We start from the raw sequence: 72,089 nt of genomic DNA on the forward strand, positions 1-72,089 counted from the left end.
TGTGAGGTATGAAATTGTGATGTCAGCGAAGTTCCATCTTTGCATAGGCTATCTTTCTCTTTACTTACTGCACTGTGCTCTCTCATGCTTTCGCCTATGGTACATCTGTACATAGCGCAAACTGGTTTTCTTTCAGCAAAAATCAGCTGGAAGTTTCAAGTGGGAATGCGAGTGCATGAATGCTGATTGCATTTGTGAGAATGCGCGCGCAACAGTCTAGAATGAGAAAGATTTATGAGAAGGGAGTCGACTTTGCATGTGATGTATGACACTGTGACGTCAAGCGATGGTCCATCTGTACATAGACTATCTCTCTCTTCACTAGCTGCACTGTGCTCTCTCAATTATTTCAGTGACAGAGAAACAATGGTGAAAATTGGAAACAATATTAGTAAACCAAAAACCCAAACATTTGGAGTCATTCAGGGTTCCCCTCTATCCCCACTACTCTTCAACTTATATATAAGTGATCTTAAAAACTGCAACTTCAAGGGAGAAGTATACAACTATGCGGATGATACCATTATGCTATTTGCAAGTAAAAGTTTAACAACTGCAGCTGAAAATTTACAAAAAGATTTGAATACAATAACAAAATACTTCCACAACAACTATATACATATCAACAGTACAAAGACAAAAACAATAGTATTTGAAAACCCAAAAATGAGTATAAACATCCTTGACCCAAACAATAGAGTTAAAAGTCATAACTATAAATGCTTCACCACTTTAAATCCATGCAACTGTGAGAAAATTAAACACTCAGATACAGTTAAATATCTTGGACTGAATTTTGACTCAAACATGAAGTGGCACACCCATTCCCAGATGCTGGCAAAAAAACTGAGGTACATAGCACATAGGTGTTACCAAATGAGAGAATTACTGCCTCTGAAAGCAAAACGAACAGTCTACTTCAGCTTGGTTGAATCTCAAATACGATAATATGGTATAACTGTCTATGGACATGCACCCAATTATATATTGAACCCAGTAAGTCAGCTGATCAACAGAATCAAAAGGATATTTTTCCAAGGAGTGGATACAAACAGTAGGAACAGTGTGTCACGATGTATATCGTAGCTAGTGAGGGGAATTGAGTTTAGGGCTTGTTCTAAAGACGCTTGGTTATCTCTTGATGAAATCGCGAAGTCCAACGAGCAGCCCAGCCACTGGGCTACCGCTCAGCAGTGCTGCGCATCCTTACTCCCCTCCCTCTCGGCCACTGAGGGAGGCTCGTGAAGGGCTAGTAGGAGACAGTCTAGTGCAGGTGTCCAGGGCGAGTGGTCGACAGAGAGAGTGAAGGAAGCAGCATGCAGCTAGCAACATAGTACATCTCGTATCCTGAGTGTACTCCGACTCCTTCAACTACTAGGAGTTGTTTCTGTGGTTAACGGGGGTTAATCGAAGACACTGGAAGCTCCGAGATTCAGCACTCACTTGGGCGAGTGTTGTTCGACCATTTTGACGACTTTGGGCAGCAACCTGCCTGTTTCAACCAGTAGTGGCACGTCAGGTTTTGGCTAAAACCTGACTGGACCCTGGTACATCATCGCGGGAACCAGGAAGGGTGAGAGGACCTCGAATAAGGCTCAGGTAGGCCTTTCTCGACCCCAAGACGTGATCCTGACCACAGGAAATAGCCGGTGCCCGAGGTTAGGGACCCAGTGACCAGAGGTGAAGCCCGGTGCATGGGCTCCTATAGCTTGCTATTCTGGCTTCTAATAGCAAGAGGACCTCGAGTAAGGCTTGGGAAGGCCTTTCTCGACCCCGAAACGTGACCCTGACGGCAGGAAATACCCAGTGCCCGAGGTTAGGGACCCGGTGACCAGAGGTGAAGCCCGGTGCGCGGGCTCCTATAGCTTGCTGATTCGCCTTCGAATAGCAGGAGGACCTCGAGAAAGGCTTGGGAAGGCCTTTCTCGACTCCGAGACATGATCCTGACCCCAGGAAAACACCCGGTGTCCGAGGTTAGGGACCTGGTGACCGACTACTGCAACCAGTTCCAAGGCTCTCAAACCCTGCTATTTCGGATCCTAATAGCAGGAGGACATCTAGTGGCAATCGGAAACGCTACTCCCATAACAGAGACCCCCTCACAGCAGACACCAGATCGTTCCTGTTCCTCTCACTCCACGCCCAACCCTGTTAGGCAGTGCAAAGCACGGCCCCTCTTACCTAAAAGAGGGAAGCATTTCTCCAAGGTGCTCAAGACCCTGTTTCAACCGCCGACTCGAACGAGGGTGGTTGGCAGACGCCCCACCAAGTCTCCCGTCCCCTGCTGCGGCCCACCCCAGTCGCCAACTGAGTCTAGCCAGCCCAGAGCGACACTGGGAATTCTGGTAGAATAAGGTGTGGGCAAAAATCTACTCAGACCTTATAAGTTTTTGGTAAGTATTGTCCATGTTTTCTATTTCAATATGGAATAGAAAACTAAAGAGCCAGAGTCGTTTCTCAATTTGGGTTTTCCATGGCAATCAGTGCAACGCCAATCTGTTTTTTTCTGACCGGACATCCCTCTATAAGTCGTTTCTCGAAGTCCGGAGCATTCAAAATCCATTCGTTGTTCGCATCCGTTGCATTTGACCAATTCTCCATCATTGGGGAGTTCATCATCGCATTTAGTACAATTTTTCATTTTTCAGTTTAGTAGTTAATAACTGTATTTCAATAATGTCTATGACTTTGATGATTCTTTGGATTTAATGTTTTATACCACCTGTCTCATCAACAGCACACACTAGCCCACATAATAGTTTAATTGTTCATGTTCATGATCTATGTATATAATGCGGTAACCTTCTCTATTTCTATTCGATGAATAGTTATAATTGTTTGTAAAGTTCAAATTTTCAATATATTTATACTCCTACCTTATTTTTTTACAGTCAGTGCCAGTTAACTAACTTTGAGGTTATAATATTAGAACTTTACACTTCAGGTTGAATTTCGTAATATATCCACATCTGGTTAATTTCTAACTATTTTGCACTTTTCCCATTCCATTATATTTCTATCAAAACACTTTTCAAGTACCTTAGTTGATTATTGAACTTATTTCGAAACTTTTTTAACAGACTATTGCAAGTTTTGATTGAAATGCATCCAGTGCCACCTGGATAGTAATAATAATAATAATAATAATAATAATATAATAATAATAATAATAATAATAATAATAATAATAATAAAGGAATCTATCCATTGCCTGGATAGATTATGCAAAAGCCTTTGACTCCGTCCCACACAGTTGGCTGGTGCATGTTCTCCAACTTTATAAAGTCAGTTCAGGTATTGTCAACTTTTTGAAGCTAGCCATGACTGAGTGGAGTGTCAGGCTGTGTATTGGGGATGGAGTGGATCAATTTCAAACAGGTGCTATCAAGGTTGTCAGAGGAATTTACCAGGGTGACAGTCTGAGCCCTCTCTGGTTCTGCCTGGCCTTAAATCCTCTTAGTTTGTTGCTAAGAAATTCCCCATATGGATATAAGCTCAATGTTTCAAGAGAGCTTACAGTATCACACAGTTTCTATATGGATGACCTGAAACTTTATGCCAAGTCACCAGAGCAGCTTGAGAATTTGCTTCAGCTAGTCACTACTTTCAGCCAGAGTATCAAAATGAAATTAGGATTGGAGAAGTGTGCAGTACTGCATGTGAAGAAAGGTAAAGTAGTAAATACAGCAGAAGGGATGTTGACACTGGAAAATGAAATAGGGCAGTTGCAAATAGGACAGACATATAAATACTTGGGACTCCACCAGCATTTGAAAATCTCCCGTGTTGAAGTGTTCAGCCGCTTGGAAATTGAATTTAAGAGAAGACTAAGTAAAGTCATGAAATCTAAATTGCCTTCAAAGCATCTGATTAAGGCAATAAATTCTTGGGTTATTCCATCTCTGACCTACAGTTTTGGTGTTCTGAAGTGGTCTGACACTCGTCTGGAACAAATGGACAGGCTTGTGAGGACTCAAATGACGAAAAACAGGGTGCATCACCCAAGATCATCGATGAGTCATCTATATATGCCAAGGAAGCTGGGTGGCAGGGGCTTGTCCAGGGTTTCAGATCTGTGTGCAAAACAAGAGAAAAGACTAAGAGAGTATTTCACGTCTGCTAACACAAATCTCCTCAGGGAAGTGTGCCGACTGGATGAAAATTATACTGCACTTAACCTGAGGAATCCTAATGGTCGAGAGCCCTTGACATGGCATGATTACAAGGCAGAATGGCAACAGAGGGAACTGCATGGGCGCTACTGTAAGCATCTGAACTCTGATCATAATAATCATGACCTTTCAAGCAGGTGGCTGACAGATGGAAGTCTTTTCCCAGAAACAGAAGGCTTTATAATTGCTATGCAGGATCAGGTTGTCGCTACCAATGCCTATAGAAGACATATCATCAGAGATCTGAGCATAAGTGATAAATGCAGGCTTTGTAACGCTGCAGTTGAAAGTATTCAGCACATAGTTTCAGGCTGCTCAATATTGGCACCAAAAGAGTATTTGAGGCGACATAATAATGTTGCAAAAATAGTGCACCTGAAATTGCAGCAGGAATTTGGCTTCTTTGAAGAAATGCCCCCATACTATTCTTACTCTCCTCCTGCATTTATTGAGAGAAACCAGATTAAGATCTATTGGGATGTTCAAATGATCACTGACAGGCAAGTCATTCATAACAAGCCTGACATCCTAATGTTGAACATGAATCAAAAAGAAGCCTTGATAATTGATGTAGCCATACCAGCAGATGAAAATTGTCAAAGAACAAGAGGTGAGAAATTGAGGAAGTATCAAGAGCTAGCATTTGAGCTCAAAGATATGTATGGGCTCAATAATGTTAGAATAATCCCAATTGTAATATCTGTGAATGGTCTGGTTCTTAATTCAACAGTGGAGAGCTGTAAGGCTATTGATGTCTCAGAAACTCTGGTAGGGAAAATGCAGAAGTCTGTTCTGCTTGATACAGCTCGCATAGTACGCCAAACGCTCCAACATATTTGGTAAAATACTCCATCAATAATAGAAAATAATGCCAAGAGGTTGCATAAATTTTGCCCCTCTTCGCATAAGCTATCCGCAACTGCGTGAAAAAGAGAGAAAAATAATAATAATAATAATAACAGTTTGATAGGTATGTCAGGACAAGGATGACTAAATTCAGGATGAATCATCCACGTGCCTCGGTTGCTCGACTGTACCTACCGAGGAGTATATGGGAGGTCGCGGTTTGATGAGGGTATCAAGGTTATGTGTAAGTCAGGAAACGAAGTTAAGATCTTACTTCCAGAATGCTGATTCAGATTTGTTTGTGAAGGTATGCCAGCTGGATAATGGTTACACAGCCCTTGATTTAAGGAACCAAAGAAGTAGCGAGCTGCTATCTGCTCAAGACCTAAAAGAAGAATGAAGGACAAAAGAGTTACATGGACGGTTTTATGGGCACCTTAATTCAGAGCCAATAGGTCAAGAGCTGTCTTGTATGTGGCTAACAGTGGGAAGTTTGTTTCCAGAGACTGAGGGCTTTGTACAGGCGATTCAAGATCAAGTGATAGCAACAAATGCTTATAGGAGGCATGTAATGGGAGACAGGACCATAAGTGACAAATGCAGAATGTGTGCCAGTGCAGTAGAAAGTATCCAACATATTGTATCCAGCTGCTCAGTGCTAGCCCCAAGAGAGTATTTGTTGTGCCATAAGAATGTGGCAAAAATTGTGCACTTGGAGATGCAGATCAAGTTTGGGAATATTGCAGAGGTCCCCCCTTACTATAACTATCAGCCTCCTCCTCTGGTTGAGTTCAATCACGTCAAGATCCACTGGGATGTCTAAATGATTACAGACAGGCGAGCAGTACACAACAAGCCTGACATCCTAGTATTGGATCAGCTGGAGAAGAGGGCTTATATAATTGATATCACTGTACCTTCAGATGAGAATGCTCAGAAGACCAGAGGCGAGAAAAACCGAATCCATTCGGCGCAGATCTTTGCCCAACGTTCCAGTGCCATCCTTGGCACGTGTCCTGCCCATTTCCATTTGACGAGATGAGCTTCCTTTTGAAGATTCTTAACTCTCACCTGCTGCAGAACCTGGGTGTTTCTGACTTGCTGATTCAACAGCAGACCAAGTATGCTCCTCAAAATTTTCGTCTGGGTAGTCTCGAGTATTCTATCTAGCTGTGATGTTAATGACCAGGTCTATGCACCATATAGAATTGTCGGGTATATGCATTTCCTCAAGACGTTTGATTTCAAGCTGTTTGAGAAGTCACCTTTGAATATTTTCTTCAATGACCAATATTTTGTCCGCCCTTTTTTGATCCTTTTTTTTACTTCCTTCTCAGTTTGGTTATCAAAAGGTAAACCTAGCTTTACTGAAAGGTAAACTGACCTGAATGTTCATACTCTTCGACATATTCTATATTACCACATGTCACCATTACTTCCTCCTTGTTGAAATTTATCATCACTCTCGTTTTGCTTGCATTCAATTGAAGGGACATCCTTTCACTGACCTCTATCAATTCATTCAACATTTCTGTCATCTCCCCAGCACTTCCAGCGATCAACATCACATTGTCAGCAAAACGCAAGTTATTCAGTTCGACTACATTTATCAGCATTCCTCTATTCTCCCAATGCAATTGCTGAAAAATATGCTCTAAACAACAGTTGGAGATTAATGGTGACAGAGGACAGCCTTGCTTGACGCCTTTCTCCACTTTCATACTTCTTCCTCTTCTCTCCAGCTCCACGTAGACCTCACTATTTCCATATAAACTCTTAATTTTATCAATATACTCTCTTTCCACTCCAGCTTCCCTCAATGACTCCCACATTTTGACGTGTTTCAAACTGTCAAAAGCCTTACGAAAATCAACAAATCCTAAATATAGAGGGATTTTATACTCCTGGCATTTCTCTATTAACTGGTTGGCGGCTTGTAATTGATCAACAGTTAAGAAACCTGGTCTGAATCCGGCTTGGTCTATTGAGTGGTTCTCATAAATCCTGTTTTATGTCTAATTATAATTTTTTATGTCTGATCTGGATCCTTTCTTAGATAGAATAATTACTTTACTCCTTTTCCACTTATCTGGTATTATTCTTTCTCTTAGAATTTTATTGAATAGTAATTTCAAGGGTTTCAGTAACAATTCTAGACCAGATTTAATCGCCTTATTCGTGATGCCATAATCGCCGGGAGCTTTGTTTTTCTTTAGATGCTTGATGGCATGCCTTATTTCGTCTTCCATTATGTCCGGTTTCTGAAATTCAGTTTCGCTCTCTTGTGTTCTTGCTCGCTCTGTTTCTCCTACTACATTCCTATCACTATATAGATTTTAATAGATGTCTGTTATTCGATTTATTATCTTACATATTCCTATCTCTTTTCCAGCATCAGTGTCCAGAGTTGGAATCCACTCTTTTCTTGTTTCACACAACTGTTTGTTGATATCCCTTGTTGATTCTGTACTATTCATGATTGAATTGATTACCCTCTCCTTATACTCATTAATTTCCTTTCTGATTCATCTTCTAACCTCTTTCAATTATTGGTGCTTCATCTTTTCTACTTCTGACTTCATTCTTATTCTGTTCAATCTTTCACGTTCTTCAATCATTTCTTTTGTCTCTTCTGATAATCTATTGCTTCTTCTCCTTCTTCCTTCCCCTGTCTGCAAACGCCTGTTCATTTTATTTGATGCTTCAATGATAGACTCTTCTATCTACTGATACACCTCTTCAACGGTACTATTTAAATTGAAGTGTCTCCTATTCAATTCCTCTGATAGATTCTCCAAAAATACTTGTTCATTTAACTCACCAACTTTCATACTGTCTTGCTTACGAACGAGAGATCTCTTTTTTGGAATTAACATTCCTCCCAGCCGTAATCTGTGATCAGAATCAAATTCAAAATCTTTTATCACCTCGAAGTTTTGCATCATATTATTATGTTCATCCATAATTATGAAATCTATTTCATGAACATTATTTAACGGAGATTTCCATGTTTATCATCTAATTTATTGACCTTCAAAGAAAGTGTTCATTAACTTGAGGTTGTTTCCCACTAGAAAGTCCAGAAGTTTATCTCCTCTCTCATTCCTGATTCCTACTCCACATTCTCCAAAAATGTTCTCTTCTCCTGGGATTCTAGTTCCAATTCTTGTGTTGAAGTCTCCTATAATCTTAAGGTTTTTTGGAATGTATGATATTTTCCAAAGAGTCGTACAATTTAACGATTTCCTCATCTGAGCTATCTGCTGTAGGTGCATGAACTTGTATCAACAATAATTTCCTATTTCCTTTGTATACTCTAAGTAGTGCCATGCTTATTATATCTGTATCTTATTATTTGTAAGAATGTATAAGATAAGATATAATAAGCTTTCCATCAGCTGGTGGAGAGAGGAATTCACTTGTTCATGGTGCATAAGTCTGTACGCACTTTTATGCATCCACACTGGCTATAGGCAAGCTTTGTTTGTCGGTCGAAACTAAAAACAGATACACAGTTTCCTTATAATAATCATATTATAAGTTTGTCTTATAACTGTATGTAAAACAATGAAACTGATTATTAATTTAATTTGTAATTCAATTCCACTTATTATATAACAAGCATGTATGTCAAACGTTTCTTTAGTGTGAGCAATAAAAAAATATATATTTATAAATACTGATATATATTTGAATATCCCAAGAAAAGTTTATCTATAAAATTTATCTATATCTATATTTATCTATAAAGTTATATCTATAAAAGTTTATTTATATAGAAATCACCCTCAGTACGACAGGTGTGATGTGAGGCTTCACAGGAAGATTACATGGTCTTACTGCATAGTCTCTGATTTATGGAAGAGAAAATTTGCAGTTAGTTAATGTTATAATATCGTCACACTTGAAACAATAACATTTTGCAGGCAAGTATTATGAGGATCAAAAGCTGCACTTACTCAAAACTAGTTCCAGATGGAATTAAAAATCTGACAAATGCATCGAAGTTCATGTCTCCGTTTTCTCTGATGTATTTAAGAAGGGCTTCCTTGAAGGTTTCTGTCATGAACAATAGAATTTATTATTATTTCAATTGGTGATATCTTATTAGGGACATGGATATGAAGATCAGATTTTCATAACAATAGCATGAATATAACTCAATAAATACAATGCCAAACTGAATAATATTATATTAAAATAACATTTACTTTTAACTAGTTAAGCATTCATTATGAATATCATCAATTCAATTGATGCTAACAAAAATGAAAGTGAATCTTACTATACCTACACAATAAATGAAATTATAAGAGACGATGAAATGTTTTGGAATGTTCTGAATTTTTTTCGCAAACACTAGTGAATAGTTGGGCTATTATTACTTGATACCGCAATGAAAATATGGTAGACTTCATATTATATGGTCTCTTGTACGCGGATGACATTGTCATCCATGCAGATAGTCCTTCTGACATGAGAATCAAAATAAAATGCTTGGAGGATTACTGTGAAAGTCTGAAATTGAGGGTCAACATTTCCAAAACCAAGATAATTCTATTTCATAAAGGAAGGTTGAGAAAAAACAGACCCTTCTATTATAAGGGCAATTAAATAGGGGTCTGCAATAGTCATACTAAATACTTGGGCGTGGAGTATAGCTCTTCAGGACGTTTCAATGTACACTGCTCATCTATAATATCCAAATCCAAAGGTGTCAGCGAAGTCATGCTACAGGTTTTGAGAAACGCTCGTTCGGATTCATGGGATAGCAAAATAAAACTGTTTGAAGCAGTAGTCCTTCCGACGGCGGTGTATGGGGCGGAAGTATGGGGCTTGGCATGTGCTGAGCAAGTAGAGAAAGTTCAACTCTGGTTTTTTAAAAGACTATTGTTTTTAGGCTCACGTACACCGAGCTGGGCATTACGTTTGGAGACAGGAGGAGTGAAAATTGTTAATTTGATCATCTTCAAAACTTTATTTAACATGGTTGATAAAAATATTAAACATGCCAGAAGACAGGTACCCAAAGATTTGCCTTAGAAAACTTATGATTTTGTCGGGAAGTCAGTTCTATCAAAACAGAAATAGTCTCAACTGGGTGAATTTGGTAAAGTATCAATTAGATTTAACCTCTTCCAATACTGATTGTAACCAACAAGAAAATTTGGTAGCATCACTTAGTAGGATGAAATGAGATATAGTAAGTAGGCATGGTTTAGCATTGTACGAAGCAGACAAACAGGAAGCATTTAATTCAATATTTCTTTCCCATTTTACAAGGTTTTAAATCCCAATTTTGCTCTTGGCGACCAGCTTAGGATGAGGACACCATTTGAATATATATAAGATGTTTCACAAAGCTAAGAACTGCTTCGAAATTTGGTTTTTACCTTCATCTACAGAATCGTGGAATTTACATAGATAGTACTGAGTACTGCCCGCTTTGTAACATGCGGGAGGATGAAACACCCACTCATGTTCTTGTTCGCTGCCCAATGTATGTAGAAATAAGACAACAGTTTCTGAATAAATATGTAGCAAACATAGTTAATTATGAAGATGAAGCTCTAGTTCTCCTTTCAAATGTAACACCAGATAAAATAAGAGATATTTACAAATATATGACTAATGCGATTAACGTGCGAAATTACATCTTAGAGACTACTGGGCCGTGCTATGAATCTAGAAGGTTGATTTGGAATTTAGAATTTAGAAGCACACACAATATAACTAAAAAAAAAGAAGCTTGATAAACATACTTAGTGCTAGAGAATTGGAATCCAGAAATGTCAAAAGAGACAACGAAATAGAGAGAAGATATCAAGTATAAAATTGTCGTCTCTTACAGTTAAATTCAACAGTTAATAAAACCAAAAATTTAGTTGCATCATGAAAACCGAAAATAGAATTACTAAATTTAGAAAGTTATCTCCGATACAGATACCTAATTCGTTAGTAACCTACTCTGTCTGCTTTACATTAAAAACGTTTTAGATTGAATCATAAGAAGCTTAAAGGACTCTAATTTCAGAAAGAAGAACTGGAAATTATCATAGATATTTCTCAGAAGTTAATCATAAATAACAATACATATTTCAAGAAAAGATCAGAATAAAATTCAGAAAACTCTTGTCACATTTAGAACACACTTGGAAACTTTTAAAACACTATCTAAATATGATCAAATATTAATAATCTCCGATAATATCTATTCTGTATCTTTATAATTATTATGAAAGCTGCAAAGACAAATATTCCTAAAGTATTACATCACGGAATTCTACATGGGAAGACTATTCAAAAAATATGTGACATCAAAACGAATTTAGAAAAAAAGGTTAGGGTCCTTGAAACTTCGATTCTTCACATCTTTAAGATGAAAATATCATTTACAGAACATTTATGGACCTTTAAACATTTTATAGGCTGGTTCAACTCTTAGTAGTTTATTAGATTATAGAATACAGGGTGATTCATAATTATGGTAAAATTATTTAATACGTGATAGTAGAGGTGAAAAAAAGAAAAAATGTTCTTATAAACATATATCCATAAACGCTTCATTAGCGAGCTATACAGAGTGAAAGATTTCGCCCGGAATTCATTTCCTCTAGTGAAATACACCGATGCTGAATTGTTTGGGGACTAGTTTATAAAAAACGTATGGTAAATTCATATGGAAAAATATCTGAAAAATTGAATAAAACTAGTCTGGAAGCTGTAGTATGAGTAGTTTTTGAGAAAAAAGTTTAAATATGCAAGAAATCTACGTAGAAAAACACAGACTTCTAAGTTTGATGCCCAATAACCTTCTTTAATGACCAGTAAACAAAATTTTTTTGAAATAAAAAAATGTAGAGAATTTAATTCTGAAAAGAATGATGTAAGCTGTGTAAACTAAATTCAAATAAAAGTTGAATAAAATGTATTCTAATGTAGTACATTACACCACAAAAATTTGCTGTTTTATGAGGAGAGAACTAATAACTCATAGGTTGTAGCTGATTGCAAATAAAACATGGATTTGAATAACAGCTGTTCCAAAACAGCTGATCAATTTTGTTTTAAATAAGAAAATATTCAAAAGAAAATATCAGCTGAAAATTATTTTCAGAAATATTTTAGCTCACTGCTGAACAAAACAACAAACTGTAAGTTAGGCCTACTGTAACCGCGCTGTGTTTTTTGTTTAATCTATTAACCAATTATTTGTAACCATTTCACTTTGCTTTTTTGTGTTGAGTGTTAACTTTTTAAAAAACGGCAGGTAACTTTAGACATTATTCATACTCCGAATTAGCAGACGTGCATTTAATGTATGGGATGGGACACAGTAATAGAACTGAAGCAAGACGTTTGTATCAAGAAAACTTTCCTAACCGAGTATGTCCAAGTTCGAGGTTTTTTGCCACTATTCATCAACGTCTGTCTGAAAGAGGTTCTTTGATGTCCAAAGAGCACATTTATGCAGGCAGACCCCGATCCACTTGGACTGTTGAGTTAAAGGAACAAGTTCTTAATGAAATTTATGAAGATCCAGAGAAGAGCACGAGAGAATAATCAGTGCAGTTTAATGTCAATCGATCTATTAGTTTGAGGATCCTAAAAGAGCAACAATTACATCCATACCACCTCCAGAAAGTTCATACTCTATTACCACGAGACTGTATTCCCCGTGCTGGTATTATTTGCCGATGGTTTTTAGAAAAACTTGTTAACCCAAACTTATAAACAACCGTTTCATTTACCGACAAGGCACACTTTACAAGAACTGCTATCGTTAACGTCCACAACCAACATATTTGGGCATCTGACAATCCTCATGCCATCAATCCTAATCGTCCACAACATCAGTTTTCAGTAAACATTTGGGCAGGAATCATAGGAGATCATCTACTTCTGTTCGAGCTTTCTCCCAGGCTTAATGGCATAATCTACTTGAACTATTTGAGAGAGGAGCTATTTATCTTACTTGAAGATGTACCTCTTCAGTTGCACCAATACATTTGTTTTATGCATGATGGAGCTCCAGCACACTCCAGTGTTGCTGTTCGTGAACACGAACACCTGAATCACAGGTTTCCAAATCAATGGATAGGCCGAGGTGGGCCAGAACCATGGCCAGCTAGGTCACCACACTTGAATCCTTTGGATTTTTATCTTTGGGGACACTCGAAAACCTTAGTATACAATACTCTGATTGATACAATTGAAGAACTCCGATTAAGAATTTTGAACGGAATAGGAATGATAATTGAAGGAGACTTCAGGAATATTTGAACTGGTCTGACAATCGATGAGAAGACGTCTGAACATAATGCATTAATAACAACATAGGTCACTTTGATCATCATCTTTAGTGTTTTGGTGTAAGTTTGATGTCATTTAGAAAATATGTTACTTTCATATAGGAATCAAACTTTTCATAAAAAACCGAATATTTTATTTGCAATCAGCTACAACCTATGAGCTATTAGTTCTCTCCTCATAAAACAGCAAATTTTTGTGGTGTAATGTACTACATAAGAATACATTTTATTCAACTATTATTTAAATTTAGTTTACACAGCTTACATCATTCTTTTCAGAATTAAATTCTCTACAATTGTTATCTCAAAAAAATTAAACCTTTACTTGTCATTAAAGAAAGTTATTGGGCATCAAACGTAGAAGTCTGAGTTTTTCTAGTAGATTTCTTGCATATTTTAACTTTTTTTCAAAAACTACTTACACTACAGCTTCAGACTAGTTTTATTAAATTTTTCAGATATTTTTCCATATGAATCCACCATACGTTTTTCAAAAACTAGTCCCCAAACAATTCAGCATCGGTGTTTTTCACCAGAGGAACTGAATTCCGGGCGAAATCTTTCACCCTGTATAGCTTGCTAATGAAGCGTTTATGGATATATGTTTATAAGAACTTTTCTTATTATTTTTACCTCTACTATCACGTATTGAATTATTTCACCATAATTATGAATCACCCTGTATAAATTTCAAGAAAACTGAAATTCCCAGCTGGATCCTTACAGAGAAAATATGGCCTCACATTTCAATGTAAAGATACAACCGAAAATCTACTATTCAAACAAAATAAAAATTTGTAATCTATTAATTCCCAAGTCCTAAATCTCAAAGCTACGATTTAACGAAAAGAGTCTAATTCAGCACGTTTTAATTGATTAAATGGTTCATGTTTTACACCCCTCACTTTTTGAAAGTCTATAGTCACTAAAACCCATTCTGTCACATCCGGAGTCTCTGGGACGTTCGTTTGATTTGGAAAAAAGTTGTTACCTCAAAGCTGTTTCTTCAATTTGAATCTAGGCTCGGTGATTGAACTCTACACGTACAAATGGGACAGGAGACAGCAGACCCCAAGCTTCTAGGACTGCCATCGATTCAGAGGCATCTAAGCGGCTTAAAGACACACGTTCACGAGACATTCATGAACCCGTACATTGATGGACTAGTACATTGACCGCTGTTAGAATAAAAAATAAACTAGGATAGAACAAATTAACATAACTTCAGTTATATCATAAAATCACCATTATTCAGGTTCTTCCTATATGAAATTCAAATACAAAAATCTGGTGTGGCGCACTCACACAACTTTCCTTGCCGTTATGAAAATTGATCACCTGACGCTAGTGTTCCCGCGCATCTCAAGTCTACTATTCAAAGATTTGAGCCAGCTGGTGACAGGGCAATAACGCTGGAGACACACATGAGGTCTGCTATCTCTTCATAGTGAATGATTTAATAGAATCAACAATAATTTGCAATTGAATAATGACATTTTCTCGAATTTAAAGCTTATTTTCAATTTTAGGTGAAAATGTTACTGAACATTAATTGTAGAGATTTTTATGCTCAATCTACTCCACTTGATTTTTTTTCGTTTCAATTGTATCTGAAGCCTGATAATTGGGAATCTATCTGCATTGATGGGGCGAAGCTCCTGAAATTTTTACAGATATGGGACTTGAGGCAGTTGATAGAGCTTATCGATGACTATTTTAGGTATGAATTTGATCAAAATCGTTGGAGCCGTTTTCGAGAAAATTGCAAAAAACCCTGTTTTTGAATTGCCATTTTAGCCGCCATTTTGAATTGCATCAGATCGAAATTGTTCATGTCAGATACGGTACTTATATCGTAAGGACCTTAGTTCCAAATTTCAAGTCATTCTGTTAATTGGGAGATGAGATATCGTGTACACAGACGCACATACACACACACACACACACACACACACACACACACACACACACACACATACAGACCAATACCCAAAAACCACTTTTTTGGACTCAGGGGACCTTGAAACGTATAGAAATTTAGAAATTGGGGTACCTTAATTTTTTTCGGAAAGCAATACTTTCCTTACCTATGGTAATAGGGCAAGGAAAGTAAAAAATACTTTAAAATACAAATAGCCATTACTTTTATAATATCATGATTTAATTTGAATTTATTTGTAGTCAGGGTCATTTCCTATATACAAAGAGGTGAGTACATATTTATTATTCCACTAGCAGGTAGCCCGTGCTTCGCAAGGGTCTTTCTTAAAACTTGACGTAATGAAATCTAGGAGAATTCAAAATAGGCCTATAAGAATCCTCGTTTGAATTTATATGCTGCATCTCAAGTAAATCAGTATGACCACCTTTCAATTAGAACAAGAAGTTGGATTCAAAATGGCTGAAAAAATTTGGGTGTGACGGATAACCTGTTTTAATCATTCGAAAAGGACCCCCAATCATACCTATCTTAAAGATAGAGAAGCAGAGAAATATTCTGCTGCTTCCATACAAACTGGAAGCATGACAAATAATTGAAAACTTGACAAACTGAAAACTTGATGTAATCAAATCTTGAAGAATTTGAGATTGGTCTATAAACACCCTCGGTTAAGCAAGAATCTATATGCAAAATTTCAAGTTAATCAGTCCAGTAGTTCTGACGTGATAATGCGTCAAACATAATTTCCCTATACTTTACACCTGTATAGGCTACGTTTATAAACCAGTTCTTTCCTTTATTATAGTAGACTACTAGCAGGGCACCCATGCTTCGCTACGGGAATTAAAAGATAAGATTATTTTTGTGAAATATTTATAATCTAAATTCTACCAAAATTGTTATAATCGTTTTTGAGATTAGGCCACAACTTGGCATGAAAATTATAGAGTCAAATCTTCTGAATAATTAATTGATGTGTTGAAACTGCTCTGTAGAATAGTAGTCAGATTGTAGAGAATTTTGTAGAATTTTGGGCGGGGCTTAAGAGTCGACCTCGACTTTATTCATTGGAAATTAATATTTCCCGTTGACAGTTATCAAATTAGCAGTGATCATGTTATTTTTGCTTTTGCTTGATGCAATTGAAGTTTGAATTGCAAATTAAGTTGATTCGGAATTTTATGACTCTGGTATCCATGGATCTCTTGCTTATTCTGAAATTTTTGGCATAGCATAACGCTTAATTTTCGTTCACTTATTCAAAAGTGTGAAAGCAGCAAATCCACTGATTCTTTCTTCCATGGAAGTCCATTCATACAAAAGAGTCAATTCATAATAGTTAGTATAACATTTATTGTGGCTGATTCCTCATGTCCTAAACTTTACTATCATAAATATTGAAGTGGGATGAATTTGCATAAATCTGAATAAAGTTTATGACTAAAGTTTTTCACTTTGATTATTAACTACCATTATACGATTTCTTTCTTCGATCTTAGCTTGAAACCAAAAGCTTAGGGATGAAAATTTGAATGTAAACCAACATATGACTCAATTTGATTTCTATCTAAAATATCGGGGCACCGAGCTTCGCTTGTTATCTATTTATTGATAAACAGAACACAATTATTCAAAATGATTGGAGAAGGACTAACAGGCACAGCCCAAAACTTTTTCTTCTCCGAATTTTTATTTATACACTATAAATAGTCCAAACAGTAGGTTATGTTCCATACACTTGAATTCAGATCTAATTTTAATACAAACATTTGAAAACAGAAAGGTTCTGCTCTAGATTGTTTACAGACCAAATTGAATAACAAAAAACACTCACTAATCACTTAAAAATGTAAAATAATGATTAACTTTGAAAATTATGATATACTCTAATTAAGGATGATATACCATATCATGTCAACAAATCAGATTAGTTTGATCAAGTCGATTAAAATTTCTATATTCAACTGCTGGACATAAAAAATCCAAAAAGTAGTCGAGGTTGTGATGAATTTTCTCCTCTTTTCACTCCTATGAATTATACTTCTGTTTTCAATACCGTTAAAAAGTTACAGCCAATTGAATGATGATCTTTATTTTCTCATTTTTCTTGCGATTTTACTGTTACAAAAGAGTCTCTAAAATGAGTACAATACATGATAGAAACTTGCGATTAGTCTTAAATGAGAGAAAATTTCATGCTCTATAAGCTGAGTTGCCTTGAATTGATCTAGCATCACTGTTTATATTGAAAAACTGTCGAGAAAAATATCGAAAATTTCTTGATTTTTTGAATCAAACGTATCTTACTTCACGATTATATTTTTACAAAAATCATTCACATCACATAAAAGAGGAGATTTTTTCCTTCAAATCAAGACCAAGTATCATTTTGAGTTACCGAGACACACAGTTTTGAATATAGAAATCGGTCATTTTTCTATGCATTGAAATATGGGCTAAAATACACTAAAGGAGGAATTTCCTATTTCCTACATGATTTTCAACTGCCTTGACGAGCTGATATGAACGAGCTGTAGTACGAGGAGATGTGATCATTCAGTCAAAAGTTATAAGTGTTTAAAGTTTTGATCCTGGACGTATCCTTATGTGTGCCCCCCACTAGGAATTACTAAAATATAACGAGTGATTATCATAGAACATAACCCTCGTAAGGTGAATTCAGCCGAAATTTGTTTCTTTTTTGTAGGAAGGCCATGAGAAGGTATCTTTACTGTACAATGAAAATTTGAATTTTGGCTGTAGGACATGATTTTCTATTTTTGGGTGTATTCCCCCTCCTACCACTACTAAATTCAAAAATATGTACCTCAGGAATTCTGTTCAGAATTAATATTGTTAATTCACGTGATGTGTGGCTTTCTATCATTACTAGATATTCTATCATTCTAATGAAAATTTGAATTTTGGCTGTAGGACATGATTTTCTATTTTTGGGTGTATTCCCCTAACCACCACTACTAAATTCAAAAATAGGTACCTCAGGGATTCTGTTCAGAATAAATATTGTTAATTTACGTGATGTGTGGCTTTCTATCATTACTAGAAAAAATTCTAGTTGTATAGGGTAGAAGTGGTAGGTTTGCATAATTTTGAAAACTCCTTAAAAATACCCCTTTTTTGAAAACTTTTAGCTCCAGAATCAAGAATTGTAGAGTCCTGCACGACCACTTAATTTATTGGAAATTCTATTATCTTTAATATTCTAGAGAATGATTTTTCTCGAGATTAAATGTTCTCAAGATTAAATGAAAAACTTGAAAAAAGTCCGAAATTTTGGGGTTTTTTGGGAGTTTTGGGGGTGAATCCGCTCTCTGGCGTGTCAGAAAATTCCAGATTAGAATTCAGCCCCCCAAAATACATATAGAACCGTCGATAAAAATTCTTTCGGGCTGTTTCCTGAAAAACGACCATTTGACTGAACTATTATACAAAACAGAAAAAAAAATAATGAAGCATTACAATAATTACTTGATTACTGTGTGGTAAATAGGGTGAAAATTGGAAAGATTGAAATTGGCTTCATTTGATATTTTTGACAAAAGAAGTTTTTTCTTCTGTCAAATTCACTAGAATTTTCGATGTTGTTCATAATTGCATTTTCATTTCAAAGACATTAATATCATCATGAAACGCCTTCGAAATTGAAATAATTATTAGATTAAAATGTACATTACAATATTTAACTTAGCATTGTGCTTTTGAGAAAATTAGGTTGCAAGGAAACTCAATTTAACAGCAAGGAAACTCAAACACAGGACCATTAAAAATTAAAATTAAGCAAAGGGAATCAGAATAATAGTGAATGATGAAGTTATAATTTATTTTTGTCAAAGATTTACCTTCAAACTCATAGGCTTAAAATTACTTGAATTTCTGCATACAACATATTATCAATTGTATTTTTCATGCTTTATATTGAGTTACACTTTGCAAAATATAACATTGTAAAGGTGGGAAAAAGTATTAAATCTACATAAGGATTTTTTTAGCCATGATTCAAAATGTTGACATAAAATGTAAAAAAAATCGTGCCCCCCCAAGAATGTTGATGGCGCGAATTGCGCCATGCCCCCCCCCTTGTGGGCACCCCTGGCAATAGTTGAGAACCCAGAATGGCCGTACACGGCTGTCCACAGCAAGACGAGAGAAGTGATGTGGCTTCATTCAGCGTCTGTCCACTGCGGGTAACAGAACTGAACATAATGTAGTTTCTAAATAAATTTGTTTAAACTTATGTAGTAGTTAAATATTTGTTATGACTTTTGGCTGGTTTTAGTCTTTTTTATTGGCTGTGCAACCTTCTGATGCACATATTAGTTCGCTTGCGTTTTAGAAGTTTCTTCAAAAGTAAATGCTTTAACTACAATATGTAAGAAGAAGAGAGAATATCAAGAGTTGTCGCCTCACAATGGAGATTTTCCTCCTATCACCGCTGCTAAGGTACGTCATAGATTTATAATATAATTAAGGAAATTATTATCGATGAAAGCTTCCATCAAAGTATTGAATTAATTGTGATAGATTTATTGAGTATAGTCCTTTCGATTCTCTTGTAATGGAAGATGGTGATGGTAATTCAAACTGATGAGTGATGGAAGAAAATGAACGATACATGCTCTTGTAGAAATGTAGAGTACCTAAGAAGAGATATGAAGGAATCAAGATATTATTTCTGAAGAGGGAGCTATTAACCTAAATTTAAATAACTGTATTTCCTGATGTTTGTAGTACTTTGTTATGGATTATATTAGTAATTTTAGTATTGTATTTTTGGAAATTTTGAATAGGAAGAAGACACCTATCATATAATTTGAACAGACTGAACAAACTAAGAACAATACTCAAAAGATCTTATAATGAAAAGTTATTCCATCAACTGGTGAATTAAAGTATTGTATTATCTATATACAGTAATAAGAGAGAGTAGGGTTGTGTTCTTGTGTTCGTTTGTTCATTTGTTCCCATCAAAACATGTCAACTTGTGGATTGCATACCGGAAAAACGGGAATGATTTAGATCTCCAAATTTTGCACATATGTTCTGTGTGTGTGTGTGTGTGTGTGTGTGTGTGTGTGTGTTGTGTGTGTGTGTGTGTGTGTGTGTGTGTGTGTGTGTGTGTGTGTGTGTGTATGAGTGTATGTGCGTGTGTGTACACGATATCTCATCTCCCAATCAACGGAATTACTTGAAATTTGGAACTTAAGGTCCTTACACTATAAGGATCCGACACGAACAATTTCTATCAAATGCAATTCAAGATGGTGGCTAAATTGTCAAAAACAGGGGTTTTCGCGATTTTCTCGAAAATGGCTCCAACGATTTTGATCAAATTCATACCTAAAATAGTCATTGATAAGCTATATCAACTGCCACAAGTCCCATATCTGTGAAAATTTCGGGAGCTCCGCCCCATCTATGCAAAGTTTGATTTTAGATTCCCAATTATCAGGTCTCAGATATAATTTAAATGAAAAATTCCGATTGGAAAAGATTGAGCAAGAAAATCTCTTCAATTAATGTCGAGTAACATTTTCACCTAAAATTGAAAATAAGCTTGAAATTTGAGAAAATGTGGATTATTCAATTGCAAACTGTTGGCAATTGTTGATTCTATTAAATCATCCACTATGAAGAGATAGCAGATCTCGTGTGTATCCAGCGTTATTGTCCTGTCACCAGCTGGCACAGATTTTTGAATAGTAAACTAGTATGCGCGGGAACACTAGCGTCAGGTGATAAATTTTCATAACGGCAAGGAAAGTTGTGTGAGTGCGCCACACCAGATTTTTCAGAATTAATGTTCAAATTTCATTAATGGTACATTTGATTTCATTAAAAAATCACCAAATCATATGGTCGAAATTAAAAAAGGAACATCTGTTTCTATATTGCTTTCTACCTGAAAAACATAGTTATGAAATATGAAACTTCGTTTTCCTGATGCAATGTTTAGGCCTACGCGTGGCATGGATTATTAATTTTTCAGCTAGAACAATTTTTGAGACAAAGTGATAAATAAACGTCTACAGTTTCATCAATGCTGTATCGGCAATATGAAAACGCATGCAGTTAATATGTCTTTGAATGAAGGTGTTGTTATTTACATGGAAAAATTATATTCTTCCATTTCTATTTGATTAGAATTTCAAAATTATTCGAGCCCTGATAGAATGACTGACTCACTGTACAGTCAGTCGAAAATTTTAATATTGGAATGTGGGGTATTTTGGCAAGCTGAGCAAAAAAAATAAGGTCATATGCACCTTTTCGTTATATCTTCAAATGAAAAATGAGTTTTGTTTGCAAAACTCCCTCTGGAAGGGAAACTAATCAACTTATTCTATCTTTTAGTAAAATAACAATGATCATCCATCCATGTATCATCTTCTATCTCTACTTTGTGAAGCTCGTATTGAGGAATTACTATCGCCTCCATTACACTACCCTACTCTCTCTCTCATTATATAGAAGATCTGAGCCAGCTGGTGACAGGACAATAACGCTGGAGACATACGAGGTCTGCTATTTCTTCATAGTGAATCATTTAATAGAATCAACAGTTGCCAACAGTTTGCAATTGGATAATCACATTTTCTCGAACTTCGAGCTTATTTTCAATTTTAGGTGAAAATGTTACTGGAAATAAAATGTAGAGATTTTCTTGCTGAATCCTTCCCACTCAAAATTTTCTGTTCAAATTGTATCTGAAGTCAGATAATTGGGAATCTAAAATCAAACTTTGCATAGATGGGGCAGAGCTCCTGAAACTTTTACAAATCTGGGACTTGGGGCAGTTGATAGAGCTCATCAATGACTATTTTAAGTATAAATTGAATCAAAATCGTTGGAGCCGTTTTCGCAAAAATCGCGAAAAACCCTGTTTTTGACAACATTTTCTCCATTTTAGCCGCCATCTTGAATTGCTTTTGATATAAATTGTTCGTGTCGGATCCTTATAGTGTACGGACCTTAAGTTCCAAATTTCAAGTCATTCCGTTAATTGGGAGATGAGATATCGTGTACACAGACGCACATAAACTCATACACACACACACACATACAGACCAATACTCAAAAACCACTTTTTTCGACTCAGGGGACCTTGAAACGTATAGAAATTTAGAAATTGGGGTACCTTAATTATTTTCGGAAAGCAATACTTTTCTTACCTATGGTAATAGGGCAAGGAAAGTAATAAATGTATAATGTGCAGATTAACTGTACAATTAAGATTATATAACATCAAGAACGTTCGACTCATGATTCATAATTTTTAATGTCTTGAAACGAGCTATAACTTCCATACAAAACATTTTTCTCGGAAAACGGAAGCTTATACTTTTATTAGACAAAATATAAAATTATAAGGTGGATATTTCCTGATTTTCTGGATTTGTATGGAAATAACTTCCCGAACATAGAACATTAATTCAGATCATCCTGATTAAGAACATCCTGAAATGTTATGGAACATTAATATTGTAGATCTATTCTTCCTCGAAAGGATGAAATCAAATTCAGATCGATATTTTGATTTGGAGCCGTGATATACTCGTTCTAAGAAACCATTGCAGTTTCGAACTTTGAGGTTGTTCTGGTTGGTGGGGGGGGGGGGAAGCAAGCGGAGTGACGATGGGGACTCTTCGGTTCAAGGCTATGTACCTTATTGACTGGGCTAAATTGTTAAGCATCAAGTATAATAATATAAGCAGAGGCAATCATCTTCTCCCATTAGACTTGTATGACAGAGATCATTCTCACTGGAAACCATTAATTGGAGATCATGAATGTCACTATCAAGAAGAATATTCATCAGGAATGTTGAAAATTGAAGTGAATCTCACTACAGAAAAGTGAGCATTTAGGATGGAGAAGAATATTCATCAGTGTTAGAGCCAATGTAATGGGCTTCAAATCACGTTACTTAGTAGCTCAAAATAAAGTCGTTACCTTTAAGAAGCTTCTCGTACAAGGATGGCGGGTTCGCAGTGGACTGTAACAGCGGTTTTCTCGTTCGGGTAGGCGGTAGCACGTTATTTTAATAAGAAATCACTTGCACTGGCTGGGGGGAAAACATGGGCCCATGTCGCAGCGAAGAGGTCGTACATTTATAAGTTCTTTCAAAGGGAGGAAAAATTGGTAGCGTTAGTGCACGTTTTAGAACAAGCCATCTTGACAAAGCGGAAACGGGCAAAGTAGCAGTGGGGAGTGGAACAAGCCGAGAGAGAGAGCAGTGCCATCTACAATGGGCTTGGCGCTATCATTGCGGCTGATGGCAGTGGCATGTTAGATGGCCATGGGTGAGCGCGGTTGATTCAAAACACACAGCCAACTTACCGACAGATATAAGAGGGAAACTGCCGAAGTTATATTGGCGGTAACATACCCCCCCCTCAAAAACGAACAGTTTTTCATAGCGGTGGAAACAATCTCCAGTGGGTCGGTGACAATACACAGTGAGAGCGTTGCACAAATGACCAGAAAGGTGGCGCAGAGAGGAACAGTGGTGTAGCTAGGAGCAGCGGTGTAGACAGAAACAGCAGTGTAGACAGGAACGGCGGTGTAGACAGTAGCAGCGGTGTAGACAATAACAATCCTCACGGATGTGAGCGAGGCGGTCTTCATGCGGTGTGTGCGGTAACTTGTAGAAGGTTTCAAATGATGCGGTGAACTTTGCGTATGTCTCGAACAATGTTCCCAGATGCGCATTTGATAGTGACTACACATACTAGTCCATCTTTACCAGGGTGTAGCGCAATAATCCTGCCTAACGGCCAGCTGAGAGGAGAGGTGTTGACAGATTTGATTATGACCAAATCGTTAAGTTGCAAGTTTCTTTCAGCGGTTTTCCATTTTGTGCGATTGATCAAGGTGCATAGGTACTCCTTGGACCAGCGATTCCAGAAATATTGGGTCATTTGGTTTGTAAGTCTCCAGCGGCGTGCGACCAATAGTTCCTTAGTCTCTATGGGTTGCGGTGGTGCGGTAAGAGGTCTACCAATTAGGAAGTGCCCGGGAGTGAGCACGGAGGCAGCTTCAGCAGGTTCAGAGGACAATTCTGTAAGCGGTCGACTATTTAGAATACTTTCAATTCTAACGAAAATGGTGTCATACTCTTTGTATGTAAGAGCTGTGTCCCCAATACAGCGGTGTAGCAGTGTTTTGGCGGATTTGACGGTGGCTTCCCATATGCCTCCTTGATGCGGAGCATAAGGGGGAATGAACTTCTAACGAAAATGGTGTCATACTCTTCGTTTGTAAGAGCTGTGTCCCCAATACAGCGGTGTAGCAGTGTTTTGGCGGATTTGATGGCGGCTTCCCATATGCCTCCTTGATGCGGAGCATAAGGGGGAATGAACTTCCAGTTTATGACGTAGTTAGACAGAAAGCACTTCACTTCAGAGGGCATCGTCTTCAAGAGTTTTTCTAACTCATACATTTTTCTTGCGGCGGATGTGAAAGTCTTAGCGTTGTCTGAAAACAGAGTGTGCGGCGCACCTCTGCGGGCAATAAATCGGTGTAGAGCGGCGATGAAGTTGTTGACAGACATCGAGGACAGGAACTCTAGATGAGTAGCTTTGGTGGTCAAACATACAAATATGCACAGATAACCTTTTGTTGTTTGTGTGCGTTTCAATAAAGATGTTTTGCATGAGAAAGGACCAGCAAAGTCCAAGCCAGTTAAATTGAATGGTCTATTGGCGGTGACTCGTTCAGCAGGTAGCGGGGCCATACGTTGCTGTAGGTTGGTGCGGCAAAAGCGGTTACAAATGACACATTGATGTATTATGCGGCGAACTTGTTGCGGGCAGAGATTATCCAATACTGTTGGCAAACAGCTGCTTGTGTGGTGCGGGGACCGGCATGACAATTTTGAAGATGTATGTGTCGAATGATGAGTGAGGATATATGCTCATTTTTCGGCAGCAATAATGGATTCCTAGCTTCACTAGAAATCGGAGCGTGCTCAAGACGACCAGATAAGCGTATCAAATCGTAATCATCAATGTACGGTTGCAACGTTAGTAGATGCTTAGGACATTTTCCAGCTTTCAACTCTGTTATTTCCTTCTGAAATTTATCCCGTTGCACAACATGAACAATGAGTTTTCTAGCTATTTCAGCTTCACAGGCGGTGGTGTCAATTGAGGCAGGCGTTTCACAGGTTTCAATCTGTTTGACTATTTTGCAGCGATATTCATAACGGGCTGGTTTGATGCGGTTGACAAATCTTAGTATGTAGACAAAAATACGACATAGCTTTCCAAATTTGGATACACGTTCTATAGCGGTATACAAACGATTCTCAATTGGTTCTTCAACAGTAGCGAGAATGTACAGCGGGTTAGTTTTCATCTCAGGTACAATGTTGGAAACAAGATGATTGGACACGGAAAGTCAGTGGCGAGACAACGAAACGCATTGGTAGTGTGCCACCAATCATGGCAGGAGACGATTTCAGCGGGAGTCAAGCCTCTCGAAGCAATATCTGCACAGTTGTTAGCAGAAGTAACGTGATGCCATGACTCAAGTTTTGTTAACTGAGTAATTTGCTGTACTCTGTTGGCAACAAAAATCTGCAATTTGTATGTGGGTGTGTTGATCCAATCCAAGGCAGTCTTGGAATCGGTGTAGAGTCGAATTTCTTGTAAATCATATTCGGACAGCATAGGTAAGATGGCGGATAGTAAACGAGCAAGCAGCAAACAACCAATCAATTCCAGGCGTGGAATTGTCATAGTTTTCAGCGGGGCGACATGACTTTTGGCGGCTATGAGACGGCAGTTAACATATCTATTTTCAGTCTCTTCATGAATATATATACAAGCAGCAAACCCCTTTTCGGAGGCATCGGCGAATCCAAGCAGCCGGGTAGTAGAGCGGTTACAGGCAAGTAAACGCGGGATTACAACATTGTCCAAACGGGAAATTTCAGCGGTAATCAGCTCCCAATGAGCTCGAAGTGAGGCTGGAACCTCAGTGTCCCAAGCTAATTGCTGAGACCACAGCGTGCGCATGAATAGCTTGAACAGCATTATGAGAGGAGTGAGCCACCCAAGGGGGTCGTAGACTCGAGCGATGAATGATAGAACGGTTCTTTTAGTGATTTGCCCATTAAAAGGAGAAATGAAATAGCGAAAGTTGTCCGCGAGCGGGCTGTAGACAATTCCAAGAACTTTTGCAGTAGCGTTGTCATCAAACATACAATCTTGATTTTCCAAAAATTCTGCAGGCAAGTTAGCGATCAATTCAGGAGTATTAGAGTTCCATTTCCGAAGTTCAAAGGAGCCAAGCGACAATAACTCAATCAGTTCAGAAATAAGCGTTTGTGCTTCAGAAAAATTGTTACTTCCTCCCAGCAGGTCATCAACATAAGTTTGACTTGTTAAAACTTTACTTGCCAGAGGGAATGCTTCTCCTTCATCCTTGACAAGTTGTTGCAATGTGTGTTGCACTAAATAAGCACTGGAAGTAAGCCCATAGGTTACGGTTTTAAGTTCAAATTCTTTTGCAGGTTCATGATAATTAGGTTTCCAAAAAACATGTTGGTGACGGCAGTCTTCTGGCCTTAACAAAATCTGGCGATACATCTGCTTGCAATCAGAAAGGACAATGTACTTGTAAGTGCGGAATTTGGTCAATACTTGAATAATATTGGACTGCAGTTTTGGCCCTGGTAACAAATTCTCATTTAGTGAATGCCCATTGGTATCCTTGCTGGAAGCATTAAACACCACCCTGATTTTCTGAGTGGGGTCCTTATTTTTAAAAACTGCATGGTGTGGAATCACATAGTCAGAAGCGGATTTGGCAAGTTCCAAATGGCCAAGCTCATGATATTCTGTCATGAAGTTGTCGTATTTCTTCTTTAGTTCCGAAGAATTTTCCAAGCGTTTTAATAATCCAAGGTGACTTCGATAAGCTTGCTTGCGGTTTGAAACAAGAACAGGCGCGCTAGGCTTGAAGGGGAGTGCGACTACATATCTGCCTTCATCATTGCGGTAGGTAGTGGACTCATAGAGCTGTTCACAGAGTTCATCCTCAGGTGATAAGAGTTTCGCATTTATTTGGACATCTTCAGTCTCCCAAAACTTGTTCATGACCTCAGCAAGCGGTTCTTCGCGGGCAAACATGGTGCAGATAAGTTGCATCTGATGAAGCGGAGCAGGCGAGTCCTCAATATTTAGCTTTCCACTCAGAACATAGCCAAATATAGTGGCGAAGGCAGCGGGATTTCCTGGTATAATAGCATTGGCGGAAGAAACAAGTACATTAGGATAAATGTCAGCTCCAATCAAGAGGTCTATCCTATTGGGTTGGTCAAAACCAGGGTCAGCGAGATCCAAATGTGAAAGTGAGGTTTTGAGCTCACTGCTGATTGGAAAAGCGGGTAGGTCACCAGCTATTTGCTCTAAGACAAGGGCTTCAGTTTGGAGAAAGGTGTTAAACTGCGGTCGAGATAGCAGTGTCAAATGAGTGGTACCTTTTACAGCGGTCGCTTGTTCAGAGATACCATTAATCTGAATGCGTGCGGGCATGATGGTGATACCAAGTTGCTGGACAGCTCGGGTAGTGATAATCGATCTCATGGAGCCACAATCCAATACAGCACGTAGTAATTGTGATCGGTTGTATTGATCAACAACGGCAACAATAGCAGTGCCCAGTAAAGCAGAAGCGTGTACAGCTTTCACTTGTGCACAGCCACTGAAGGTGTCCGGCATGCCGGTGGATGAACTGCGGGTTGGGGTTGAGATATTGGTCACAGGCGCTGTGCCAAAAGTTGATGAAGAAGACCGTGAGGGACTGGCCGTGTTTTGCGGGATTCTCGAATCGGTACAACATGAATTACTTACATATTGTGATGAGTGTTTGTCATCGGTAAACCGCTGTGTTGACATTGGTTCAAATCCTGGTGGCGGGGAGCGACAGCTAGCACCTCCAGAGGTGGAAGCTGGTTGGTAACTAGATATGGTAGACCTATTATGAGAGCCAGAAGGGTAGCGATCTGGTCGGCGTTCAGCAATTAAAAAGGATTGTGAACTCTCATTATTTTTGCATAGCAGGGTATGGTGATGGATTGATTTACATGCACGACAAGAGGACAGTGAATTGCATTTGGCTTTGAGGTGGGACCCGAGGCATCCGAAGCATCTGCGGTTTTGCTTGACAATATCCATTCGTTTGTTGATAGGTTCCTTCCTAAAGCGCTCACATTTGTACAATGGATGAGGAATGTTGCATAGTACACACAGATTGCTGCCACTTTTGTTTTCAGTAAATTGCGGTTTTACTACTTGTGAATGATCTTCAGTCTTCACTTTTGCGGTTGGTATAGCGGTGTAACTAGCACTAGATAACTGTTCGCTCACCTCATTGATGGCGGTTACCTCCAGCGATTTTTCTTGGTTGGAAATGAATTTCATCAGGTGGTCAAAAGCAGGTAAGTCGTCAGGGCCCAAAGAATTCTCAAATTTGGCTCTTACAGTGTTAGGCAATTTCTGAAGGCAAATCATTGTTATCAAGAAATCAGCATGGTTCAATTTAAAATTAAATAGTGATTGCTTAGCTGAGCCTAATTCAATGGCAAAATGTCTAAGTACTTCAACAAGACTGCCCTTCGGCTGAAAGTTTGTGATTTTGCTGTATAAGGCATAAGCTCGATAGCGTTTGTTGTCATATCGGTTATGCAAACTTTCGAAGGCAAGCTTGTATGCATTTTCAGTGTCAGCAAAGTTTTGAACTAAGCACAAGGCGTCTCCACGTAAATAGGATACAAGTAGATAGTATTTTTCATCATTTGAAAAGTCTTTGCAATTATGTACAGCCGCTTCAAATACGTTTTTAAAGGAAGCCCATTGCTCCATGTCTCCAGAGAATACTGGGATGGACAATTGCGGCTTGATAAAATTTGACGCTTTAGATTCAGTAGGAGTGCAGGTATTTACTTCTTCTTTTAATTTAATTTGATCAAAAGTGTCTTGAAATTCCTTTTGAACGTTATCGAATTCGGTCAAAGTAGCTAAAGGCATTTCATCACGTTGTAGGTTGTTAAAATCATCAGCTAATTTTTCAAATTTTTTGTTTAAGTCCAAATAATAATCGCATAATTTTATCGGTATTTCAAATTCATATTTGATGGCTAAAGCGCAAAGCGACAGCTGAGTGCGTTTTAGCTTGTTGAGCAAGAGTACCTCGGCCATTTCAGCGAAATAACATTCAAAAACAGTTCAAAAAATAATTTTGTAAACAAAATTTTGAGGCTAGGTCGATGTTTCAGTAAAATTGATAGTCGATAGTCGATATCTCGATGATTGATGACGGTTAATGATCGATATTTCGATAGTCGATGCTTGCACGCTACTGATTCGATTCATCTAACCTCAACCTTGAGAAATTCGAAGAATGCGAAAATAATTGAAGATTCATCCATAGGTCGATCGTAATAATTTCATGCGGCTCGGTTGGACCAGAATCGTGTTAGAGCCAATGTAATGGGCTTCAAATCACGTTACTTAGTAGCTCAAAATAAAGTCGTTACCTTTAAGAAGCTTCTCGTACAAGGATGGCGGGTTTGCAGTGGACTGTAACAGCGGTTTTCTCATTCAGTTGGCGGTAGCACATTATTGTAATAAGAAATCACTTGCACTGGCTGGGGGGAAAACATGGGCCCATGTCGCAGCGAAGAGGTCGTACATTTATAAGTTCTTTCAAAGGGAGGAAAAATTGGTAGCGTTAGTGCACGTTTTAGAACAAGCCATCTTGACAAAGCAGAAACGGGCGAAGTAGCAGTGGGGAGTGGAACAAGCCGAGAGAGAGAGCAGTGCCATCTACAATGGGCTTGGCGCTATCATTGCGGCTGATGGCAGTGGCATGTTAGATGGCCATGGGTGAGCGCGGTTGATTCAAAACACACAGCCAACTTACCGACAGATATAAGAGGGAAACTGCCGAAGTTATATTGGCGGTAACAATCAGGAATGTTGAAAATTGAAGTGAATCTCACTACAGAAAAGTAAGCATTTAGGATGGAGAGTGAAACAAATTCTGAAAATTACTAGCAATTTCAGTGTAAAAAATACGTGACTCTTGACCTAGCTCCGCAGTGCAGGCTGGTTGCTTGGCTGAATCGGACTAGGCGCTGAGACAGCAAGTAATAGCAGCGTTGGTGGTAATGCGAGCGGCCGCAGTAACATCTTCCACCCAGCAATGGTCGGCGTAGTTCTGCCTAGCGGACAGACGAAAGATCAAACTAGTCGGTTATTTGATCCCTCCAGCCAGGCTCAGCCAAGCAGCCGAGACAATAGAACAATGGAGTGGCAGTCTTATTCGCGTTCATCAGCAGTTTTCTTTCTCACGATTATTTTTATTTTTGTGTTGCCTATAAACTCAAGTCACCAGTAAAAAGTTTCCAGAAACATGGTGTACTACCATATTAATGACTTTTCATGATGATTTTTAATTATTTAAAAACATTGTTGACATTCTGAGCCTTTAGGCTAAACTTGGGGTCGCTGAGAACGAATCTGCAATCAGAATTTCTCTATCACGAAAAAAATCCAGCTGTTGATCTTCCGGCAACCGTTAACAGTCATCCTGCAATGCGGCCAAAACACTTCCAAGCCAGACACCCATCTCGAATGACAACAACGCCAAGCTGTAAGAAACCATCCTGCACTGCGGCGCTAGGCTTGGAGTATGATCACGTTGGATGCGTGTATTTGCAAGTGCACATCAGATCATGCATGACCCAAGAAAGGGAAGAGTCATTGAAACACTTGTCTGTAGGTACGCACACTGAACGCAACCAGCAAGTGCACGCGTTCAGTATGAGTGTTTCTATTGCTCTTTCCAAATTTCATTTCTTATCTGCGCACTTGGTCATTCATGACCACGCTGCACTTACACATATGCACATTCAATAGAGATATTCATCCGTGATCATACCCTAAATAAAATTCGTTCCAGCGGTGCGAAGGCAAGTCACTGTAAAGTAAAGCGCGAAGTCAACTTCTCCGTCCCATTCTGTATTATATGGACAAATACTATTAATTTTATGAACAAATAAAGAATTATTTGATAAAACTTTATGTTACCTTTTTCCAATATCATTCCTTTAAATTTTTTCAATTTTTCTGAATCGGAAAAAACGGTGTTCACATCTCCCTCAGTGATATTTCCGTTTTTGTCATCATCAATATCATTGAAAATGTCTGAAAAAAGATTTTGGTTCAATATACATGTATAATTTATTTTTCAACTTGGCATTTTTCTCAAAGCACTCTATCTGCTGAATATAGATAATAAGTTAATAGTTTGATTGTCAAGTCAACAGACTATACATTCTGTCTGTTGTCAACAGTCAGATTGTTGATAATATTGACTCATGATGAAGTTGACTCATTGGATCAATAAATTAATCCAATTATCTAATGTGATTTGAAAGCATGCTCCAGTCTGTGAGTAGTTGTTTCATATTTTTCACAATCATTTTAGTCTTCCAATTGTCATTTTAGTGTTTAAACTCAATGAATCATAATATCGCAGTTCGTGATGAATGAAGAAATTCAATTATTTGAAATCACTACGATAGGTATTATTTAGTTGAACAGTTCCTTGTAGGAGTCATGTTTCCATCAGCCTACACTTATCTTCATTTTCATTAAAATTAAGCATTGGTAGATCCCGACATATCAGATCAGTGTCTGAGTCCGGTTCAGTAAGCATTTTCTTCCTACGAGTTCTGATTGGACAATTCCCATTCAGCGGCTATGGTTGTGTGTAAATTGGCCAATTAGAGATAGAGTAGAATAATATTTCTACTTGTCAGACTGAAATACGAACACTGAAATGTTGAAGTCTACCTTCAAACGTATGAAGTGAGCTCTTTTCAATCAGCCACTTCAGCAGTCTTACTAGTACATAGCTTATCAAAAATTCAACTAAATAAAGGTTTCTATTCTTAAATATTGCAACGAAAAGTTGGTATTTTTCCTGAAGCATGATCAGAATGATTCATGAGTTTGCAATAACTAGGTACTGTAGGTTAGTTATAGAAATTTGATTAAGACAAAGAGGTCGGAATCAATCTTACCTCTGCAACCATTTCTATCAGCATCTGTTATTTCCTGGAACACAATAACAAGTAGTATGTTATAAGTTATTGAAGGAAACAAAATACATTCAGTTGATGCTTTCGAAAGAATTAGTGAACATATAACCAGAGAAGAGTGTCAAGTAAATTAAGAAATTAACAATTTTTTGGGTAGAATTCAATGAACTACAATAAAAATATTAACAAAAAAGCTTGAACAAAATTTTGTCAGAACACTTAATGTCAATATTGTAATTTCTTATAGTTTTTCACTTATTATATTGTTCATACATGTACTGAACAATATAAGCATCACTGCCATGGTACCCAAAATATGTTGAATTCATTAAATTGTATTTTTCTTAAAATGTTATCAATTGATATTGAGAATCTTATCATACAATATTGAATGTCTGTATATTATCAACTAGACATCGAAAGAAAAACTAAAATGCAGTCATAGATATTATCAACTTACACAGGTGCGGCAGAACCGATTAAGCAGTTTGCTTTGATTGCCACATCAACTGTGATAGAGATAAAAGCATAGTGAAGAGGAAAGATAGCACAAGAAGATATGTAGGCTATAGTTAGTTTAGCATGGTATAGTTAGTTTATGTTCCAAATTTCAAGTTGTTTACATATTAACTCAAGCCAATTACATTTGCCTACTGACAATTATTACCATTTTGGCCGCTAGATAGTGTAAGAACGTCACAGTATGTAAGACTATCATAAGACTATCAGCGTCACATAGCTCCATGAAAAATACTTTTAGGACTATCAGCATGAGTTAACATTGAAATTTGGAACATAAACGCCCTACACCATGGGATGGATATCTTCTTATATGCTATCTTTTCTCTATAATAAAATTTAGCCAGTGGGCAGTTTTTGTTTATTATTCAATAAAATTTGAGTAGGCAACATAGTCTCCTCATTCCAATTGTAATGTTAGACAACAATAACCTCTAAATAGAGTTCGAAACAGGAACTTTGAATCAGTCTCGAATTGTAGAGAATTTCATGCTCTTCAACCTAATTTGCCTTTAAACTATCATCAATCATTGTTTTGTTCTGGAAAACTGCCAAGACCTTATAAGGGGAATACCACCAATATTTTGAATTCTTGAAACGAACGAGTCAAATGTTACAAACATATTTTCTTACAATTATTGACTGCAAATCAAAGAGCAGATTTGGTTCTACAATTCAAGAGCAAGTACATTTTTTCATCTCATCAGGTTACCAAGATACACAGCTTCAAATATAGAAATTTGTCACTTCTTGTGTATAAAAACAAGAGTTGAAATACACTTGAGGATGAATTTTATAAATTTTGACCGAATTTGACTCATGATGCAAGATTTAGAATCTCCCTCGCGAGCCTGAGGAGATCCAATCAATGTGTTAAAAGTAAGTGTTTGAAATTTTGATCATTGAGATGTCCTTATGCCTGCTAACCAGAAAATACTTGAATTAAGTGCTTCTTACGGGCGATACTGATGGAGCATGATTTCAGGAGACTATATTATAGAGCGTGTAACGTCCTTTTGGTGTTACATGTGCCCAGCTGGCAGTAGTCGGTAGAGCAAATGAGATTTGATTGTATTTTATATTTATGCGCCTGCTGAAATAAAAGTACCATATGGTTCTTACCAGCTCTTCAAGAAGCTTATATAGAATTCTGCTACCAGTTGCTGCAAACTGCGGCCGCTTTATCAATCTGCAATCCTTACCACTGCTCTGATTGACTCCACAATTATAGGTGCTGAAGATTGTCACAAAGTAGAATTGTGACGGGAAAATGTTGCTGAATAAATATTATCATTATTAAAAGACGATCGGCTATCAGCAAGCTAGCTGACCGCGGAGATAAGGAGTGTACCGATGGCGCACCATCTTCCGCGCATTGAGAGGATTCTTACCGCCTCTGGTGGCGGCGCATCTACATCCCCTCTACTTTGGGAGAGTATATAAACACCGGACGAGCCCCAGACCAGAGCATTCCACTCCCAACCTTCCTGCTCCTAGTACAGCAACTCGTTGGCTGCCGTATGTCCCTGTCCTCCTCTCCTGGTACAGCGGCCCGTAGGCTGCCATCCTTCCCTGTCCTCCTCTCCTGGAACAGCGGCCCATTGGCTGCCGTCCGTCCCTATCCATCCATCCTCCCAGGGCACAGCGGCCCGTTGGCTGCCGTCCCTATCCTTCCATCCTCCCAGGGCACAGCGGCCCGTTGGCTGCCATCCCTTTCCACCCATCCTCCCAGGGCACAATGGCCCGTTGGCTGCCATCACTATCCTTCCATCCTCCCAGGGCACAGCAGCCTGTTGACTGCCGTCCCTATCCTTCCATTCTCCCAGGGCACAGTAGCCCGTTGGCTACCGTCCCTATCCTTCCATCCTCCCAGGGCACAGCGGCCCGTTGGCTGCCGTCCCTATCCTTCCATCCTCCCAGGGCACAGCGGCCCATTGGCTACCATCCCTGTTCATTCATCCTCCCAGGGCACAGCGGCCCGTTGGCTGCCATCCCTATCCTTTCATCCTCCCGGGGCACAGCGGCCCGTTGGCTGCCATCCCTCACCGTCTATCCTCTCTGGGCACAGCAGCCCATTGGCTGCCATCCCTCCCATCTATCCTTCCTCTTCCTACTATACTGGAGCAGAACCGAGGCCTTAAGGCGGATACAAAATTACCTCGAAATGGTGTCATCAGAGTGGAGAGTGACCTTCATGTCGTCAGAAGCACCAGGAGGTGCTGTCTACACCAGTTAAGGTACAAAGAAGGAAGAAGAGGAACTTCGACTTGCCTCCTTTCCCTGCCCACATTACGACTGAGCTAAGTCATCCAGGAGCAATACCTGGGTATCAATCACCTACCTCTGAAGGTACTCAGGGTATACGTGATAGATTGGCGTCCACACTTTAGGCACGAGGCAACAAAGTGAAGCGAAGTAAGAATCATGAGTAAACAAGGCGAGGCTGATTCAGATGCTCAACACCAGTAGCAAACAGAGGGTCAGTTGGTTGAGGACGTGAACCCCGAGGTGATAACCGACCCCAGAGTTTCCTGGATCTATAAATTGAAAAAGGAAGAAGCGTTTAATCTTCTACAAGATTGGGGCATAGTGTTATCTGGAACACTTGCTGAGCTGGGAAGGTTGTTAGTAGAACAACATAAGTAGATGGCTGTACGTTATCGCAGCGCAAGACCTGGTATAATAAGTGGAAGCATTGGGGAAACTAGTCACTCAGTGACAGGTGCTCATAATGTGGTTGGAAACAACATTCACACAAATCCTCTCATAGACCCAGGGGCGGTATGTGACAAAGTGAGAAACTGGAAACTATCATTTGATGACCAATCAGATGCTCCCAGCTTCTTAGAAAGGCTGGATGAGCTACAACAAGCTTATGGGCTTACTGGCAACCAACTACTAGTCACACTACCTGAATTACTAGTTGGTAAAGCTATCCTATGGATGCATAATTGTCGTGATCAGTGGAGATCATGGGACAATTTTGTGACAGATTTCAGATCACGCTACTATCCACTTACCTACGACAAAGACCTGGAAAATCTAATTCAGGCAAGGAAGCAAAGGGAAGGTTAGTCATTTGACGAATTTCTCGAAGATGTACTGACACTCATGAGGCATTGAGGAGGTTTCACAAATGAAAATAAATTACAGAGAGTGTACAAGAATCTCCTTCCTCGGTACAAATTGTATATTTGGCAATCAGATGTTCATAGTATCAACGAATTGGAAAAAATCGCAAGGGAATATGAACAGATCAAGGCAGAGGAGAAACAGAATAGACAGAATTCGAGAGTTAACATGACTGAGGACACGAAAGAGATTACAAGGCTCAAGGTTGAGACAGTTATAGCTCCTACTAGTAACAGACCATCTCTTAGTGAGTCTGAACCCATGTGTTGGCAATAAAAGAGACTGGGACACTGGAGATCACACTGTCCTGATATCCTGCCATGTAAAAGGCGCGGAAAGAGAGCACTGAAATGTGTCTGTGATGTGCAGGAGGAGAATAAAACTCCGAACAAGACAGCAGTGATGCAAACAGCACACAGGATTCCTGTGATTGAAGAGTCATCAAGGGACAACAGACTATTCATTACCGTGACAATTGGTGGTAAAAAGTGTCGGGCATTGCTAGATACTGGCACTGAAGCTAATTATATGAGTAATGAGGTTTATGAAGTTCTCCAAAAAATAGGAATGATAAGGAAGGTACCAACTCATCACCACGCGATATTAGCTGATGGACGATCTACCCCATTGAATGGGAAGCTGACAACTAATGTAACTATAGAACAAATCACAGTTCCACTAGCGGCATCTATAATAGAAGGACTTGGACAAGAGTTGCTATTAGGCATGGAATTTATGCGTGAAAACAAAGTGAATATTCACACATTCACGAGAGAGGTGGAGTGGGATCCTCCCCAATTGAATCCTTCAAGTCAGCAAATTATGTCACAATTGCTCTTATTGAGGACTAAGACAACATCAGTACCAACAATAGCGGCTGTAGACTCCAAATCTCCGGACAGCAAGAGTCGCAACAGAAGGATGTTCAAGCAGGTTGGTTTGAACAGAGTTGAACCCAATGCCTTGATTGATAGAAAGGCAGAGTTGTCATATATTCCAAGACAAGCATCCTGGGATGACATGGTTGATCACTGTGATGGAATAAACAACTCTGAACGACAGGCCACAATTTATGCTCCAACTGTCAGAGCAAAGACTTTGAACTCCCAGAAAGTTGTGGAAGTTAGGATGGAACGAATGCCATCTCATGGCAAGTCAGATGTTAGCCTCACGGTCAACACAAAGAGGATAACCCAAGGTAGGAAATTATTCTGTGAAGACAATACAACACTCCCGCCACGCCCAACAAACAGGAAGGTGGTAAGGAGAGATTCAATGACACAATTGACTGACATGGAGGTGGAAACGTTAACACACCCTTTGACTGTCAAAGAGATAGTCCCACAGGATCATCTAAAAATATGGATCTAGTGATGTGCAACCGTGTCTCAACACCAGGTAAGCACAAATGGGCTGGCAGGCCACATATAAAAGTCTGGTTACCAGATGGACGGTGTTAATATGTGCCTGTGGACCAGGTATAGATGATGCTCATAGTGAGTGGCATACACCTCTAAAGGTGATGCCTGAGCGGCGTACACCTCTAAAGGTGATGTCTAGCTGGCTCATGCCTTTTAAGGTGGTGCCATGAACGCCTCTGCCTCCCCCCACCCACAAGTAAGAGTGAGGTGTCACAAAGTAAAATTGTGACAGGGGAATGTTGCAAAATAAATTTTAATATTATTAAAAGATGCTCGGCTATCAGGAAGCTAGCTGACCGCGGAGATAAGGAGGGTACTGATGGCACACCATTGAGAGGATTCTTACCGCATCTGGCAGCAGCACATCTCCATCCCCTCTACTTTGGGAGAGTATATAAACGCCGGACGAGCCCCAGACCAGAGCATTCCGCTCCCAACCTTCCTGCTCCTTGTACAGTGGCCTGTTGGCTGCCGTTCATCCCTGTCTTCCTCTCCTGGAACAGCAGCCCGTTGACTGCTGTCCGTCCCTATCCATCCATCCTCCCAGGGCACAGCGGCCCGTTGGCTGCTGTCCCTATCCTTCCATTCTCCCAGGGCACAGCGGCCTGTTGGCTGCCGTCCCTGTCCATCCATCCTCCCAGGGCAAAGCAGAGGACTTTCCTCCTTTCCCTGCCCACATTACGACTGAGCTAAGTCGTCCAGGAGCAACACCTGGGTATCAATCACCGACCTCTGAAGGTACTCAGGGTATACGTGATAGATATAAATAAATATGAGGGTTCTAAATATTGCACAAGACAATATGGTTTCGACACCAATCTAAGTTGCTATTATCTGACAAAGGTGTCAGCAGTGTGAGATAATACCAAGTGTGATTTAAGATGGTATTTGATTAGAATTCCTTATACTTTCTATTGATTTGCAGTACTATTTCAACTTTGACCTGTGTTTCAGTCAATTCAATTTCAGTAATTATGCTGAACCATTTGAATGAATCTTGAAAACATACTATTTCTGAAGATTTAACAATCAATGTTGTATATCGCTGATGTATCCAACACATTCAATAAAGAATATAGTTGGTTTATGATTTTATTAATTTGTCAATAATGATAAAATATGGTAGTAAAAGATTGGTCATGCATGAAGACAGGGTTATAAATGAAATGTACACCATTCAACAGATAAAATATATAATCTTACACAAATTTATATTCAATGAGCAATAATAAAATATGAAATGATAGATATAAAAACAATATGAGAAAGTAATCAAGAAAAAATATCACAGATAGCTCACTAAAAAATCTTACTATGCTTATTAGTATCAATTAATAATTCTCGTAATTTTCCCATCAGCATATATTATATTTATTTATATGGCTCAATCGTTCTACTTGCTTTCACTTGTCAAATAAAAACTTATAATTCCGTATTCCAACAATATCAAAAATTTAATATATACTCTCAGGGTTTGAGTTCGACCATCAGTATAATTTAGATAGAATAAATTTTCCCTGAACTTCCAGCTTCTGGTAATTCTTCTGAATAATACTTATACTGAAAAGTATTAAATGAGCATTATATAATAAATTCAATATCGATGGATATCAATTCTGTAGATATTTCAATATTCAGTTCTCATCAATGTTTTTAATAAGACTTTCCCTTATTTTAAATAATTGTGCAAATAAGTCTAAATCAAGCTTGATTCTAAATGTAACCTTCAACTAGCTAGCTCCATCAAATTTTGATAGATTCGTAGCACTGAGGGCCCTCTAAAATATTTTATAACTCACGTGCGCCAATTTTTCCCAAATTTAAAGATGTGGCATGGATTTCACCTTGTGTGTCCTTTGCCTTATTTCTGGTGGGCTGACATCATCTTCTCCAATGGGAATAATTAAATTTCATTACTCTTGTCATAGAGTGACTCCACTGAGTTATAGCGATTGCTTAATAGGAACATTCATATTTGAATTTTGTCAGAAGAAAATTAATATTATAATGGGTTCAGTATAATGCTCTCATATTGGTTGGTGTCCAGGTCGATCTCTGACAAGCAATTGGGCAGGTGATCCTCCCTTATTCTTTCTCAATGATACTTCCTATTTCCAAATTTGCATAAATTTGCATAGTTGCTACTATTGGTGGATTTCAACAAATCCCCAATGACGTATTTGACTCAGTCAAATAGTTCACAATACAAAGACATAATACTTAGTTATATATAAACATATTCACACTTAAATTTGATCTCATGCTAGTTACAATTACACAAAAATTTCACAATAATTATATATTTTTATAATTCTGAAAGAGACCATGTGGTGACTTCTTGAGATATATATTTTTTAGCGCCTACTGAATACTGGATTCTGATTGGTACATCACCAGTTTTTGTACAAAATGTGCTATTGTGTTACTGCGCTTAATAAAACTAGATCCTATTTCCTTTTCATTTTTATTATATTTCTTCATAAACTTATCTGCTCGTATATATACACAATAAATATTTTTTCACCCCACTTGGATCCAATGAGCTGGTTTTCGTGCATCATATGGAGGCCGAAAATTATTGTTTTCTGACCAGGCCGGTAAGAGTTTTACGGCCCTAGGGCTGTAAAATAACCTTGAAGTCAGCTGATTCTGATTTAATGTGAACAATGCAATAAGATACTATCATTTTATTTGGATGAATAAAATACAGATAAGATATATATTATAAACTATTCAAATTCGATTTTCAGAGAAGGATAGAACTTCTAACCTAAACTTCCAAAGTCAACGACAACAAGAATTGTTGATGTTGACATTCAGATTGACCAAATTTCAAGTGTGCTAAAACAACTAATCAAAAAACTTTTCATTATTTGTGTTTATTATTCAAGAATCAAAACATTTATAATAATATTATCTTATTGTCATTTGGAAGAATAAAAAGAATAAACTCAACCTCATACATAATTGAACATAATCTTTCAGGTTATTTAGACAAATCATAATAGAAAATAAAAATACTTGGACAATTTCCTGATATTCAGATTACCTCAGATTTGCTAGAGCTATGACCTTCCTGTTTTGCTTTTGGAAGTGCCTAATAAACAATTATTCTTATATTTATATTTTTTATTTTTCAGTGTGGCGAAAAATAACGTTCACACCATGGGCAAAAATGTTTTCCCGGCTCTCAATCTTCTCTAGTCCTCGGCCTACGGCCTCGGACTTGAAAACCGATTTTGAGCCGGAAAAGTCTCATTTTCGGTCCTAGGTGCGAAATATACTATTATATGATCTCAAACCTTAATGTCCTTCATTTAGCATGCTAGAGTTTACAAAAACCCCTTTGTCCTTGCTTAATTGAGTACTGTATACTTGCAATTATTTTGCTGGAAAGTATCTGACTGAATTTCAGATGTACAGCTTGACTGCTGTTGATGTTGCCGACAAGCTCTATTTCCGAAGAACCTTATTATTAAAAAATGACTTCCTTTTCGCATTGTTGCAAATAATCATTGCCTTTGGAGTCGTTATTATCTTATCTCTGTTATTCAACTGATGATAAAAGTTCCTGGTTTCTTTCCATGAGACCTAATAATTCATTTTAACAAATAAATTTTATGTGTGCCGAAATGCACCTTTATAAGCGATATCTCAATGTGAGAACAATGAAGTTCGTTGTGATGGATGAAGCTAAGGATTGAGTGTTTTTCAAATACAAGAAACATAATTATTGTTATCAGGTGTATCTGGAAATCTATCTGAGATAGAGCAGTCTACCTGGTCTCAGGTTGCAGAGCACAAGGTTAAGCCCAGAGGGATTTTCAATCACACATTTGAATGGAGACAATCGAAAGATATAGTCGATTGAAAACCATAAATAAGCATTCCCTTGGAAATTCGATATTTCCAGGAATATGATTTGTTTTTGAAAACATGTAGCTTGGTAAATATTTTAAGATAGATAGTTCGGAATAATCTAATATTTTATTCAAAATCATATCATTTAAATGAATAGAGTCTTGAGCGATTTTTTCTGTCTGATGAGTGTTGTTTTTGGCGCCCCCGGTTATATATATATATATATATATATATATATATATATATATATTTATATATATTGTGATGAATTTTTTGAGTAAATCTCATGAAAGGAGAGAATTAGCTAGGAAAATTGTAATTAACCTTATAGAATGAAAGATCTGCCAAACAAATAGTTAGCACCCGAGCGATAAGGCTTCCTTATCAACAGCTGAGTGTAAGATAAGAGTACCGTTTTGTACTACATATTTTTTCTCAAAGAATGATTTAATAATCAACTTGACTGCCATACAGGAATTTACAAAGTGCACTTACAGGCCATGAGACCACAGCTGGGATCTCACTTGATCGTCACAACTGGCCATGAGACTCCATATGGGATCTCATGCAAGTCTTTCTTCAATCACTCTGTGATCCCATATGGAGTCTCAATTCACATGTTTTGAATGATATTCCTTTTCTAGAGATGCCGATCTTCATAATGGTATGTTTAGCAAAACAGAAACTGCTATGAAGAATTAAATATTGAAACTCAAATTTCAACAAATATTTTTGAGCTTTTATCAACTTTCACACTTAATTATATGACTATTCCATCAATTTCGACAATCTAAAGTAAAGTTGGTACAACTGATATTAAACGCCTGTGTTCTTCGCGCAGTTTTTCAATGAATTGTTGAATTCTAACATTTATAGAAATGTTTTTCACTTTCAAGTTTCGAGTGTATTTTCTTCTGAAAATAGTGCAGTGATAAGTTATTTCCGTGCCAAGTTAGTATTGATATGGAAGCTCAAGAAATTTATGATTGTTTGATGAATAGCAGTGATGATGATGATGACATTCTTGAATCCGACTTGGACCCAGAATTTCTTCCCAGTGGCAGCGACAGTGATGATAATTTCAGTCACAATAACGAAGAGCCAAATGAAATTGCATCAAATGATGAGATTGATGATTCAAATAATAAAAATAATACTGATCTAGACTTATTGACTTGGGGTAATGATGATGGAGTTTGAGAAGACTTTATTTATGATCCCTCTGTTACTAGTGTAGGAATCAATCCAGATCTGATTGACACATTGAATGATGGAACTCCTATAGACTTTTTATCTCTATTTTTAGATGATGACATAATTAGTACAATTTTGCTAGAAACTAATAAATATGCTGAAAAACAACTTGCGCGATGTTCATCAGAACATGCAAGAATAACCAAATGGATTCCCACTGATTCAGGTGAAATTAAGATTTGGTTTGGGATCGTACTATGGATGGGTTTGGTGAAGTTGCCTGCTATTGAAAATTACTGGAGTAGATCAGAAACACTTTCAACTAATGTATCAAAATACATGTCAAGAAATCACTTTGAATTATTACTCAACAACATTCATTTTTGTGATGAAAGCATATATGCTGCGAGTACGCCTAAAGTGAGGAAAGTGAGGCCATTGGTTGAGTCTTTAGTTGAGAAATTCAACTGCTGCTATCAACCTGAAAAATATGTGGTTATCGATGAATCAATAATCCCATTTACAGGACGATAGTAGGCCAAGACTTTCATAAGCTTGTCAAAGCTTCCAAAGGTCGCTGTGCTCCCTGCTACTCACAATATGTAGCAACTTATGGCAGAAAAGTTGCCCAATCAAGGTCAAAGAAGACACGAACAAAATGTTCAACTTGTAACATTTTTTGTTGTCAAGACTGCTTCTTTAATGCACATAAAGTGCGCAAGTGAGAAGGACTTTATTGATTATTATTTATGAACAAACTGTTGTAAATGTTCATTTTTCAATACTTTCAATTGTGACTAATTTTTTAATAAATATCATAAAATTGCTATTCATCATTACCATTTTTTATTCTCACAATTACCTCTCACTCCTTGATAAATGATGGATTTCCACCAAAACTTCATTTATTAGTTGATACTCCCAAAAATCTCCATGATTACCAGAGTTGCTTGAAACATATGGCACTGGGAGGCCATGAGATCCCATATGGGGTCTCAGGCTTTAGAATGCTTAAAATTGTTTTTTTGCACTTTATTGAATACGAAATGACACACAAAATTCATTATTATCAATTTAAGATGTCATATGCTTGTGGCCAGGTGTAACACTTCATAATTTTTCAGCATGGCTCACAGTGACAATCGACCAAGACCCCAATTGGGGTCTCATGGCAGTCAAGTTGATAAAATTATAATTATTTTGCAAATTGATTACAAGTCATTTATGAATTGCTCATTGAACTTTTGGAGGTTACACTTTTGTTTACTATTGATCAGATGCTTTTGTAGCAGCTCAGACACAGCTGACTGACTCAATATATTATAAAATGTCATGCCAGGATTTCATGCAAGCTATAATATTATTTCTAAAATCAAGAACTATTGATGAAGGACAAAGAATTTCAAATAAGAAAATAAAAATAAGAAGATAAAAAATAAGAAAATAAAAAATAACTTATTGTTAAAATCTATTTATTATTCACGAAATTACATTAAAATGTCAGATGTTATTGTAACAAACTAGGTCATAGCATGAATATTGTATTACTGATAAGAGCAACAAAAATTAATTATAACAGTTTCAAATATAATAAGAATTGTATAGAAATATTGAATTATAAATTATTGATTCAACTGAGTCGCATGGTGAATGAATCTCTTTGGCAAGTCTAAGCCAATCATATGTCATAGAAGTATGTAACGAAGCAAAATTCTGATGGGTGAATAAAAATCCCTACTTGAAAGAAATTTATAGGTCTAAGTGGAATAATAGGCTAATATCGCCAAATACAATAATGCTTTTAAAGATTAGATAATATCAGGCATCATGGCTAAATTTATAATGGCCGAATAGAAATGGAAATGATTTGCTACTTATATAATATTATATAAAGTATTAAAAATTTGAGGTTAGGCGTAAAATATCCATTGATTGGCAACCTAATGATCGACTGAGTCGCATAACGTAGAATCTAGCCAGACACCTTGGCAGAAATTTATTGTAACTAAATGGTATGCAACTAGAGGGACCAAAAATCCACATGGCTAATTGTTATAAAATGAGAAACAACCTATAATCTTTAGAAAATTACTTGCATGTAAAGAATGTACTAAAAAACCCAGATAAAAATAATTTAATGTATTAAGGAAGTAGGAGGTTCGTAGGTGCATGTATACTATAATAATTTGCATGAACCAATCAAATGGTAGCAATTGATGGGCGGTAATAGTGAGCCGATTCAAATATATTTGTATATATTTCTATAAATGATAAGAGTTTGTGAATTATTGTTGTTCAGTTTATGTTTTGGATACGGCCCGAAGGCAGATAAATTATCAGAGGTTTAATATAAGCAATAATATAATAGATTGGCACGAACTATTTGAGCCTTGAATGGCGTAGTAACAAATTATTTAAATTCTATGTAAATTTGCAAGTCGGAGATGAAAATTGTGAAAAAGAAAGTAGAACTTGCCCACTTGCCTGCCAACCACTACCATGGAATGTCACCAAAAATTGTAGAGCGCAATATCTTACTGTACCTTTTTAATAACTTAAAGTTAAATCAAATTATTAATTTTTCATAAGACTTTGTGATGCTATAATAAAGCGAAAGTCATTTAAATATTTTTAATCCTTTGGAAGGGACAGCTTCGGCCACCAATAATCCAGGACTACCAGGAGTTTGGATCATCATCAGCAACTTATAGAAAATCCAGCATGTAAGTGAATAATATTTGAAATAGTGATAGGGCGCCCTCAGTGCTTTTAAAAATTAGGAAATTAATAAAAATACTTGTGCAAGTTTTAAAATGGTATAAGAAATATTTTATTCAATAGTAACGAGTCAATTCATATATCAAAAGATACACCAATTAAAAAGAATAATAAGTTCTAAGCTGATAATACAAATGTTCACATGATCATTAATTTTATAATGTAATTTGTGATAATATAATGTAGCTCTGGTTCATCAGATAGATTGATCTATCTATTTCCGTCAGGTGCCAAATCTTGCACCCTGAGATATTATATATTTATTGGAAACTATAGAAATTAATATATATTTGATTATTGATTTGTCAATTTATCAAGCTCTGCTCTGGGAAGTTGATATAATAAAAAGTAGGATTATCCAAATCGACAAGCAACAGCAAGTTGATGTCAAAGCTACATGCAGATAAATGCATATGATCAATGAAGTGAAAGCACATGGTAAAGTTTCGTGCTATAGAACTAGAGAATAGTATTAATCTGTGATATTTTATTTGATTTCGTTTCTTGTTTTATCATATATTTTTGTTTCTCTATATATTTTTTCTTTGACCTAAATTTTGAGATTATTTGTTTAATATATGTATCAAATTTTTCATGGTCTACCATTCATTTTCTTCCTCAATACTATAGGATATAAGTTATATTCATATATATATATATATATATTTTTTTTATAAATTATCAGTATTATATTATTAGGAAGTTATATTCATATATATATATTTTTTTTTTATAAATTATCAGTATTAGATTATTGCGAAAGCGCCTGTCTGATCCTATGATTTTAGTGGGATTATATCCTAGGAAAACCACGACCAGATTTTATAATTATTAAAATAACTCTCATGCTCTACTGATTGACGCCAAGCAAGAGGCTAAGCGTTATTCCACCAAAAGTAATGTGACAAGTAGCACCAAAAGGGATGATCGTTTGAAAACATCATATGTTAATCTGTTATCAAACAACAAACCTGCCTTATCATATATGCTAGTGCATGTACACTGTATAGAGGAACTGTATCTAGAGAATTAAGCAGTTTAAAAAAATATACAAATGAAGTTATTATTGTAATCAAAGGAATTATTTTTCACTGCTTGCCACTGACGTCATGCCTACGTCATAATCATTCTACCAATGGCAAATTTTCATGCAAATTAATTACACAGAGATTCTCAGAGAAAAGGTTCTAGCCAAAGGCTTAGAAGAAGACAAGTCACTTCCCTTTTAAAATCCTCACCGCTAAGACCTTGTTCAAAGTTACCAATTTCACTATTAGTGAAATTTCGTTCGATTTTTGTATATTTTATCTGTAAGCCAATATTTTGGGCTAATTTATCTATTATTTGTAAATGTATTTCATCAATCGATAATTCTAGAAACTCTAATTCAATTATCCCCTAATTTATTTTGGTGAAGGAGATATTTAATTAAAATTCCACACGTGCTGAAACTGAAGCCTGGACCGGCCACTGATCAAACAAATTTGATCTAAAGGAACCACGACCGCCAAAAGGATTCACGTGAGTTTTATATTTTGGGGCCCCAATCTTCGCTTCAAAAGAAAATACAGTGCAGAAAATATAAAATTTTTCTTCGTTAAAGTAATAGCCACGCCGACAAGTGCTTATAACCATTAAGATCCTTGATTTTACATGATATAGAATTTATAAGAAGACTCTGTTCTCGAAATATATTCCAAACGATATCTGGTCCTAGTACCCTATCTTGATCCTTCGGAACTTATTAGAGACGCAGTCCCTTAGATTATCTACATCAGGATTTTTGCTCGACCTGTATGATTTTGTATGCTGTTCCATCACAGGTAATAGCTTTAAGATATCTGTATTCAGTGTTTAGCAACCGCTACACTACCTCTGAAAATTTTATCAATATACAGTCAGTCATGAGAAGAATCAAGGGTGAGCGAGTGTTTATGCCTCCCGCGATTCAGACGATTGTATCGAATCTTGTAGTGACTCAATCAGTCTGATAAGGTCGCATGAATTGGGAATATCTGGAACTCAAAATATCTTGCAGCTAGCCGGAATTGGAAATATATGGTACTCCGAATATGTTGACAGGCAGAACTGCGAATATTGTGCAGGCTGGCGGAACTCAAAATATCATGTCAGCTGGTGGAATTGGAAGTATGTGGAATTAGAAATATATCGAACTCACAATATCGATCGTTATTAGTGAGACTGTGTTCATGTGGGATGAAACAAATTTATCACAAAACAAATGAAGGGTTCTTTAGTTAACCTAAAATAAATTCATCAACACATCAACAGTCATCAGTCTTGTTTGAAACAGATAACAGAGTTTTGAAAACTTGCATAATATGTACATGACTATTATTTTATAAACCAATATAATTTTAATATATAATGAGCTATGAATTACCCTAAGTGGGTAACTATAGTGAGGTCCACGTTATAATGGCAGTGGAAAAGGATAGGAGAACAGTGTTGATGATTCTCTGCCTTGACAGATTATATTTCTACATTGTTAAATAACGATCTGGTAGCGTTGCAGAGCTAGAAAAGTATAGCACTATCTGCTTTGTCGAATGACAGACAAGGATAGCAAGTCCAATGTTGATCAAATACTGACATTATAACGTGGACCACACTATAGTCCATATCATTCCAGAAAATAAGTCAGACTCGAACCATTTCTCAATCACAAACACATTACCAGTACTCCCACTTTGGCATCGATATTTTTGGTTCCAGATATTTCCAATTCCGCCATCTGACAAACAAATAATTTGAGTTCCAGATACTCCCAATTCCGCCTAGCAACATATTTCGAGTTCCAGATATTTCCAATTCCGCTGTCTTACAAATATTCGGAGTTCCACCCAGCAACAGTTTTCAAGCATAGGACATTTAACATTGATATTTTGAGTTCCAGATATTTCCAATTCCGCGGCCCCGTCTGATATTCACTCAGCGTCCACGCACGCATTTTCAAAAATTCTAACCTCAATACTGGTGACTCAGTACAAGATTCATTATACGTGGAGCTGTATATTTGTAGCATAACACAATTTGCCGATGCAACGTGAGGCATTTAAAATACAGCACTACAATATATAAATAAATATATATATATATATATATATATATATATATATATATATATATATATATATAACCCCGGTTATATCCCGGATTACATATGACTTGAATTGACATATTATGTGGTCCGCGATTATATGTCATTCATTGATAATTCCCCTGTCACTGGACTGTGCAGAAGACCAAACAAGAGTTACATGAGTGATTCACTACTACTTACCACATTTGATGAGATAGACATGAGTATATTCATCGATAAAGTTAGGAATAATAGATTCATCAACTTCAACATTTTTTATAGATACACGTCAGCCGTTATTCCAAGGGAATCTAAAAATATAAAATTGAATTTATTTTCTAATAATAGTGGATTTGCTCAATCTACTCTACATACAATTATAATATAAAAAAGGATGTCTGTTTGTTTGTTTGTTCTCTATAGACTCAAAAACAACTTGACAGAACGGCATGAAACTTTGGGAATATGTTGTGTGAATATTGGGGATGATTTCTGACCAAAAATCTCAATAGGGGGGCTAAAGCCGTGTCCACATTGAAGAAATGTTCGACAAACATGTTTGTTGAAAAAGTTTGGGCAATATTCATTATGTTTGGCAAACAATGTTTGCCCGTTGCCAGTGTGGGCGCGTCAACACTCAAAAAATATTATTTGTGAGTGGGGAGAACAGGTTTTATGTTTTACAGCTGTCAACACTGGAAATCTTTGGAAAAACAGTAATTTTTTGTTTGATAAACAATGATTGTCCAAACTTTTTAAAATGTTTGTCCCTGAAGTACTCCACAAACATGTTGTTCACATTGCATTCATTAATTACTGAAGAATGACAGACTAATTTACTTTTTTGGTATTTAGCTTAGCTTATATTCATCCTAAAATGGAAGATGGAAAGAATATGGAATTCTGTGTTGTTCAATTCATTGTACCATCTCCCTCGATCATCACTGGACCATCTATAGACAATCAGCAACTATCAAAACATTAAATTCATCTTTGTAACACTGATTTAACCTATCTATTTTTTCAACTCAACACTTTACAGATAGATATTACTATTAATTGTTTGAGAAGAATATGTTTTCGGAATAATAAATGCTGCATGACTAAGCACATAGGAAGTCAGTATTGAGATGTAAATGAAAATATTGATTGTCAGAAAATTTCATGATTCACCAGATAAAGTCAAGTGTGACATGAGATACATTGATTTTTTGGCGGTATGAAGTTCGCGGGGTGAGCTAGTTTCCTTTATTACTATGAGTTTAATGTGCTATTTAGAACAAATTTAGTTAATTATTTTAGTATCTATTGTACCATAATTTTCTTTATTACTATGAGTTTAATGTGTTTTTCAGAACAAATTTAGTTAATTATTCTAGTATCTATTGCCATAGTTCACCATAATTCAGGCTACGATATACGTACTGTACAATAAAACTGATCTTCCTCGAAAAAAAAGACAAAATAGAGCAGAAAATAAGTTGAATTTCTTGATACATTTCGAAATAAATCTCAAATATTGGATTTGATTAGATTCTTCACGACCTCAATATTTTTTTCTCACATTTTACGGTCACATTGCAATACTCTTTCAAATTATTTGGCACACACGAACACACTTTTTTCATAAGGGAGTTTACAATAACATATCATGTTCCACTCAGTTTGGGAAGAACATAACAATTCATCTGCGATAAAATCCATAACAAACATCAGAGGTGAAATACAAAACCAAAAAAACTTACTCCAAAATAAGAATATGATTGTGAATCAATTATCTGATGGGGAGCAGGGGCATCCAACAAGACGTATGGAGAGATAGAGGCAGATGGCGTGTTGAGTGCGGGTAACGGCCGGGAAGGCTGTAAAAACCCACGTATAAGGTAAAAGGTAAGGTATTGTGAATTAATATTCTCGAAATGAACTATTCTAGTACTATCTATTTTAGCCAGAAGTACGCTTGAAGAATCAGTAATTAGAAATCTTGAAAAAAAAATTATGCCCTGTTTCATTAAGCTCGGTCAAGTCACATGAACATGGTCAAGCCGGGTACGATTTGCCTAGTGAGCACTGGAATTTATCGATAGTAGCCTAACTATTGACAAAGGAGATATAAAAATGTTCCTGTGCACTCTTGAGAACCGTAGCCTACCTGATTTGAACATGTTCAAATGTCTTGACAGAGCTTGGTGAAGACAGGCATTAGAGAATTTTTCACTTCTTACCGTTTTTTAAGAGCTGTTTGTAATATTCCTCACAAACAATAGATCCTTTATAAAATATTTAGGCGAAGCACTTTACTTGTGAAAACACTCCACTAACGTATTGCAGAATCTAATGTAACAAATTCAAAGGCTGCAACGATCAAAATATTTTTTCCACATCACTCAATACAATATATTCATGGAGGCTGATTATTGGTCGAGAATTTCCAACAAGCTGCTAGGCTCAACTCACACGCGACTCAGGTCGAGAAGAGACTCGACTCTAGTCGAGAGCATGTGTTTCCAAATGGTGACACTCAGACCAGTCGATTCTAGTCTCCGCGACTGTCACCGTTTGAAAACACATGCTCTCTACTAGTGTCGAGTCTCGACCTGAGTCGCATAAGTGTGAGTTGAGCCTAAATATCACCATAAAGTCATGCTATTGAATACCGCACTCTAATTTTCCTTAAATAATCATCATCTACTTTATACTGTCAACATTGGTTGAATGAGAAGCATCTATGTTATTATGAAAGAATGCTGACAGTTTGAAGTGAAACTCACTATAGCTGAATGAAATATCTAAATTTGAACTCAATTCACTCATTAAACTATGGTGTGACAAGCAATGACTAGGTAAAGAGTGCTTTATGAAGTAATTTACAATTATGTAAGTTACAATAAATGTATATTTTTAGGTGATTGTATATTGCATACTTTAGTGATTGTATTGTACAAATATTTGTATGTGATTTTTGGCAATAAATTCAATTCAATTCAATTCAATTTGTGCTTTCAATAAATCATATTATATCAAATAATATATTTAATAAACTTTAGTCCAGTCAAGGAAAGGTTATAGAAGGAAAAGTTGAGAAGACAATTTTTGACCCCGAAGTTCTTTCTAGGGTAGTAAGGAGGTAAACATATCAAAAGTCCCCACCCCTACTCACTGTGCTAAGGGGGTGAGGGTGGTTTGAATGTGCCATTTTTTGGTTTCTCGCATAAAACTCTATAACAATGAAGAGAAAACTTGGAATAGTGAAATGATACATCATTTCAAAGGTAATTCAATGGTCTACAAACTCACGATAATCATCAGTTTTTATGATGCATTGTTGGAGAGTTATAAGCCCTAAAAGAGCAAAACTTTGGATAAAAACCTGTTATTTTGAAAATTACATACCTTTAAGAGCGAATAACTCGGAAACTGTTGAAAATATCATAAAATTTCACTGAACAGAAAGTTAGGGAATTTATCAAGTTTCATTTTTGAATAGTTATTTATGTCGGTTGAGTGCATTGTTCTCAAGGTATGAGCGTGGAAGCAAAACGCTGAATAATGCAAATTTTAAACCACCCTCATCACCTTAGCACATGAGTTACGAATGGAGACTTTTGATATGTTCTCCTCCTAACTAGTCTCAACAAAGCTGCAAAGCCAAAATTGGTGTTTAAAACATTTCTTCCAAATTCCTTTGTCAATTGGTTTACACTATTGTTGCAAAAATGGAGATTCAACACTCAACACTAAAGCTGCTGCAAAAGGTGTAGGGAAATTCGTAAAAGTGTGAAATTATACATCAATTGAAGAGAATTTAATGCTCTTTAAACTCATAATCAATATTACCTTCACAAATTTGTTTAGGCATTTAGTAAGTTGTCCATTCTTAGGAGAGGGCATCTGGGGATACCCTTCCCTTCAACACTTGACCGTTAATAATAAGGTGAAAATTCTAGCAAAATATTATTATTCCTCAGCGAGGAGAAATTAAGACTAAGAATAGAAAAAACATTATTTGAACAATGAAATAGTCAGAGTATATACAAGATAATATATTTATTGAGAAAGGCCTACAAGTAGGACTACTTTCATCAGGGAATGGAATTCTACAGAATAGAATGAAGTTCTTGAATATCTCATTTCTTATATTTCTTGATCAATTCAATAGAAATAATTCATCATCATAACAATCTTCTCTTCTCTCTCTATCTATCTTCTATCTATCTATCTATCTTCTATATATCTATAAAAGGCTAAGCCCCAACAGACTGAAATCACACCACAGCCCAAACTACTGAGCCTAAAAACTTGAAATTTTGCACAATTGTTTATGTTCGCCTCAAAACATCCACTAAGAAAGGATTTTTAGAAATTTGCCCCCCTGAGGGAGCTGGGGCCCCCCAAAAATTTTGTACTTTTTAACCGTTCATTCCACAGCAAAGTCATAAGGAACTTTTCTGTTCAGCTACGAAGAAAAATTAGATCTATGCAGAAAAATTATGATCAGGAGCACAGGGGGTTCAGGAGAGGGCATTTTTTGAAAACTTTGATGTAAAATCACACTACAGCTCAAACTAATTGGCCTAAAGACTTAAAACTTTGCACAAATATCCTTCAAACATGCTAGACGCGCACTAAGAACGGATTTTGAGATATTTTGCCTCTAAGGGTTTCAAAGGATTGAAAAGAATCCTATTAAGTAAGGTTGTGAACATGGTAAAGTGAACGCCACATGGAACTGAGATAATTGACACATGATATTCTAACATATGTTGAAGTCATTGGAAAGCTTAATATAATTTTGTCAATCAGCTGATCAAATTAATTTTGCGGGAGCTTGCCACGTGTGTATTCCATATTATTGTATGCTTGGCCACGCAGTTCGGTTTGCGCCTTCTATAAGCTGTATGGAGTCTCATACATTCCGATTGGTAAAGAGCACATAGATTTTCTTTGGTTAGGAGTATGTTTGTTGATAATTATTTTTTTCAAATTAAAATTCTATTGCTATCAAAAATCACATTGAAATCTTTCTTAATAGACAACAAGATTACAAAAATATACCTACATTTATTTGTAGCTCGGCCAGAAAAAGACAAATTTGAGTACTAGCCGTGAGTTCATTCAATATAACTTATAAATATTTTGTGAATAAAAAGTACGAGTTGATGAGAGATGTGAGTAAATCCTTATATTTGATCCAAATGGTTATACATTTTGTAGTAGTCGAGGTCACTGCAATCAAAAGTTTTTTATTCTGTGGCTAATAAATTTCATACGTATTGATTGTTCATAATGTTTCCAGTGTTCACAATGGAAGTGATTGAACCATTGAACATTAATGGCTTACTGGTACCTCATAGAATTTATAGTACTCCTGGTGATTGAGCCTGTCTTTTTTCAAAGCGTTGACTATTAATAATAGAGCTTTATTTATAAATAGCTTACCCGTGCGAACTTCGTACCGCCAAAATGTCAATGTATCTCATGTCACACTTAACTTTATTTTGTGAATCATGGAATTTATCTGACAATCAATATTTTCATTCACATCTCAACGGACTTCCTATGTGCTTTGTCATGCAGCATTCATTATTCCGAAAACATATTCTTCTCAATCAATTGGTAATAATCACTATAAGTAAAATCTTGAATTATTAAAAGAAATTGGTTAAATCAGTGTTTCAAAAATGAATTCAATGTTTTCATAGTGTTGTTGATTGTCAATAGATGGTCCAGGAAAAAGTGCGATGTACGATGAATCACACGGGATTCCATATTCTTTCCATCTTCCATTTTAGGATGAATATAAGCTAAGCTAAATTCAAATAGATTGTAAATTATCTTCTCATTCTTCAGTAATCAATGAATGCAATATGAACAACTCTCTTTCATGAGGTGAATAACTTTTTTCAACATTTTCCAGTTTCTCGCAATGATAGGGCAGTGATTATTATTTGTATAAGTCTTCCAAAGAACCATTATCTACACAGCTGGTACCAATCAACTCCAAACTACCGTTTCAATACCAGTACACAATTTATCACACGGTGACGTGTTTATTACAGCTGGTAACTTTAGATGATAAATCATAATATCATGATCATCTTTCCGTTCTTCAGTAGCCGCTCGGCCGGCAATTTCGAAACATAGGTCTGTAAAATAGATTGATAAATAATTATTTTTAGCCCCCCTATTAAAATTTCTGTTCAGAAACCATCCCCAATATTCACACAACATATTCCCAAAGTTTCATGCCGTTATGTCAAGAAGTTTTCAAGTCTATAGGGAACAAACATACATTCACATTTATCTATATAGATTTACATTCAAATGAAAGCCTCTCTAAATGGAGGTAGAATGATAAGGTTGAGAACTTTCAGTTCTGTTGTTTTAACATTTTTTTTCAAATCACTTTCGAAAAGCTCATGTAGTCCTATACCTACTATTGTTTTTGAGCCACTTCTGGCGCTATCATAGTTTCACCACTATTCTGTTCCACAGTCCTATCTCTTGCAGTCGTTAATCTATTATTAATAAAGTAAAGAACTGGCTTATACACGTACGGGATAGGAAAATTATGTTTGACGCATCATCACGTCTGAACTACTGGACGAATTAACTTGAAAATTTGCATATAGGTTCTTAATTAATCAAGGATGGTTATAGGCCTATTTTCAATTCTTCAAAATTTCATTACGTCAAGTTTTCATTTTGTCAAGTTTTGAAATTGATCCTTGCGGAGCACGGGTTCCTGCTAGTAATGATATATAAGTTCGTGTTGAAGAGTGATTTTTCATATTCTTTTATTAAGAGAGTTCAGCATATTAAAGTAGGAGTAGGCAGCATTCATCACCTGAAAACATTTAGAATATTGTTTGAAATTACTGCAAAAACGATTTTAAATTTTCGCTTATAGGTAAAAATTATAATTATAAATTGTGGTAATCGTCCGATTTATTAAAGCTGGCAGGATTAGGCGGATGGGACACTTGGTGAGAATGGGCGATGAAAGGATTGCCAAATGTATATGGAGGAGAAGAATGTATAATAGAAGAAGAGAAGGAAGGCCAAGGAATAGATGCACAGATGATGTAGAGCAGGATTTGAGAACGCTTGGAGTTCGAAACTGGAAAAGGCAGGCAGTCGATTGGGAGAGATGGAGAGGCTTTGTGAAGGAGGCTAAGGGTTGTAGCGACCTGTCGAATTGAGGAGTAAGTGAGTAAGTGTGGTATTCAAAAAGGTATCTGAATCAAAAAACGTATTGCATAACATTTTGATTATCAATCGCTACAAATTAGCAGAATAGTTAGGAATATTGTTAATTATTTCCGTAATAGAATGCCAAAAAATGATTTTAACTTTATTATTCTACTCAGAAACTGAGGTAAACTAAGGTAACTCAGTGATTTCTAACAAAAAATATTTCATTTTTGATACAATATTCCATGATAATCGAGTCACATATATGATGAGCTAAAAACCAACTACAACCCTATCCCGAAACTATTTCCTTCCCAAATTTTTATGAAAGTAGGTCCAAATATTTTTTCTTTGAATGCAATATTGTAGGGCTAATGAGTTAATGATCTCATACAATGATCAATGACAAAATACAATGATCTCATACCGTAGCGAACGTTTTCAGGTTCAGTACATAGAAACCGAATGGCTTTATTTCCAAATCCTTGTTGTTGCGTATCATGATCATGAAAAATGATGATTATTATCATTTGGGCTTGTCAACAAAAGCACTTTCCCACATAGCTGTACACAAATTCTCGCCCTGAAAATTAAAAATTTATCCATTGATCAATGATATTTTGTTAATGTTCCATAACAATTTTATGGATGAAGATAAATAATATTGTTATTTAAAAATCGAATAGATTATTAATACATTATGATAATTGAATTGAATTTTATTGCCAAGAATCACATACAAATACTTGTACGATACAATCATTAGAGTATGCAATATACAATTGAATCAAATCAAATCAAAATCCATTTATTGCCAAAGACAAATCACAATTTGTATAGGCCACGTCATGAGAAAAATACATAAATCATTACATATATAATCATACCACATAAAAACATCAAGAAATCATCACATCAACGTCTTAAAAATTCTACATATTGAAGGCAAAATATTCATCATTGGTATAAAAACAGTTTCTTATTAGAAAATCCTTAATTTTAAGTTTATATTCACCCACTAATAAGCCTTATATGTCACTCTTATATGTAACTGTAACTGATTATAAAACCTAATTGGACAAGCCCTAAAAACTAATATGACTAGATTTGTACCGACAATTTTCGTTTCTAAGGTGCAACCTATTTCTTGTGTTGTGTGAATGAAAATCAAAATGACTAGAGAATGAGAGCAAGTTAGTCTTTACAAATAATAAACATTGAAAAATAAAAATACACGGCAAACACAAAATTCTCAATCTAACAAATAGAGGTTTGCAGTGTGTAAGGGGAGGAGCATTACACATGGTTCTTATTGATCTTTTTTGTAACACAAAAAGTGAATGGGAATCACTACAATTGGCCCATAGTAGCTCCTCATATTGGCTCCATACAAAATATGTTAATGCACATAACTATAGTAGACATTTACTAAAGTTATCTGTGCAACTAGTGCGCAAAGTGCCACTTTGCTGCACTGAAAGAAACGTTTACGCACGAGCCGTAGGCGAGTGCGGAATGATGGTTTCTTGAGTGCAGCAAAGAAACTTTGCGCACGTATTGCACATTAAATTTTTCCTACAGTTACCATAGAATGTGAAAAGTCAGTAATAGACGGTGAACTTGTCCTACACCAAATAAAATGTTTGTTTGTGCAAATCTTTAGTATTTTTAATGCTGATAATAAATATTGCAACCATTCCACAACAGAATTATTTCAAATTCAGTCTGAATGACAATAGAATGAATATTATAAAGTTATATGAGATTCAATTATAATAATACTTCCTCTACAAGAAGTCATCAGCAAGTGTAGAAATGGCACTTGTCTGGATAATGTATCTATTTTGAGCCATCAATGAGCCTCAAAAACATTATACTTCACCCGTGACTAACAGTTTAATATTCAACTATCCGAAAACACAAAAGTTAGGCAGGAAAACTTTGCTTATACTTAAACGGTGCCCATTAATTTGGTTTATTGATTAATTTGTCTATGCGATCAAAGCTGTAAGCTTATGATTCAATTTGTCTATTAATGCAAATAAATAAATAAGTTAATAGGCCCAGGACTGATCAAGGATTAGGCTAGTGATCAGCCCTCAGGACAGACTTCTAACCTGACCATTCTATGAAATTTTCATGTGTACTTTTTATTCCAGTTCCAAATATCCTCAATTTTGAGTCTGAATGATATATTATACACAATTAGTGTAAAAATAGTTTCAGCTTGTTTTTTTTCTTGTAAATACATTAGTAAACGTGTAAATTTGGCCTTTCTGCTTTTCTGGCCAATCGCCCAGTAGCAGCATGAAACATATAATTAAGGTTATAGGCTTACTGCATTATTTAAAACGTGATTAAATTATATAATAGAGACATTACATTTACCTGAAATTCTGAACGTCAATCATTCAAGTCACTGTTGAGTAAACAATATATTGTATTGTGTTTTTGATTACGGTATTCAATAAATCTATTCTGTATTCTGTTTCTAATTCATCAACGGCATTCATTGAAGTTGTTCTATGAAAATGTGAGTAGAGATGTTTCGGGGAGTTGAAGAACTGAATAACTTTTTTTAAAGTGTAAATATTTATGTTTCAAACCTAATGGATACATTATTGTTTTGAAAATATAACCTTAGTGTCAGTAATAAGAGAAACCTAACCACAAAAGTAATTGAAGATATAAAAATACATGATTCCTTGATCATAAAAATGATCGATAAATGTTTCCAATGTCTTCCAGTTAAAAATATAGGAATCTCACACATAAACAATCGTTCATGATAACTTGAATAGAAATAAAATACTGATATTGAATACTATCAAAACTTCTTGTTTATTTACTGTTCGTTATTCAATATCCCACGGTAATAATCAGTTGTTTTACAAAATTTTCCAGCCAGCACATATTCAGGTTCACCAACATTTCTTTTACTTTGCCGCACTCTACCGTCATAAAGCGTGTTAACTATTTTGTGTTGTTATGTTGCAAATTTGGAGTGCGACAAAGTCTTCGCCGCACTCAAATCTACATTCCTGCACTGGGTGTGGGAATAAGGTAAGGTATTTTGCGTACTATAATTGATGCGGGAATGAGCACTTTTTCGGGTAACTGTAGGAAAACATTTTTTGAGACACTATCTTCTCAACATAAAAACACCTCTTGTTCCCTTGGGCATAGTGCAGTCAATATGACACTTCCATTTCATATTATTTTGTATATTGATGCCTAGAAATTTGACAGAATGCCCTGAATTCAAGTTATTATAAGATACAGATAAGTTTTGCGTTTTGTTCAAATTCAGAGAAAGTTTATTAGCATTACACCAATCAGACATCAGCTCTAATTTTCCATTTAATAAGGCTTCTCTTGGGTAGCTATTTCCTATAGTTCTTCTTCTTAGTTGTGGGGTGTTCCACCAGGCTGCCTGTTGCACGTCAATGACAAATTTTTCCAGTTCTTCATCAAGCTGTTCCATGCTTCTCAATGGTACATCAAGGATTATTTTTTCCTCCAGCATCTGTTGAAATCCTTCCCAGTCTGTACGGGTATTAACAAGTGCTGGCCATTCATTTTGTTTTTGTATTATAGTTTCACTCAGCTGTAGAAGAATATGGAGAACAGTCAGAATCAAGGTGAGAACTTTCCTCAACACTCAAGTAGTTGAAACTTACATTTTTAATTAAGAAGAAATCTATTAGGTCTGGATTTTTTGCATATCTGAGGGCCAGTAGGTTGGTTTTCCGGTAGAAATGGCCTCACAACTGTACTCCATAATAGCCTTATAGAGCTCTTTGCCTTTTGTGGTTGTTAAACGTGACCCTCAAAAAACATGTTTTGCATTAAAATCACCTCCAAGAATGAATTTTGTACCCAACATCTCAAATAAAGCTATATATTCTCCTTTTCGTATGGAATGTCTATTGTAGACTTATTATTATAAATATCAGTAAAGATTCGCTGACTGACTAATATGACTATCATCAGAGGATGATGAGTAATGGATGCTCTGAATAAAATCAATCTTGATTAATTGATTCACTAATTGTATATGCTGCAGAATAAAAATGCTTGGTACCAAGACAGCTCAAACTGTATATTACGAGATGAATCAGGAAAAGAATAAAAACTTCTAATATTTTGTATACTGACAAAAAATACAAATATATTCCCATAAAATATATAAATATAGAAATCTCTTAAATATGATAGTTTTTAAACTTGAATAAAAATTTGTATAGCGCTTTCAAATAATTCCTCAATTCACTTATAAAGGCCTTTAGTTTAATGAGCTCATTTAAACTTAACACTCACTCAAACGACGTTCGCTGAAGTTCTTGTGGAATAATTAATCATCTTCAAGTTTGGAGTGTGGGTGTTATTTTGGTTCGATATGACACCATTGATAATGTGACATATATCCTACCGATAATCAATTTCTTGCCACACTCGTACCAGCATATCAGGCGTAACTTGTGCAACCGCAGCGATCCGAATGAAATCTGACTTCGGATGTCATCAAGATTGTCTAGTAGAGATGGAACATAAGCCTTATACTTAATGAAACCTCACAGGGAGCAATCCATCGGTGTTAAAATCCGGTGAGCGAGGTGGCCAGCATGCAATTGGCCCCGCATGGTTAATCCAGCGAAGTTGAAAGCAATTGTATACAAACACCGATGAATTTCTTTCTGTCGGGTTTCATTAAGGATGAGGTTCATGTTCCGCCTCTACCAGACAATCTTAATGACCTCCGAAATCGGATCACATTCGGATCGCAGCAGTTGCACAAGTTATGCCTGATATGCTGGTACTAGTATGGCAAGAAATCGATTTTCGGTAGGATGTCAGTATTTCGCATTATCAACGGTGTCACATCGAACCAAAATAGTACCCACACCTCAAACGTGAAGTGTTTTGTGAAAAAATGATGCCTTTCTCAATTCTGTAAGTAATTTCAATAAATATTTATGTGCTATCAAAGTTGTAAAGTCCTTTTATAATCACTCTGTATATTCCTATTCACAGTATTACGGCGTGCTGGTTGGTTGACTCATATAGTTGTATGCAAATAATTTGGATGATCAAAAAATGTTATTGCTAGTCATAAGTAGTAGCGTTTTGTTGCTGTGGAAGAGGTAAATCAACCCAGGGATTTTCTTCACAGTCTGCGACTGTAGTTTTATCTATCAATTTCAAAGGTATATAGAACGTTTGAAGTGGAAATAGAATTGAATGAATTGGTTGAAAGTCAGTTTCAGCTTCCATATAAACCCATGAATGCAGATAAGGAGCCATTTCCATAGTGAACGTTGTCTGCAGTCCTGTAAAGAACTTGCAACCCCGCGCTACCTAGCGGTGTAAAATGTAATCAACATCGTAGAATTTCAGTTCCCCCTGCTAGATAGCGCACACTTGATTTTCCTCCAGTCATAGAAAAAAAATCTGAGTAATCGTATAAAACAAACATTTAAAACAATGTTATCGTATAAAAGTATTCTCTGTTCCAGTTTAATGTCTCAACCAAAGACCTTAAAGATGCATAGACTCACATGCAGCGCTAGTGTCGTACTTGGAATTGAAATCGGCCATTGAGGGGGCAACCTATAAGATTATTACATACCAATGCCTTTGTAATCTATAATATTACAAATATATAGATACTAGCAGGTAACCCGTGCTTCGCAAGGGTCTTTCTTAAAACTTGACGTAATGAAATCTAGAAGAATTCAAAATAGGCATATGTACAGTGAGTCAGTCATTCTATCAGGGCTCGAATAATTTTGAAATTTTAATTTAATAAAAATGGAAGAATATAATGTCTTTATGTAAATAACAACACCTTCATTCAAAGACTTATCAACTGCATGCGTTTTCATATTGCCGATACAGCATTGATGAAACTGTAGACGTTTATTTAGCACTTGTCTCAAAAATTGTTCTAGCTGAAAAATTAATTATCCATGCCACGTGTAGGCCTAAACATTGCATCAGGAAAACGAAGTTTCAAAACTATGTTTTTCAGGTAGAAAGCAATATAGAAACATATATGTTCCTTTTTTAATTTCGACCATATGATTTAGTGATTTTTTAATGAAATCAAACAATTGTCTCACCATTAATGAAATTTAAACATTAATTCTGAAAAATCTAGAATGAAAACTAAAATTTGGGCTTCCAGGTGCACGAGATTGATCTTTTTAGAATCTATGTGCAAAATTTGGAGATTTAAATCATTCCCGTTTTCTCGGTATGCAATCCACAAGTTGACATGTTTTGATGCGAACAAACGAACAAACGAACACACGAACAAACACAACCCTACTCTCTCTTATTATATCCCTAAAGAGACACACTGGGGTGTTTCACACCCCAGGGATTTTCTTCTGTTCTTCAGTTGACAATATCAAACAGATGGAAATTTATGCCCAGTCTAAATTAGGTTTGTAGTATTGTCAACTACTCTCCACCACTTCCAGTCTGTAATAGCATTCTACAAGGTCACCAGCTCATCTTGTTCTTCGTTTGGGGTGTCTAACACCCCAGAGTGTCTTTTACGTAGGACTTTTATCAAACACTTTTATTACAAAGATTTACTTGTATTGTCACTACGAATGTGGTATGGGATGATGGATCAGATTGGAATAAATGTTATGATTCTCTACAATTTGAGATTCAAAACAATAAAATGAAGAGACGTGAGCTTTTGATGAAGTTGTCATTGGCAATGATCAAGCCATCCGTTCAAACCGGATTAGGAGCTCCAACACCTAGGCGGAACATACGTACTTCTAAAATTAGTATAAATATTGATAAGCAGTGCTCTACTTTTGATTTCTGTATGCACTTGGAACAAAAATAATTAAGAAATGATGAAGTATGGTCTAAGTACTTGTTTTTTTTCATATTTTTCAAAGAAAAAAGCAAAATTAAATTGGGATGTTCAACACCCCAGTGTGTCTACTGTGTTAGCATAAAGTAAGTGTGTCTCTGTAGGGATATAGATAATATCTCGTGCTAAAATACCCCAATGGCGGCCTTCAATTTCAAGTAAGAGCTATCATTGGGAAGGCATGGGCATTGTGGGTCTATATCTATTTAAGGTCTTTGGTCTCAACAGTGAGGCCAAGCCATACGAAGCGCTTTTTCAAGCGTTTTCAGATGGCGTTTCTAGAGCCGGTAGGGCAGGAAGCTCTCCAATTAACAGCTGCTTGGGTTGACGCCTGAAAAAGCGCTCAATACGGTCTGTCTCTTCAGCTTCTGACATATTCTTTCAAATCTCTATTGTTGAATTATCGTAGTACATAGTCAATCTCTTGACTTTAGAGAATATCTAAATTTAGATTCAGATGGTTAGCTTCATCTGAATTTCCATAGAATATGAATCTTGTTGAGAATAATAATTTGTAACTTCTTGAATTATCAAAAATATAATTTTTATTCAATTGAGTGTTGAAAGAGGGATAATGCTTCAAAGTGAAGAACATTTCAGATCTTACTGGAATCTGTTAGATTGTTCGTTCAAACTCAATCCACGAGATAATTATTCTTGTAGAAAATCAAATTGTCTATGAAGAGATTTATTTGGAATTTCCAACCTTGCTTGGATGATAAGCTGCTGTTATTCAGAACGTATTCTGATAGTTATTAGAGTTTGAAGTGAATCTCATTGTGGTATTGTAATTTGTAACATTTAATATCCAGCCAAATGAGCTCAAGAACATGAACACACAACACAACATCTCAAAGAAATTGGAAATATAGAGTATATATGTAGGAATTTGAAACTCATGTATATGTGTATCTGCCATACGCTGAATAAATAAATAACTTGATATTACAACATCTCAAAGAAATTACAAATATACAGTGTAAATGTAGGTATTTAGGACTCATGAGCTTCATATGATGTGTATCTGCCATAATATACTAAATAAATAGCTCAATAAGAAAGTCTATTCCACACAATCTGGCAACGCCGAAACTAAAAAATCAACTTATTTTATCAATACTATGGAGTATATAACTAAATTTTGTTTCAGTGTAATGTACTAATTATTATTCATTTATTATTATTTGCAGCTGGGAAACTTGTGGAGGAGTAGCTCATTCATTGAAAAAAGTAAATAACATCAAGGAAGGAATCGTCTTCATCATCATCATGATCATTATTCAAATAGAGTAAAATAGTTGGCAAAAGTTAATGAATTGTATCTTGAGGGAATAAAGAAGGATCGAAGTGATTATGATTGGGAGATTGTCAATTTTCTACATTTCTAGTGACTCTTCAAACTGTCAGAATAGTTTTTAACAAATAATATAATGTTTCCCAATCAATCAAAGTAGACAATTTGAAATAGGTTTGAGGGTGGATTACATTGAAGCCGTCCGTCCGTGCTTCCAATCTATAGTATTGGAATATACAGGTGTTTCAGGAGTAGTGTCGAACATTCTAGGGTATTTCTCCTGGATGATAGTAGACTACACAAGTCGTATTTGAAGTGTCCAAAACTCAGCAGTTATCTTCATAGCTGCCATTTTGTTTTCTACACCTAGGAATTTCCATCTCAAAAACGAAATTATGTATCGATCTGAAATTTAGAATGAATATTTATGATTTAAAGATTCAACTTTTAAAAATAAAATAAAAAAAAATTTATGTACAAATTCAAAATGACGGCCATTTTAAATTTTTGATGGTAAATTTCACGAAAACCGTTCACTTTACAGAAAATTTACAATAGACAAAAAAGTTAGAAGATTTTATCAAGATTTCAAGGTTGCATTATTTATTACAATAATAATGAAGAAATTAATTCTTTTCGTACATGACCACTTTTCACCATTTGAACATTAATATTATTATTTTCTATTCCAATTGTATTTAAGATGAAGCTTTGAAACTCGGTATGGCTTCATATGGCCATACAGCTGATTTTGCAATGTTATCCAGATGATCTTGTTTGTCTTGTACATTCATGCAGTACGGACAGAGTTAATTTCTCTGTTAATCTTCGACCAATCTTAATAAATAAGGTATCCTTGAAATCTTAATAAATTTAGTTAATTTTTTATCTGTTGTAGATTTCCTGTAAAGTTAACGGTTTTCGTGAAATTTGCTATCAAAAATTTAAAATGGCCGCCATTTTGAATATGTACATCGAAATTTTTCTATTTTTTTTCAAAGTTGTGTATTTATAGCATTAATATTCATGCCAAATTTCAGATCAATACAACATTTCGTTCTTGAGATAAAAATTCCTGAGTGAAATAACAAAATTACAGCTATAAGGATAACCGCTGAGTTTTGGACACTTCAAGTACGACATTTTTAGTCTCCTATTATCCAGGAACAATACCCTAGAATGTTCAACACTACTTCTGAAACACTCTGTATATATACAGATATATACATGATATATTTATGTATAACAAGTTATTATAAGAGTATCGATTAATTTCAAAGAACCACTTGTACCCTTTTCGATTTTATTCAAGACGTGACTTGTTTCGAACGTTCCTCGTCATTATTGAGCGTTGAAATCAATTTATATGTAAGAATATACTAAATAATAACAATATCGAGTGACCTGGCTGGCTCAGGTGTGATGTCAGAGTTCTCGGGTCGCAACTTATCAATTTGAGGGGCTGTGACATGACCTGACGACTGCTTTTTAGGCACCCGGTACCGACGGCCACCTAACGTGTCCATCCGAGACACAAAGTGTAATCTTTTCGAGAGGCTATAATTATTATAGTTTTTGTGTGTCTTGATATATCCTTTCTCAGGTTATTGAACTGTTTAGAGTTAAGAAATTTTCTGAAATATGAACTTCGAATTTTACTGTTGTGAAATAGTATGAAAATAATGATGTATTTATTAAAGTTGCCAACTTGCTGCTTAGTTGTCAAAATTAAAGAACATTCCGTGAATATTCCAAATATTAGTTTCATTCTCAACAAAAGCTATTATGTTTGGAATTGCATGAGCATTGACCTTTTTTGAAATGTTGGCTGTTCTATTTAACATTAGTCTCGGCGCTTGTGTGGATGGGTTGCCGTTGCGCCGTTGGAAGAGATATCATTTTCAGTGGAAAAGCCGAAGTTCCAAGCGAGATGTATCCTGGAGAAAATGTAATGATGTAGGAGCCTTGGTCATCTGAATAGGACTGCTTCACATTCAGAGGGACAAATTGACAAGTTTTCGTAATCAGTCATTTTAATTCATTCTAAAAGGAATAAGTGATATTTTGATAACAAAACAGTGTTCTCATTATGGATAGGTAATACAATATCTCACCATCAACAGTATCTGAAGTCATTTTTATTCAGGTTTTATAAGAAATCACAAGTGATGGAAGAAGCTGCAAGGACATTGCCAGCAGAATTGCCCAGGCTAAGATTGCCTTCAATAAGAAGAAAAATCTATTTACCTCAAAAAACATAAGTCTCGATGTAAGAAAAAACATGTTGAAAACGTATGTATGGAGTACTGCAACATATGGAAGTGAGGCGTGGACAATGGGGGTGAGACAGGAAAGAAGATTGGCTGCATTCGAGGCATGGTGCTACAGAAGAATGATGAAGATCAGTTGGAGAGATATGATTACAAATGAGCAAGTTTTTGAAAGAGTGGGAGAGAACCGGAACTTCTTGAAGTGGATCAAGCAAAGAAGAGCACAGCTGATTGGCCACATCATCAGACATGACACTCTACTGACAAGGATAATGGAGGGAATGGTTGAGGGAAGGAATATGAGAGGAAGACCTAGGCTGGAGTATATGAAACAATTGCTACGGGATATGAGATGTGGATCATACTACGAGCTGAAGCGGAAAGCGGACGACAGAAAAGCATGGAGAGCTGCTGCCAACCAGCCCTACGGCTGTTAACCCAAGAGAGAGATAAAAAACCAAAATTTGATAGAGGTGATAGAAATAGTATCAGGAGACTAATTGTATGAAATCTAGTATAGTACGCTTTCTGTAATCGTATTTTGAGTGTTTTTTAAAAGTCGAAATATGAATTGTTGGAATGGTGAGAGAAGACCTTTTTTATATCAAGCTCAGAAAATCTAGAGTTAACGAGGCTGAGAGTTGAATGTCAGTAAGTTAGGAAGTTTCCTGGGTGTGGAAATTTAAATTAAATATACGTTTTTGTCTCATATCGATAGCTGAATGGCTTTGATAAGCGAATTTCTATTCGAGAAGAGTTTTAAAAACTAATAGTTTTATTTTGAAAAGTATGTTTTTTTTAAGTTCCTGGCTTGTAGTCAACTTACTTGTTGCTAAAATGAGTGACAATTGAATAAGTATTAGAATCTGTGCGTTTGGACGAATCCTCGTGCTACCACTTCTCCTCTTCCATCTACTACTACTCCTTCTCCACCACTGACTCATCCCCCTCCTCCAACTCCTACTCACCCCTTTTTCTCCTTCTTCTCCTTCACCAAATTTTCATCTCCATCACTTCCTCACATTAAGTTCTCTTTGATCCCCCACATCCACCTTTTCTCCTCATCAAGAACTTTTTTTCTACCACTCCTTCTTCGTCCTTTCCATTTTTCTCCGTCATCTCTTTCTTCTTCTTATTAACCGAAACTCATATGGATTCCAAGTAATTTTCTCTGATAACCTACTGCACTACTTGAATTCTGGGTGTGGGGTGGTTCCCGACAATTTTCGAAGTCACCCGAAGCTCACCGAAGTTTTTCGTGGTTGGCCGAACATTCCCGAACATTGTCGAAGTTTCTCGAATCAACTGAAATGTTTCACCCCTTTCTTTAGTACCGTGCGCGCTACCCATAGGTTAACATCTCTCGCTCAATTTCAAAATCGGTATTTATTTAAACCGGCTAACCGTACCGGTAAACAGGACAGTTATCGTGACTTGTAAATTTATCGATTCTAAAACATATCCTACTGTTGGTGACAACTGAAACAACTTAAATCCCTTCAAAGGTTTGTGTTAATTTATATATTTTGGATAACACTGAACCTATACCACCGAACGCAACTAGAATTTGTTCAGATTTGCCGTAGCTTGACCCAATCTAGCAACCAAATTCAGATGTTGAATAGATCTTCGTTTGATTTATTGCAATATGCATTGAGTTGTTCGCTTTAGTGTCAGTTACTATTAACAAGTTCAGAAGCAAGCATGTATTGTAATCTACATTATACAAAAATCTATCCAAATCCAATCTTGAAATCAAATCTAATAAATAAGTTCGAGAACCCATCTATCTGCTTTTCAATCGTATATTTAAAAAATATATGGTCAGAAATAATAATTCAATATGCAATATGTCATAATATCTTCGATCTTTAATAGTATAACACAAGTTTGATAGGGAATCATATCTTCAATTGAAGATAAACAGTGAAATTGACGCTTTGTGAAGGGGCCGCAAAATTCTTTAGTTGAATTCAACCGTCGTGGAGAGATGTCATCTGTCAGTATTCAGTAGAATGTTATAGAAGAGTGTATTATATTCTCACGTTCTCTTCCCCAAGAATGAACAGTATATAGAAGTTGAATGAACAGAAATGTAGTAGTATTCATTAGTCATCTTTTTGTCCTAAGAGCACGGGAGACTACAGGCATTACACTCAAATCAGTCTTGACTACAAATCAAGTAACATGATTTATAAAATATAACTTTAGTACCCTTTTTTGGAATTGATAAAATAATAGTTTAGAAATACAAGCCATAACTACTAGTTTCAGTGATCCACACCATCTTCAGGTTTTATCATGAAAAAACAGTCCATTTTAACAAGTAACTGGGATAAGATAAGATGAACTGTACAGAAATACAGTGCAACTTATATTATGTATTTTTTAGGCGTTTACAGACGATTCGGCAGGGCAGGAATCTCTTCGATTGGCTGATTACCATCTGATTCCTGAACGCCAACCCAAACAGCCAGTCGGAGAGCTTTCAATTTCCAAAAATGCCTAAAAACGGTCCCTTTATTAAGGAACAAGTCGAATGAATATCCAAGTCTATCGAGTGAGGTGAACTAAATACAGTCCAAATGTAGAGGAGTATTAAAGTCAATATAAGAGAATTTGTATTGTTGGATGCATGATTATCAACGTGATGACGTTTTCAGTGTTATATTTAATTATTTACATTCCATAATACACAAATCATATACATGATCAGAAAAGGACCAACAGGCCTAGCTCAAAACTGTGTCCTTTCCGAATTTTGATAGAAGTATGGTTGATGTATAACACTATTAAAGCAAGAGGTGACTCACCTCCTTTCAACTTTGTTGGTCTCTAGTGTTGTTTTCGTAAACGATTTTCAGGTGAGTTTTATTACTTGGTTGCCTAGCTACCAACAGCAACAAATAATCAGAACAACATTCTAATTAAATCAATTCGATTGAAGTTGGCATGACACAAGCCTATGAATCGTTCATGTATACCTCTCATAATGTGAAAGAGTGATTAAAAATTTTTTTGTTCAAAAGCCTTAGCTCATCCAAATGACTGTACATTCACGTCATTCAAGAAGTAACAATAAAAAAGTGATAATAAACATAAGCCCTTGGAATGAATAGACGATTAAGCTGGAACTTGGTTTAACTATATTCAAGGATCACACATTTAATGACGCTACATAAGTGTGACACTTTAAAAGAGGTTTCAAAATTATTCATTCTAAACAAGGAAAATGGAAGAACAGGTTTTATATTGAAAACACACTTACAATGAAGGTAATTTAGCATTACGTAGTTTAACATATATTACTGAATCTTATATAAAAACTCAAGTTTGAAAGTCAAAATCAATTAGTATAAACAGATAAACACAGGCCCTAATCTTCAAGTACGAAAATGGAGATGAGAATCATTTATAACTTTTTTGTAAGAACGATCTTAGTAGTTACTTCGAAGTAGGACTTCTCTACTGCACAAAGAAGTCTGCAATTTTCTTCTGAAAAGTCCTATCATGAAAATATACATTTTCTTCGTCGTGTTTGAATGTTGATTGCCTCTCAGTTCTCGGCCCAATTTTCTTATTGTTATTTGACGGGTTTCATAATTGGGTTGGAATGAAGTTTACAGGACGGCGGAACATGGTTTGTACAAAATTTAAAAAATGGTTTGACCAGAACCACCTTACCGTGAACGCTTTTAAAACAAAGTATATGCCAATCTCCCTCAGAGCAGATACTGATCCTGTGAGCATCGATTCAAGGTTGCATGCATGTCGATCAATCGATTTGTTTGGTATGTGATCGAGTGGAGTTTGTTTCTGACTATCTGGGAGTTATATTTGACAAGCGATTGAAATGCATTGCTTCAATGCTAGAAACAAATTAAAGGAACTTCTATATGTATTCAATTTCTTGAATAAATTTATGAGTAAATATATGCTGAAGAGCGTATATTACGCATATGCCCAATCCATTTCACAATACGACATATTACCGTGGGGTGGAGCTTTTGAAACTATTATTAAACCTTTGGAAATCATGCAAAAATCCATCATAAAAACAGCAATGCAGAAAAACCGAAGATACTCAACTGGAAGCCTTTTCAATGACTTTGAGTTATTCAATATCTCTCAGCTTTATGTTAGAGCGTTGATCATGTATACAGGAACAATCAGGATTTTTTCTTCGAATTAATGATAATTACTCCACTAGAAACTCTGCCCATGTTGGTTTAGTCATCCCTAGAATATCAAAATCGATTAATCAAACAGATTCCATAAAGTAGCCTACAATATTGCTCTTATGTTTTCATTTTCTCATTTTTTTGAATCGTGTTCAACATTCTTTTGCTTAATTTTTTTGTTTTCGTGCTTCGCCTCTCCATGGGTTGTGAACATTGAATGTTTTTTCTTTCTTTGCTTGAAAGCTTTTCTCGATCCCTCCCAACCCCTCTTTTTCAACCTCTCTTTTATATTTTTTCATCCTCACCATAGTTAACACTTTACACTTCCTCCAATCATCTTTCTACTTCTTCATTCAATTCATTTCTCTCATTATCATTCGTGATCCAATAACATATTGAATCACAAAGATTATTTTAATTTTGTGTTTTATTTATGAATCATGCATCTTTGAATAGCTACTTACGTATCAAATATTATGTACTAAATGATTTACTTTTGTTGGCTACAGTCAGGTGATGATGCAACTCATTCCTGCACACAGGCTCCGGGCCATGCATGGAATTAAGTATTTTGTTTTGTTTATAAATTTACTGTATCTGTGGAATAAATAAAAATCAATTCACCGACGTTAACTCTGAGGTGTTCACAATGTATATTACTCATTATAGTTTGGCGGGTCCTATAAATTATCCATGTTATATCCGTGTGGAAGCTAAAGGCGAGGCCATAGCTACCAAGTTTCACTGTAACAACATGGACGTCTCAGAAGTGTATGATAGCCTATATAATCTATGTTTTTCCTCACGCCATATGCATGAATATAATATACGAGTATGAAAAGTCTCCATTACCTGGCCTTTCAATATTCCAGTAGATGTTTCAATTACTAAAGGCAGATTACCAGGAGCAAGCTACTTGAACCATGTGTACGCATACTTGGAGGTGGAAACTTGAAAATAGGTGTCCACACGGTCCAAGTAACAGGATTTCGGACACCTGCCTCCAGTAACTGGAGAGTGCCCTGCAACAGTGAAAGCCAGGCGAATGTTCAGAAAACTCAGACTGACTTGATTGTCTAACAAGTATAGGATTGAATATTTAATGGCTGCTATAGCGAGACTCATTCCTCATGAATAAAACTAATGCGTCCCCTCTCATTCGACTAAAGGCTGACTGTTTGGAATGAATTTCAAAGGGATGCAGAGTCAGTAACTGAACTAACCTCAGCCTGTCCTGGATTTTTTCTGTGAGAACCGTTTTGTCTTGTTCCATTAGAATAAAATTCTTATAGAGCCGGGGATACACTATAGTGAGGTCCACGTTATAATGGCAATGAACAAAGATAGGAGAACAACCACGTTATAATGGCAATGAACAAAGATAGGAGAACAACCGGTCCTTCTATAGACGGTATCTGATACAGGTTTATTGATGTAATATTAAGTGTTCATTCTCGTTTTAAATAATCAATAATATTTTATTAAGCAAGAGATTATTTTTTTAAATAATTTAATAATGGATTTTCATAATTAAAATGGAATATTTTGTCAATTAATTATTGATTCTACATTGTGAAAAGACGATCTGGCAACAGAGGAAAGCGAGAAAGTGTTATACGCTTTGTTGAATGATAGACAAGGATAGCGATACCATTGTTAATCAAACACTGCCATTATAATGTGGACCTTACTATACTTGTCATACAGTGCTCCGATCTGACACAATCATGTTCGATTTTCCTATTGGCTGGAAGGATTGTGGTAGAACAGTTCAAATGACGGACAGGTGAGGGAGGCTTGCCGCATTCAAGTTGTTGTCTATTTCGCTGTCATACATT

General features: G+C 36.3%; 2 protein-coding genes across 2 annotated transcripts; one reads left to right on the plus strand and one right to left on the minus strand.

The window, feature by feature from the left end:
- The first annotated feature begins 3,536 nt into the window (after positions 1-3,536).
- LOC120352937 lies at positions 3,537-5,841 on the plus strand. Its single transcript, XM_039435283.1, has 2 exons — positions 3,537-4,782; positions 5,522-5,841. Exons 1-2 carry the CDS (start codon positions 3,537-3,539, stop codon positions 5,839-5,841), a joined length of 1,566 nt encoding a protein of 521 aa, XP_039291217.1.
- Positions 5,842-8,973: 3,132 nt separating this feature from the next.
- Positions 8,974-50,948, minus strand: LOC111059924. The gene is made up of 5 exons (XM_039435641.1): positions 50,640-50,948; positions 48,616-48,725; positions 32,389-32,422; positions 31,391-31,507; positions 8,974-9,077 (listed from the first exon to the last, which is right to left on the minus strand). Exons 2-5 carry the CDS (start codon positions 48,685-48,687, stop codon positions 8,974-8,976), a joined length of 327 nt encoding a protein of 108 aa, XP_039291575.1. The 5' UTR covers positions 48,688-48,725; positions 50,640-50,948.
- Positions 50,949-72,089: the final 21,141 nt, after the last annotated feature.

The sequence above is a fragment of the Nilaparvata lugens genome, chromosome 9 (genome assembly GCF_014356525.2).
Source record: "Nilaparvata lugens isolate BPH chromosome 9, ASM1435652v1, whole genome shotgun sequence".
Taxonomy (NCBI): Eukaryota; Metazoa; Arthropoda; class Insecta; order Hemiptera; family Delphacidae; genus Nilaparvata; species Nilaparvata lugens.

Bases quoted from the DNA above. Each gene is read 5' to 3' on its own strand.
- LOC120352937 (XM_039435283.1), top strand. From the start codon at position 3,537: ATGGATGACCTGAAACTTTATGCCAAGTCACCAGAGCAGCTTGAGAAT. The intron at 4,783-5,521 runs GTGAGAAATTGA...GTTTGTTTCCAG, and splicing joins AAATTGTCAAAGAACAAGAG to AGACTGAGGGCTTTGTACAG.
- LOC111059924 (XM_039435641.1), bottom strand. From the start codon at position 48,687: ATGTTGAAGTTGATGAATCTATTATTCCTAACTTTATCGATGAATATA. The intron at 32,423-48,615 runs GTAAGTAGTAGT...ATTGTGTTCCAG, and splicing joins TGTCTATCTCATCAAATGTG to GAAATAACAGATGCTGATAG. The intron at 31,508-32,388 runs GTAAGATTGATT...ATCTTTTTTCAG, and splicing joins TGATAGAAATGGTTGCAGAG to ACATTTTCAATGATATTGAT.